General features: G+C 38.0%; 5 protein-coding genes across 6 annotated transcripts in view; 3 read left to right on the plus strand and 2 right to left on the minus strand.

Annotated features, from left to right (window-relative positions):
• Positions 1-12915: 12915 nt before the first annotated feature.
• On the plus strand, positions 12916-17545 carry LOC133422075 (serine/arginine-rich splicing factor 2-like). 2 transcript variants are annotated; one of them, XM_061711976.1, is made up of 3 exons: positions 12916-13392; positions 15640-15947; positions 16749-17545. In XM_061711976.1, the coding sequence occupies exons 1-2, from the start codon at positions 13043-13045 to the stop codon at positions 15920-15922; spliced, it is 633 nt and encodes a 210-aa protein (XP_061567960.1). In that variant the 5' UTR covers positions 12916-13042; the 3' UTR covers positions 15923-15947; positions 16749-17545. The 2 variants fall into 2 exon arrangements, with proteins under 2 accessions (XP_061567960.1, XP_061567961.1); XM_061711977.1 differs by having other exon boundaries at positions 15652-15947.
• An 18017-nt stretch (positions 17546-35562) lies between these two features.
• On the plus strand, positions 35563-37350 carry LOC133422230 (eukaryotic translation initiation factor 1b). Its single transcript, XM_061712175.1, has 4 exons — positions 35563-35753; positions 36397-36560; positions 36676-36777; positions 36888-37350. Exons 1-4 carry the CDS (start codon positions 35723-35725, stop codon positions 36930-36932), a joined length of 342 nt encoding a protein of 113 aa, XP_061568159.1. The 5' UTR covers positions 35563-35722; the 3' UTR covers positions 36933-37350.
• Positions 37351-38466: 1116 nt separating this feature from the next.
• si:ch211-198p11.6 (keratin-associated protein 5-4) lies at positions 38467-44030 on the plus strand. The gene is made up of 5 exons (XM_061712176.1): positions 38467-38652; positions 40347-40407; positions 40495-40605; positions 41819-41956; positions 43309-44030. Exons 2-5 carry the CDS (start codon positions 40402-40404, stop codon positions 43393-43395), a joined length of 342 nt encoding a protein of 113 aa, XP_061568160.1. The 5' UTR covers positions 38467-38652; positions 40347-40401; the 3' UTR covers positions 43396-44030.
• A 67-nt stretch (positions 44031-44097) lies between these two features.
• Positions 44098-53210, minus strand: LOC133422232 (transmembrane protease serine 9-like). Its single transcript, XM_061712177.1, has 10 exons — positions 53119-53210; positions 50171-50191; positions 49772-49931; positions 48429-48697; positions 48101-48246; positions 47723-48012; positions 46774-46950; positions 46414-46667; positions 46218-46315; positions 44098-45606 (listed from the first exon to the last, which is right to left on the minus strand). Exons 1-10 carry the CDS (start codon positions 53171-53173, stop codon positions 45247-45249), a joined length of 1830 nt encoding a protein of 609 aa, XP_061568161.1. The 5' UTR covers positions 53174-53210; the 3' UTR covers positions 44098-45246.
• An 11315-nt stretch (positions 53211-64525) lies between these two features.
• Positions 64526-71787, minus strand: part of LOC133422228 (polyserase-2-like) — a 7817-nt gene continuing 555 nt past the window's right edge. The window contains exons 2-10 of the mRNA XM_061712174.1: positions 69430-69450; positions 69154-69313; positions 68631-68899; positions 67001-67146; positions 66606-66912; positions 66233-66404; positions 65873-66126; positions 65678-65775; positions 64526-65217 (exon numbers count right to left, since the gene is read on the minus strand). Of these exons, the coding sequence (XP_061568158.1) occupies positions 64906-65217; positions 65678-65775; positions 65873-66126; positions 66233-66404; positions 66606-66912; positions 67001-67146; positions 68631-68899; positions 69154-69313; positions 69430-69450 (1739 nt within the window). The 3' untranslated portion in view covers positions 64526-64905. The remainder of the gene's footprint in view (positions 65218-65677; positions 65776-65872; positions 66127-66232; positions 66405-66605; positions 66913-67000; positions 67147-68630; positions 68900-69153; positions 69314-69429; positions 69451-71787) is intronic.

Raw genomic sequence — 71787 nt, forward strand, 5'->3', positions numbered from 1 at the left:
AATAAAACTGTAAAAAAAAAAAAGGAAAGCAGATGACCCAGGCAACCATTTAGCTTTGAGTGAACAGTCATGACCATCACACAAAGAGACATTTTGTGTATTGTTTTTTTTATATATATATTTTTTAATTATTATTGTTTTGGTTATAATAATTAGTAGAGCATTTTAGTTCTCGTGGGAAGTTGGAGCCTAAACAGAATGCAGCTTACACAATTTCAGGAAAGGTGAGGCTGGAGACGGGCAGGCAGGTGACCCCAAAGATGGAAGCAACTTCCTGCCGGATGCCTGTGGTGTCATGACAACAGCAGACCGCAGGAAAACAGGAGTTACCAAACAGGTACATTTCAGCTTGTTCAACTTCTTTCCTCCCAGGTTCCCCGAGGAGGTCACTGATATCTCATCCACAGCAGCTGTTAAGATGCACAGGAGACTCTTGTTCAACTTTTCAGATATCTAGTGCCAAACTGAGAGCTCATCATCACATGTTATGAACATATCGTGTGTGTAATATGTCAAGTGGCTGTTTTATATGTTAAATTGGAAAAGGAAAACCCATTAACACGTAAAACTATGCCCTGATGAAGAAACCTCTTACATAAAAATGGATGGATGTACTGAAAGAAAAAAAATCTCATTCTCATTCTTGACAGTTACTGTAGTTCAAAAATGAAATTCTACTATTATTATTATTATTATTGTTATAATTATTATAATAATAATCATTATTATGATTATTATGATTATTATGATGATTATTATTATTATTATTATTATTATTCACTTACTGACACTTAACAAGCAGGTGGGTTGATACCAAGTGGAGGCAGATGCAGGGGCTGATCTGCACTTGGAGTTTAGAGGACCAATCTGCAGATTCAAGCTCTGCTTGTTAGTGGAATGCCATGAACAAGTTATCAAAACCTTTGTTGACTCTGTCAATTGTCCATCTTTTAAAAAACACAGTGAGGCAGTCTGAAAACTGGCTTGATGGCAGTTTAATCTGATTTGAACCTCTGAGAAGACCTTTCATTTTTCAGTGAGTTCAGTGAAAACACAATATTTTACACAAGAGGGCAGCAGTACTCTAATCACAAACTGCTGACTCACTAAAGGTTCAAACGTTCAACTGTTCTGACATACCGGTATTATACATTCAACAGCATATGCTGAGATTGATGTCAATAAAGGTTTTAATTTGTGGATACTGATGTTGGAAATATTGAGATTTTACAGGGTTTTTTAAAATACTTTTTATTGAACAAACACAGGGGTCATAGGATAGCTTATGTAACATGTTTACAGATAAAATAACATGCATTTCAAATGATTCAGTACTGCCACTGTTTGTAAATTCCAGCTATTTTTCCAACGTTTCTTTCCTATCTCCTCTTGGAGACCTACACCCTTCCCTAGGGAATAGGTCAGGGGTCTTCAACTAGATTAGGCAGGGGGCAACATCTGCATAAGGACTGTATGGAGAGGGCCACACTGCGTGCGCGCACAAAGCACGCAGGTGGAAAATTTGGGGGTTTTCAAAATGTATTTTGCACTCAAAGACGAAGATTTATGTATATATAATACATTTGTGCTCATGAATGAGCAGGAGAATATATCTGTCTAGTTTACATATGAATTATGTATTAATTGTTTCCAGATTTAGTCATTGTGAATGTTAAATATAATATTCAGATAAATAAATATTATTTTAAATGCAAGTTCATTTTGAAACCATGCATTGTGCAAACTTAATGAAGTTGATATTGACCTACTTTTAATAAAACATGCCATAATGACAAAGCACCACTTTCAACCAAGATTTCCTTATTTGAATATTATATTAAGCATTGAGCACAAGCATTTAGGTCCATAGTAGCCAGTTTGATGTTATAAATAAGCAAGCAAAATATTAACCATAAGCTCCTTTATTTATGACACATCTGTGCATTATATCAGCAAAACAAAACAATCGCATGAAATTATAGGAGGCTTCGAAGTCCTCATTTAGAGATTCAAATGAAAAAAAATTCAGGCCAATCCTAGAAGCCTAATGATGTAAACAAGTCCTCTATACAACGGAGGTTAATAACAAATAATTTGACAAACTTTATCACTGTGCAACACTGGCAAAAAATCCGAAGTAGTAAAAAACATCTCCAACAGAGATTTACATGTACAAACACTGTCCAATGAATCATTAAACAACTGTAAAGGGTACCAAGCATCTTAAACTTTTATTAATTAACAAAATGCGATATGTAAACCATGTTAGTTTCGCTTACTTCGTCACTTCCGGCCAGCGGCCAGAAGTGCTTTTTTTTTTTCCATCCATCCATCCATTGTCCACCGCATTATCCGAGTCCGGGTCGCGGGGGCAGCAGTCGGAGCAGGGATCCCCAGACTTCCCTCTCCCCGGACACTTCCTCCAGCTCTTCCGGGGGGACTCCAAGGCGTTCCCAGGCCAGCCGAGTGACGTAGTCACTCCAGCGTGTCCTGGGTCTTCCTCGGGGCCTCCTCCCGGTGGGACATGCCCGGAACACCTCACAAGGGAGGCGTCCAGGGGGCATCCTATACAGGTGCCCGAGCCACCTCAGCTGGCTCCTCTCGATGTGGAGGAGTAGCGGCTCTACTCCGAGCTCCTCACCCTATCTCTAAGGGAGCGCCCCGCCACCCTGCGGAGGAAACTCATTTCGGCCGCTTGTATCCGGGATCCCGTTCTTTCGGTCATGACCCAGAGTTCATGACCATAGGTGAGGGTGGGAACGTAGATCGACCGGTAAACCGAGAGCTTTGCCTTTCGGCTCAGCTCCCTCTTCACCACGACGGACCGATACAATGACCGCATTACTGCGGCCGCCGCACCGATCCGCCTGTCGATCTCGCGCTCCGTTCTCCCCTCACTCGTGAACAAGACCCCAAGATACTTAAACTCCTCCACCTGAGGAACTCTCCCCCGACCTGGAGGGTGCAAGCCACCTTTTTCCGGTCGAGAACCATGGCCTCAGACTTAGAGGTGCTGATTCTCATCCCAGCCGCTTCACACTCGGCTGCAAACCGCCCCAGTGCATGCTGAAGGTCCTGGCTCGAGGGAGCCAACAAGACCACATCATCTGCAAAAAGCAGAGATGAAATCAAGTGGCTCCCGAACCGTACCCCCTCCGGCCCCTGGCTGCGCCTAGAAATTCTGTCCATAAAAATAATGAACAGAACCGGTGACAAAGGGCAGCCCTGCCGGAGTCCAACACGCACCGGGAACAGGTCTGACTTACTGCCGGCAATGCGAACCAAGCTCCTGCTCCAGTCATACAGGGACCGTACAGCCCTCAGCAGAGGGCCTCCGACCCCATACTCTCGGAGCACCCCCCACAGGATGCCACGTGGGACACGGTCGAAAGCCTTCTCCAAGTCCACAAAACACATGTGGACTGGTTGGGCAAACTCCCATGCGCCCTCGAGCACCCTGCGGAGGGTGTAGAGCTGGTCCAGCGTTCCACGGCCAGGGCGAAAACCGCATTGTTCCTCTTGAATCCGAGGTTCGACTATCGGCCGAATTCTCCTCTCCAGCACCCTGGAATAGACTTTCCCCGGGAGGCTGAGGAGTGTGATTCCCCGGTAGTTGGAACACACCCTCCGGTCCCCCTTTTTGAAGAGAGGTACCACCACCCCGGTCTGCCAGTCCAGAGGCACTGTCCCCGACTGCCACGCGATGCTGCAGAGGCGTGTCAGCCACGACAGCCCCGCAACATCCAGAGACTTGAGGTACTCAGGGCGGATCTCATCCACCCCCGGTGCCTTGCCACTGAGGAGCTTTTTTTTTTTATCCTGCACAATATGTTTTTTTTTAAACAAAACAGCAGGCCTTCCTGAGAGCTCTTCCGATACGTGAGAAAAACCGTTTGGTGCCACTGGTTTTCTTTGACACAGTCATCAAGTGTTTTTTAACACAGGACAAAAATTTGTTGTCCATGACCGGCTTCTCTAATTCCAGGAATATCAGTATAATATCTTGGCAGTGCCACATTTTCAGGAGGTCTTTATAAATGGCCTTGTTGAGGTTTGCTATCTTCATTACATGAAAATCTTCACCATCAACTAAAGCCCAAATCTTTGGGAACAGTCGCTCAGTGACAGCATAAAGGCGGTCATACGGGAAGTCCACTTTTGACTTTTCAACTATTCTCCACATCAGTTCGTCAAGAAGCATTCTCAGAGCTGTTTTGACTTCTTCCTTTGCCCCTGTGGTAACTTCACATGTTTCCTGTGATCCGACGGCAGCCACTGGACCAGTTTCTATAGGTTCTACAGTGCTGGGATCAGAGATATGGTGGACTGGTGATATTGAAACTGGAAGACAATCATCCTTTTCAGAGACAGACTGGACCACACTCCGCGGAGAGGATACAGGTTCCTGTTGAAGGACTTTGGGTGTTTGGACTTCTGCAGGTTTTGGCAAAATGACTGGTTCCTTCTGAGAGATTGTGGGTAGTTCATCCTCTGTTTCAGATTCTGAAGAAACTGGTTCCTGCTCAGAGATTGTGGGTAGTTCATCCTCTGTTTCAAAAATTGATGACCATAGTTCCTGCTCTGAGTTGTTGGATGATTCGTCCTCTGTTTCAGATTCTGAAGAAACTGGTTCCTGCTCAGAGATTGTGGGTGGTTCATTCTCTGTTTCAGATATTGATGACAATAGTTCCTGCTCTGAGTTGTTGGATGATTCGTCCTCTGTTTCAGATTCTGAAGAAAGGGCAAATTCTTCAACTTGGGTGGATTGTGATGAACTTTCCACTGATGCACCTTGTTCCTCAGATATTTCCTCGCTGTGTCGTGCAGGTTTGCACATACCTGTAGGTGTCTTTTTCTCTGTTGCAGACTTTGATGAAACTGGTTCTTGCTCAGAAACTTTGGAGGACTCCTCCTCTGTTGCAGATTTTGATGGAATTAAAAATGTCTTTTTACCTCTCTTTTTAGGCATGATAGACTTCTTCAACAATGCGATTACATCTCTGAAGATGGTAGTTTTTCGGGTAGTTTTAAAGATGTGTCTGTTGAAAAGGTATATAATTATATCATATATTATTGGTTTTTCTAAAATTAAAGTCATCATTTCTTCTTCTGGGCAGCCACATTTTGCACAAAGACGGTCAAACATGTCAAGTGTGAGTTTGTTCAATCTTTCTTTGGGTATAACAAAAGGTTTTCCTTTTACTTCATCCAACAGTAGCTTTAAAACAGTCTCAAAGGTGGCTTCTAGTTTTTCTGATGTAGGGGTCGGGTATGATTTCATAAAAGCAACATAAAACAGGCTCTTAAGTAATAATCTCACAACTGCTTCGGAAGTGTCCCCCTGTTCCTGTTCCTGTTCCTGGTCGCTTGAATCTCTAGAATCTGGCATCTCTGTTGTAGATTCTGAAGAAAGGGCAACTTCATTTTTAGTGTACTTCACGGTCCTGCAAAGGTTTTTGAGGGGTACTAAAAACCCACGGAAGATGTTAGGTTTCTTAAATTCTTTAAATATGTGTTTTTTGAAAAGGTAGAGAATTAGGTTGTGTGTCCTTGGTTCATTTAAAATTAAAGTCATCATTTCTTCTACTGCGCAGCCACTTTTTGCACAAAGCCGGTAAAAGACGGTGAAAACTGTATGTGCGAGTTTATTAAATCTTTCTTGGGATATGACAAAATGTTTTCTTTTTACTTTATCCAACAGTAGCTTTAAAACAGTCTCAAAGGTGGCTTCTAGTTTTTCTGATGTAGGGGTCAGGTATGATTTCCTAGAAGCAACATCAAACAGGCTCTTAAGTAATAATCTCACAACTGCTTCGCGGGTGTACCCCTGTTGCTGTTGCTGGTTGCTTGAATCTCTGGAATCAGTCTTCTTACACACAAATTCCTCCTCCTGGGTGGATTGTGATGAACTTTCCACTGATGCACCTTGTTCCTCAGATATTTCCTCGCTGTGTTGTTGAGGTTTGCACATAAGTGTCTTTTTCTCTGTTGCAGACTTTGATGAAACTGGTTCTTGCTCAGAAACTTTGGAGGATTCCTCCTCTGTTGCAGATTTTGATGGAAGTAAAAATGTCTTTTTACCTCCCATTTTAGTCATGATAGTCTTCTTAAACAATGAGATCGCATCTCTGAAGATGGTACCTTTTTGGGTAGTTTTAAAGATGTGTCTGTTGAAAAGGTATATAATTCTATCATATATTATTGGTTTTTCTAAAATTGAAGTCATCATTTCTTCTTCTGGGCAGCCACATTTTGCACAAAGACGGTCAAACATGTCAAGTGTGAGTTTGTTCAAACTTTTTTGGGGTATAACAAAATGTTTTCCTCTTCCTTCATCCAACAGTAGCTTTAAAACAGTCTCAAAGGCGGCTTCTAGTTTTTCTGATGTAGGGGTCATGTATGATTTCATAAAAGCAACATCAAACAGGCTCTTAAGTAATAATCTCACAAATGCTTCGCAGGTGTACCCCTGCTCCTGTTCCTCTTCCTGGTTGCTTGAATCTCTGTAATCATTCTTCTCACACACAAATTCCTCCTCCTGGGTGGATTGTGATGAACTTTCCACATATGCACCTTGTTCCACAGATATTTCCTTGCAGTCTCCTTGAGAATTGCACATGTTGACTATGAATACTTTCACTAAAGTCAGGGACATTTGAGACAATGCGTCAATATTATACATGACACTGAGCTGTTTTTCTAAAGGTGTTGCAGGTTCTTCATCAAAGTGGATCGGGGATTGGGATAATTCTTCCACATGTTTCATGGCTTCTCTTTTATCCAACTCTGAGAATTGATGGCAGGCTTGTTTATTAAGGCCCTGCAGTAACTCCTGGCGGGTGACTGTTCTGTTCAGTATTTTGCTCAGAGACGTCGCCGTTATGTGGTGAAGTAGCTTCGACTGAAACCTTTCTGCCACCTTGCAGGTGGGCAGGTCCGCACGTCCTGCGAGCAGACGCTCCCACTGCTCCGCTGTGATGGTGGCGTATAAATGTTCAAGCAGTGATCGAACGAGTTCGGCATTACAAGTGGCCTTCTTTGTCAGTGACATGATGCTGTTTTGCACAATGTTTGATTTAACAGAACTACAATATTTAGCTCCTTTCGTCTGCACACAATTATGTTCGACTGCGTTCCAATTCTACGACCTCGCGTATGAACCAATGGTTGACGTCACCAAAACCTTAAGCCCCGCCTACAATGCATGACGCAGCCAGGCACCGTTGCTAGGCAACATAACTATTTCTTTTTTCTTTTTTTTTTTGCTCTCAACCCCCCCAAATGTTGAATATCTGTAGATAATTGATTGTTTTGTTTCATGTGCCTTTTTACGACGGAGTATTAGGGCCAAACTAAAACAAAAGAAAATTGGAAATTACGAGAATAAAGTCATAATATAATGAGAATAAAGTTGTAAAATTACGAGAATAAAGTCATAATGGTGCGAGAATAAAGTCGTAATAGAATAAAGTCGTAATATTATGAGAATAAAGTCGTAATATTACGAGAATAAAGTCGTAATATTACGAGAATAAAGTGTTAATTTATGAGAACTCTAACAGGAAGAGCATCTTCTCCCTGTGTTAAAATGAGGAATATTGAGCATCTTGTGAAGTTATAATATATTTAATATTACGACTTTATTCTCAAAATATTACGACTTTATTCTCATATTATTATGACTTTATTCTCGTAATTTCCTTTTTTTTTTTTTTGTCTTAGTTTGGCCCTAATACTCCGTCGTACCTTTTATTGTATACCCTACAGAATTTTGTTCCATAAAGTTTGGAGAAAAAAAAACTATTTCTCACACGTGCTCAATTTAATAAGGTAATTAAAGCCATCCCTGCCCCTGTTAAAATATTAGTCCAAAAATATAGATACTCAGTCATGTGTGATAGATTTACCTGCCAGTGCATGTGTCAAAATTTTCTCCAGCTAAATGCAGAAAAGACAGGTGATCATTTTTGGCCCTAAATATGAAAGGGAAAAGAACAGCAGTCACCTTGGCTCCATGTCATTGACAGCTACAAATCAAGCCAGAAATCTTGGTGTAATTATTGACTAAGACCTGAACTTCAACAGCCATCTAAAGTTTATCACTAAATCTGCCTACTACCACCTAAAAAACATTGCTAGAATTAAGGGGATTCTGTCTAAACAAGACATGGAAAATCTTATTCATGCATTCATTTTCAGTAGGTTGGATTATTGCAATGGCATCTTTACAGGCCTTAACAAGAAATCCATCAGGCAGCTGCAGCTGATCCAGAACCTGCCGCCAGAGTCCTTACAAACACCAGGAAACTGGACCATATTACACCGGTCATGAAATCACTACACTGGCTTCCAGTGAGTCAAAGGATAGAGTTTAAAATCTTACTGCTGGTCTACAAAGCACTGAATGATCTTGGACCAAAATACATGCTTGATCTGTTAGTTCCTATGAAGCTCCCAGACCCCTGAGGTTCATCTGGATCTGGTTTGTTGTGGTTCCCAAGAACCAGAACCAAGCAAGGTGAGGCAGCGTTCAGTTATTCTGCTCCTCACCGGTGGAACAAACTTCCTGTAGACCTGAGGTCTGCTCCAACTGTCAGCTCCTTTAAATCAGGCCTAAAAACATTACTGTTTACTGAAGCGTACTCTTAAATTGAATACTTACCTGCTGTACTCTGCCCTTACTTTTTAACAACTTGTGCTTTTTATTATTTTACCTCTTTTCTTATAATTTTATTTCATTTCATCCATCCATCCATCCATCCATCCATCCATCCATTGTGTCTTGCCGCTTTTAATGCTGATGTAAAGCACTTTGAATTAATGTGTGTTGAGTTGTGGTATACAAATAAACTTGCCTTGCCAGGGTACACTGAAACATTCCGGGAGGATCTGCAAGACTGGCTGTCAACAAAAATTCAACCACTCAATCCCCTCACAAGAGAGAACATAGTGTTTGGTATTAACATGAAGCACGATAAGTGTGACCTGATATTGAACAATCTAATTCTCCTTGCCAAATTCTTTATCCACACATCTAAATGGAGGAAAATGAAACCCATACTCTCTGTGTTTAAAAAAGACCTTGTAGACAATCATCTCAAAGCTTTGAAAATAATGAGGAAAAAAACTGCATTGTCCATCCTCAGAGCATATGAAGAACTGAAAATAATTGAGGACCCCTAATGTGATATTATTTCTTATCATTTATTTATTTTATGTCTGAATTTTTTTATGTATTTATTATTTATGTTAATTATCATTTTCATCAATATTTTGTTTATCTTCTATGTGCCTTGTGTAATTAAGCTCATTGTCATGGTTTCTATGCCTTATTGTATGTAAACGATACATTTTCAATATAAAACAAAAAACAAAAAAAAATATAACTATTTCTGTCCGTCAGATTAAAGTCCGTAGCTGTAAACACTCAGGTAGCGTAAAAAGTCTTATATATAATACACTCCGACAATTATAATGAAAAATGTAATAAATCCGTATCATGTTGGATATGTGATGCTAATATGTTCTATAAATTCTACGTTCATCATTGTGAAACGCTCATATTTTGAGATTACAAAATAATATATTGACCACTATGGTTCTAGTAGCTGCAAAGCATTATTTGGTTGGTGTTTTTGTGAGAGTTAACGTAGGTAACAGCCACAGCAATCGTTTTATGCTGCTCTTTAGAGAGATAAAACGACGTGGTTCCAAAAATTTTTTTATTTTATTTAACCTTTATTTAACCAGGAAAATCCCATTGAGATTAAAAACCTCTTTTCCAAGGGAGACCTGGCCAAGAGTGATGAGATATATCAGAAAGACTGAATAGTGGAAACTCTCAAAATACCCACTCTTTCCTTTTAATACTGGATACATGACAATTTAATCTGATTTTGAACTACTGAAAGTCAGGAAGAGTATTAGATTAAATTAAATTAAATTAAATTAAATTAAATCAAATTAAATTAAATTAAATTAAATTAAATTAAATTAGTTCTTCAGTGCTAGGTCAGAGTAGTAAAAATAATATTTTACAGAAGATGGCAGCAGTAGGCTACTCTAATCACTGACTCACTAAAGTTTCTAACATTCAACCCTTACTTTGGACATACTACACATACAACCGTACACGCAGAGATTGACATAAAGGTTTTAATTTGTGGAAACTGATGTTGGAAATATTGACATTTTAAGTTTTTAAGAACTAAAAACAAATGTTCTAAGGTTTTAAACCCATTTGAAATGGTGCTGGGTTGTTTTTTTTTTTTAATCAAAACACTTTCTTATCCTAAAGACCAAAGTTAAATATTAACATATATTCTGGCGAATAGACGTGGTAAATTGGTCTTTCATCCAAAACTGTTTCAGAGGGTCAGTCATTGGCTGCACTCAGGAGGCGGGGGTAGAGAGGGATATTGAACAAACTATCCATATCCTTAAATAACCTGGATCACCCTCTCCATCAAAATCGGACGAGTTCAGTGCAAGTGCAAGACAATAATAGTCTCTTCTATTTTAGATTCACAGGAAATGTCAAGCTTACTTTTATAAACTTAAAGTAGTTTCAAAACTCATGTTAATACTGATAAATGTTTTAAGCTGAAGTTTTAAGCTTGGGGTTCAGATTGTGGTTTAGCATGATTTCATGGTTTCATGGTCACACTTGTTGTTCACTATTGCGGTGAAGAACTGCATAAAGAGATAAAATGACTGCTGCCAATACTTTAATGGTACTGTGAGCAAATGTATGACGACAGTTAGGAGTGAGCACAATGTAAACTATGTTGTTACTGGTCATTTGGCTTCCCAGGTCTGCTCGACATGTACCATTTCAACATGGTGCTGCACAGTAGGAAAAAAACAGGCTTCAAAAACACTATTTACAAAAACACTTGATGATGCCACAGAGGGATATACAGTCAGTGATATAAACCAAGTGGCAAACATCTAATTTCCTGGTTGCAGCCAATCCAGAAGCAACGAAAATTGAATTTTTGTTAAAACCTGGTTCAAGAAACAGTTTTGGTCTCTATCGTTAGATTTCATAACCCATAACAACTGTGAGAGGGTACAATTTTCTGTACCACATAAGGTCAACCAATCAATCAATTTATTGAACATGTTAAAAACAATGAAAAAGAAAAAACATAATCACAGCAAAGTAAAAATAAAAACTTTTCCTACCACCTTGTCCATCTGCTTTATCACTTAATGCAAAAAAGCAACAACAAACAAAACAAAGTAAGCATACATGCTACTCCTTGTTTTCGTAAGTGAAATAATCAAAATCAAAATGTAAGCCTAAACCTACACCAGCCCAGACCTACCAAGCGCACTACACATTCAACAACATGACAAAACAGAGAAAAAAAAAACAAGACTCAAGTCATTACTATTCCATCATCTCATATGCCCGCAGTATCTTTGTTTTGTACAGTATCTTCAGATTGGATATATTATGACATGCTTTCATCTCATCGCTACAATCATTCCACAGAGAAACTCCCCTGACTGTAACACCATGATATTTCATATGAATCCTGACTGGTGGTTTCTTGATCATGAATCTTCCCCACATGTTGTACCCATTCTCTCTTGAATACTGTGGCTTCTTTCAGATCCGACACCAACCTGGTTTTCTGTTTCATTCTGACTTTTTTTTTTTTATTCTTCTCACTGGGAGCTGAGCTGTGCCTTAGTTGTGTTCCTGTTTTAGGAACCCCCCCAAATGATCCTTAAAACGAAACCAAAAAAAAGAAAGGCATTGTTGTGGATGCTTTATATCCTTTTATTTTGTGTAAGTGTTGCTTATTACACCGGTCTATTAAAGTCAAATGTAACAGAGTATGTACTTTGTTCTTTTCTATGATTGATTGCACATCAGCTGGAGTTGCTTATTAGTTTAAATATTTACTCAATAAAAAATGTAAACTGAAACAGTTTTCACAAAAGTCTCTTACATTTTGTAAATGCATACATTGAATTTGGAGAGAAATTGTTTCTGTTCTGGGAAAACAGTTGCTATTATTTGTGGATAATTGTTTATTATGTACTTTCGTAATTACAGGACTGTCTCAGAAAGTTAGAATATTGTGATAAAGTTCTTTATTTTTTGTAATGCAATTAGAAAAACAAAAATGTCATACATTCTGGATTCATTACAAATCAACTGAAATATTGCAAGCCTTTTATTATTTTAATATTGTGGCTTAATCAGCAATATTAAAATAAAATAATATTGATTGATTGATTATGGCTTAGGGCAGCACGGTGGCTTAGTGGTTAGCACTGTTGCCTAACAGCAAGAAGGTCCCCGGTTCGAGTCCCAGGCCCGGCAGGGGCCTTTCTGTGTGGAGTTTGCATGTTCTCCCGGTGCTTGCGTGGGTTTTCTCCAGGTACTTCCTCCCACAGTCCAAAAACATGCATATTAGGTTAATTGGTGATTCTAAATTGCCCGTAGGTGTGAGTGTGCATGGTTTGTGTGTTTATATGTGGCCCTACGATGGACTGGTGACCTGTCCAGAGTGTAACCCCTGCCTCTCACCTGAAAATAGCTGAAAAGGATAAAGCAGGTATAGATAATGGATGGATGATTATGGCTTACAGTTTAAGATTAAGATTCCCAGAACATTCAAATTTTTTGAGATAGGATATTTGAGTTGTCTTAAGCTGTAAGCCATGATCAGCAATATTAAAATAATAAAAGGCTTGCAATATTTCAGTTGATTTGTAATGAATCCAGAATGTATGACATTTTTGTTTTTGTAATTGCATTACAGAAAATCACAATATTCTAATTTTCTGAGACAGTCCTCAACAAAGACCCCCCTGCACCCCTCCAGTCCACCAGCAGGGGGCAGTCATTATTCTACAAGGCCATTGCAACTACCATCCGGAACTAAGATCCACCGCAGAGAAAGAAGCGGAGAGTCATTGGTTTCACAGAGAAAGGCCGGAGTTCTAGTTACGCGGAGAAAAGGTGATTTTTACTGGACTCAATCTTCGCACACGCAACGGAACACGACCCCACTCTTTAAACATGAGTTACGGCAGACCTCCGCCGGACATCAACGGCATGACCTCCCTGAAAGTGGACAACTTGACGTACAGAACTTCCCCAGAAACGCTGCGGCGCGTCTTCGAGAAGTACGGCCGGGTCGGGGACGTCTACATCCCCCGGGACCGCTACACCAAGGAGAGCCGCGGCTTCGCCTTCGTGCGCTTCCACGACAAGCGGGACGCGGAGGACGCCATGGACGCCATGGACGGCGCGCTGCTGGACGGACGGGAGCTGCGGGTGCAGATGGCGCAGTACGGCCGGCCGCCAGACTCCCACGAGGGGGGCGGCAGCAAGGGGCCGGGCCGCCGGTACGGGGGCCGCAGCCGGAGGTGAGACATGCCTTTAATTCTGTCTGCAGAGAATATACCAGGGGTTAGAACAGAAGAGACAAAGGAGGCTCACACCGGATGCAGGTAGCAGATCAGCCGCGATCTGTTCCATGTAGAGCCTGGATTGTGGTCTCCGCGTTAAATCGACGCAGAGCTACGACGTAGGGTACGGCGTAGGTCTGCGTTGGTGTAACGCGGAACCATAAATCAGCCTTAAACCGCTCTACAGAAACAAATGTTTAGTGCAAAATGGCAGCCCACTGGTCTTATTTTGTTTTCTTTTTTGATTTTGAGTTTTTTTATTTCGGTCCATTTGGATACAACATAAAAAAAAAGGTCCAATGCAATAACCAGTAAATACCTCAGGTATTTTTGAAAATATTTGTAATTTTTTTGTAAATATTATCCATTTTTTTTTGGTGTTTTACTATTTTTTTTTTTATTTTATTTTTTTTTACTATACCATTTTTTTCTCTCTTGTAAATACTCTTTTTCTACTTTTTATATTGCTCTTTTTATTATTTAACCACGTATTGGTTATTTCTATTTTAAATTTTTTGTATAAAGTGTGTGTGTGTTTTGGCTGCTGCACGACTGAATTTCTCCTCTGGGGGATAAATAAAGTCTTCTATTCTATTCTATTCAATATTTTAAGTGGCCCCGAAAAGGTATAGGCTGAAGCCAAGGTTTATTATGCCTACCCTTTTTATGAACCTCGACTCAGGAGGTTTTATACAAAACAAAACTAATAATTTGGGTTCAAACATTGAAAAATAATGGATATATTGGACAAGTAACAAGTAAGCAAAGACGAAAACAAAACTAAAAAACATACTAAAATGGCAAGAAGTGATAAATTAAGTGGTTCTTGGCAAGAGATGGGTTAAATGCAGAGAATACATTTCCCCATTGTGGGATTAATAAAGGAAATAATATTATTACAGTGTTTACTAATAATAATATTAATTGATTGATTTTATTTTTATTTTTGCACATGTAAAAAACAACACTTCAAGAGAAGTTTAAGAAAACAAAACAACAAAACAAAGAATTTCATCCTTTAACACTTGATATCTTAATTTACATGTGCAAAAAAGGAGTAGGAAGAAGTGTAAACTTAATCCTACCCCACTAATCATTTAACCCATATTTATAAATACTCACACACTGTACTCACACTGCTAAATAACAGTATTATTATATACTGTAATTATACTCACACACTTACCTATACATACATACACATAGTTGAATATTTCTATATATTTGTACACACATGCCCTTATAAATATTTATATAAATATACATATTTACGCTACACTGTCTCTATGAACTCTATTAACACATATAATCACACACACACACACACACACACACACACACACACACACACACACACACACACACATATATATATATATATATATATATATATATATATATATATATATATATATATATATACCTGCATACACATAACATGTCTGTACATAAATATAAACTTAATACTTCCCCATTTATTATTATTGTGTTTATTAATAATAATACTAATTGTAATAATATTAATCCCACAATGGGGAAATGTATTCTCTGCATTTAACCCATCTCTAGTCAAACTAGGAGCAGTGGGCTGCCATTTTGCACGGCTAAAGGGTTAAGGGCCTTGCTCAGGGGCCCAAAGTGGTTGCAATCCAGGGGCTTGAACCCCAGCCCTCCTCTGTAACTACCGGTACTAGTCAAGTGTTTGAACTGAAGTTCAGTTTCTCCAGAGAGCAGTCTAATGTAATCTCTGGGTACATTTAGGCTTGAGTTTCAAAGCCTGATCATATTTTAACTGCATTTTTTTTTTTTTGCATTTATTTTTTTCTGTGATTTATTTATTATTTTTTTACTTTTAGTGACCCAAAAGGGTAACAGCTTAAATCTGACACTGCAATAAAAATAGCAATGCATCAAAATCCATCTTTTTGTTATTCTTTGGTGTGTCTAAGACTCAGATTTTAATCAAAAAACAAACATCCAGCGCCATAAGATATAGAAATAACTAATTTTATATTTTTGGATGTAATCACATTGGCATTTTAAAATGATAAAATATTCAGTAGTTCTGATTCAGACCAAAGTTGATTCTCAAGACTAGAGCAAAAAAAGTGGGAAAAAATATCAATTTGAAATGTTTTTTTTGTGGCAGTTTTTGAGAGAGGACTTGTTTTATGAACTGTAATCCATCACGCCGAATTTGTTCAGCTACTCTTACAGCCCGAAACGCAGAAGACATAGCAGATCCCGCAGCCGGAGCCGCTCTCGTTCTCGAAGCCGGTCCAGGTCCCGATCCAGGTCACGGTCCAGGTCCTATTCCAGGTCAAAATCCCGCTCTCCCAGAAGCAAGAATACCAAGGCCCGTTCTCCCTCGAGATCCAGATCCAGGTCTCGTTCCAAGTCCAGGTCAAGAAGCAAAAGTCCTACCAGGCGCAGATCCGACAGTCAGTCCAAATCAGCAGAAGCGGAAAATGGGAAGGCGACCCCGTAGAAGTCAGAATATCAACACATGACGGGTGAGTTGAAAGTTTGAGCAGGTTTGTGCCGAGACGTCCACAGACCTGCTGATGAGCGTTTTTGTCCAGAAGCAGGTTTGATGAGGCCAGTCTTGACATTTGGTGTTGATGTGTCACTGGACGTGTCCTCAGCCAGGAGCAGGTGACTCTGAGAGGATTGTTGAGCTCTTCTCCTGTGTTTATCCTACTTTCTTTAATTTGCACACATGAGGTCCCAAAAAGCAGTAAGAAAATGAGAAAAATACTGCATTTTGTTTCAGTTTTTTATATTACTCAGACTTGTTTGTGTCTAAGTCTTCATGAGAATATGCTTTAAGACAAAAACATCAAGTTTGGAGGCTTCAGTTCAGCTCAAACAGAAGTTTGCAAGTCTGCTTCATAGCTGATAAACTGGATATCAGTTAGCATTTTTTTTTTTCTCCCCCCATTTGGTTAGTTGATGTTTGTGTCCTGAGTTAAGAGCAACAAATTTGACACGTGATTTTTATATTCTTTACTGAAGTCGCAACACAACCGGAGACATTTAAACAGACGACTCAATCCGGCCCGGACGATGCGCTGTGTTCATGACGGTCCTAAGAGATTACAACTAACGGATAAAGCGCAGTTTCAATTAGTCGACATGACAACTTGCATGAAGTTTGAACAGGAGTCACAGTTATGGTCTGTAAGGATCAAGGAAAAAGATCAGTTCAGATCTGCTGTTTCTTTGAAAAATGCATAAAAATGTAATTCCTGTTTCATAGTTGTTTTGGTCAGTGTTGTACATTTGTGAACGTCTTGACTTTTTCTTCCTGACAGTGTTGGCTGAAGACGTCAGAAGTCGGGTGTCGGGTTCGCAGCAGGGTCCAACTGTAAGAAGTGGTTGCGTCTTTTCATGCTTCACTCTGTTCATTTAATTTAGCGCCAGAAAGACGGGTTGATTTCACGCCTGTGCAGTGGTTTAATTGCTTTTTTTTAAAATGATTTTTAGTCAATTTCTTTAGATGCTTTTTTGGCTTCACTAGGTAAAATAAGTACTTTCTCTATACGAGGGACACATTTGTGGAGATACTGCAGATGTAAAGATGAATTTATTCTGTTAACTGTTTTTTTTTTTTTTTCCTGTAACAAAAAACATGAAATACGTTTTATTTGCATATTTCTTTGCTCACATTTTTAATGAATCCCTCAGAGAACCAGTAAAAACAAAAAAACCTTGTTTAACTTAATAAATGGCTTCAGGACGCAGTGTCTGTGAGGCAGGAAAGCAGCCAATTAAAAATTCTGTGTTCAATGTTTATAGAGCAGAATTTCTCTGGATGTCAGCAGACCTCTGTTCTTTTCTTTTTAATCATGATCATTCTTGTTTGTTTTGTTGTTGTTATTTTTCTGTGCACTAGATGCAGTTGTGTAGCAGTTGAATTTTGCTGGTTAAGTGTTAAGGTGGCGTGTTGCTCTGCAGAGCGTTTGGATGTTTCCAGTATTCTCCAAATGCTGCTGTGACTACACCGGTGCGGCTGCTACGACCTCTTCCTTTGTACACGTAAAAAACAAATGTTTCCCCTTAAAGTTCTGACTGGAAGTGTGACTTTGATTAAAGATTTTTGTTTTTGTTTTTTTGTGTCTATATGGCCTCTTATTTCTCAGTACCAGGTTGTTTTTGTTTCATCTCCACCTGCTGTTCAAGTTTGAGTAGAATTAAACTGACAACAGACGCGATGATCAATGTGTTTAATAAACTAAACCTATTTAGTAAAAATCAGCAAGAATGGATTTTAGATGTTAGTTTATTTGAGTAAAATGTAATTTTGCACCACTAGTATGTTTGACAATAATGGCAATCAAATAAGGTAGTGCATCTTTATTTCAAATATATTTGTAGCTTTATTAGCTGTGTGGAAATAAAGTACATTTACCCCCTTAATGCCCAATGTATCATATTTGATACATTTCTGAGACCTTTGTACAACTTCCATTATCAATAATTTGTTTTGTTTAGTGTACTTGTACAATTTTTATAAAAAGAAAAAGGAAATCCCCAATGAATTCATAAATGTACAAAAACAAAATTGGGTGTGTTGTGATATACAAACAAGCTATTTTCTGTATTTGATCTGTATTTTGATAATTCTGGCATTAAATGGTTAAGCGTAAAAGTATTTATGCTTATTTTGAACCTTTTTAGAAAAAAAAAATTCAAATAAAGCTCATTTGGAGTTTGGGACTTTGAGAGATAAACTAAACATGGTAGCTCCAAGTTATAATAAGTGATTTAGTGAATAAAATGCTGCATTGGAGGCATCTTGGAAGTAGATGAATAACTTTAATGTATTTTTTTTTTAGTAAAGATTAACTCCATGTTTTTTTTTTATCTTTTGGGGTTTAGACTTAATGTACATCTCTATTTATACATTACACTTAAAGGATGATGAGGCAGGATTTATGAAAAAAATTCATAAACGTTTTAAGTTTTCTAGTAATAATGTCAGATGAAGCGTTCCAAACCAAAAAGAATGAGTCCTCTAGCGTATTTCTCCGTTGCCTTGAACAGGCTGTGTGCTGCAAAATGCGCTGCAATTCTGGGCCTGAATTTCCCGCGCTGTCTTGCGGATGTGACGTCAAATGACGCATGCGTGTTTTCAGTGTTGTTTCGACTTGAGAAACTGCAATGTATGGTGAAATTTATGTGGGTACCAGGGCATGCCGGAGTCAGGGAATGAAGTAGCTGACAGGGTGGCGAAAGCAGCGCTAAAGCGAGATGGTGTGGATGTTGAGATCCCATTAGGAAAGGCTGAGTATAGGTCTAAAATCAAAGAGGGAATTGGGAGAGAGTGGCGGAAATTTGGGAGAGGGAGGCACCTTTTTAATATTCAGCCGAAGGTCAAGACTTCATATTACTATTCTGGAAGTCGAATTGACGTGGGCTGGGGCACTGTGGGCTACATCAGAGCTTATTAGTAGTAGGGAAACATCCAAGTGGGTTGTGTGAGTGTGGGAGGCCGGAAACAATTCAACATATTCTGATGAAGTTTAAAAAGTATTCTGCAGAAAGGAGTATTTTATATAGAACCCTGTTAGATCTAGGTTTATTTTGTTTTACTGTTAGAATATTACTCGGCCAACATGAGGACCACCAACTGATAGCAAGGGCAGTCATACGTTTTCTGCATACCACTGGGCTTTACTCCAGGATATAAGAGACCATTGTGAACTAACTCAGACCCAAACTACCAGAGAAGGGCAGTAATACGCCTGGATGCGTCGAAACTGCCGGTGTTCTGCCAATTTCTGCTGCTTTGCCAAAAAATGCTACCTAATGGTTTTCTACCTTTGTAGAGCTACATTTTTACTATTTTACTCCCTAAACCACGTCATTCCCCCCCCAATTGGTCCATGTCACTTGCCAGGCCGTTATTGTAAATAAGAACGTGTTTATTTATTTTATTTATTTATTTATTGGATCCCCATTAGTACGCATAAATATGAAGACTATTCTTCCTGGGGTCCACATTAAATCATACAATTAATCAACAATACAGCATTTATACAAAGAATTACATAAATCAATTAATCTGAAAATATTAACATACATTTCTCAGTGCATATGAACAAATACTAATAATAATAATAATATGAACATTGAAAAATTAACATGAGTTGATTCCTTTAACGTAGTTTTCTAATAGACTATTGTAACAGGCAGTGTTATTAATGACCTGCCTGGTTAAATAAAGGCCAATGACTGAATGAATATCAAATAAAGCCATAGAATTTTTTTTTTTCCTCTCTTTTTCGTATAATTTTCACAAAGTGTAATGCAATTCTTGTCATGGGTAGTGTATTTTGAAGGATCAAATACTCAACATCCCATATTATCAATTTTACATCGCGCAAGAAATGATGCAAACTTTGAAAAATCGACTGTGCGCATGCGCAGAACCAAGAAGTAGCATTTTCTGGCAGGTAGCAGAAATTGGCAGAACACCGGAATCACAAAAGAAGAAGAAGAAGACGAGTGCGGTGGATCCAAACTTCTGTTTGGGTAGACCATGGATTCTTCCACAGCCGGCAAACGACCCAGCGCCACTCATACCAAGAAGAAAACGAAGCCTTTATCAGAAAGAAGTCGCCAGTCGAAAAGAAATTACGACCTAAAACGGAGTTGCACACGAATAAACCTTGGATACGCGTTGGAGTCATGGAGGGAGCGTCAACTTGAACTGGGACTGAAAACAGATGCTGACATGGCTCGTTTCCTACTGACCAGGTAAGATAACATTGTAAGTCATATTTAGAGCTTGATTTGAAAATCACATGAGATTACCAAGGAGTCGGAGTGGCCTAACGTGCTAAGTAGTAGCAGACAGTGAATGGTTGCTGACGCCATGCTGGTTTGTTGTGTAGTAACATTAGTAATATCAACCCCAAGCCTCTCACACTACATCAACCGTAAACCGCGGTTGAATTGGTTTGATATTGGATATTGGATATTGGATATTCGACATTCAACACCCATAAAACTTGTGATCCATACCACTGATTTTGGTCAATCCACTTGTGATGTGTTCATGGTCATCTAGACTATATATCACAAAACAGTAATTATTAAAAAATCATATAAAAAATCATATTATAGCTGATTTAATGAGGTTTAATGAATTCACACCCATAAAACTTGTGATACATAACACCGATTGTTTAATGGGTGTTGAATTCATTAAACCTCATTAAATCAGCCCATAATATGATTTTATAATAATTACTCTCTTGTGATATATAGTCTAGATGACCATGAACGCATCACAAGCAATATGACCAAAATCAGTGGTATGTATCACAAGTTTTATGGGTGTTGAATTCATTAAACCACATTAAATCAGCCCATATATATGATTTTTAAATCAGCCCATATATATGATTTTTAAATCAGCCCATATATATGATTTTTTTTAATAATTACTGTCTTTCGATATATAGTCTAGATGACCATGAACACATCACAAGTGGTTTAAAAACAATCGGTGTTATGTATCACAAGTTTTATGGGTGTTGAATTAATTTGGTGTTGAATTCACTAAACCTCATTAAATCATTATTAAACCTCATTAAATCAGCCCATAATATGATTTTATAATAATTACTCTCTTGTGATATATAGTCTAGATGACCATGAACACATCACAAGCAATAGGACCAAAATCCGTGGTATGTATCACAAGTTAAATGGATGTCTTTGAATGTCCAATATCCAATATCCAATATCAAACCAATTCAACCGCGGTTTGTTGTTTTGTAGTAACAATAGCCGCTTACACCAACCCCAAGCCTCTCACACTACATCAACCGTAATGGCAAAAAGCTCAGTGTTTTCCATACATTCTTTATTCATCGCTCCGTTCATTCAGCATTCATTCTCCGGTCTTTCTCCGTATTTTGTAGTCCGACCCTCGCCACAGTGTCAGTGCAAGACTGTAGGAAACACTGAAGCTTGTGTGGCCGAGTCCTTTTTAGGTGTATTAGTCCATGGGCCAGACCAGATATCAGTACCACTCAAGGTGACAAAACTTGCTTATAATTTTTGAAAATATCCATGTCTGTAGATGATATTTTGGTATGGTAACCCTTCCTGAGTGGCAGCTGGATCATAGTTATCAGCTCATGAAGTTCAGAAAATTACATTTTAGATGCTGCTGCATATCCTGGTTTAGACTCATGTACAGGATATCTGTCAATGTTTCACAATATTGTCTTTGGTATCATTTTAATCATTCATTCAAGCTAAGATGTGAATCTTTCTGACCAACATTGAGGTCACTGCAGCTCTTTAAACTATAAACAACTCATTTTTACACAATTTTCGCCTAAATTATATACTATCTTTTATCCCTGTGTCATCTAGGAACAACCGAGACACAAAATAGAAACATTGGAATACTCACAGGACCATAAGGATTCAGGAAATGTATCACATCTTAGCTTGAATGAAAGCTTAAAAGGTCCCCTTTAAAATGATACCAAAGACAATATTGAGAAATATTGACAGATATCCTGAGTCTAAACCAGGATATGCAGCGGCATCTAAAATGTAATTTTCTGAAGGGGGTGGGTAACTTCATGAGCTGATAACTATGACACAATTGCCACTTAGGAAGGGTTATCATACGAAGATATCATTTAGAGACATGGATATTTTCAAAAATCACAAGTAAGTTTGGTCACCTTGAGTGGTACTGACCAGTGAGATTTTGGACCATGGACTATATGGTGGGGTGATATCATCATCATCATCATCATCATCATTATAGTTGTTGTTGTTGCAGGCAAAAGTATTTAGCCATGTTTGTTCTGACTGAAAATAAAAGACACAAAGGTAGCTAAGTTACAGCCAGCTTGTTTACATATGCAGTCTGACTAAGACTGTAAAATGTTTTTTTTTTTTTCAGCTATAAGAAGAATAAGAAGAAGAAGTCACGCAATTACCGTGTCCCAGCAGTAAAGGTAGAGAAAGACGCAGTAAAGGTAGAGAAAGACTACAGCTACACCTCTGAGCTGCAGTGTTGCATCCCGAAGAAACGTATGGATGGAGGGGGGCTCCCAAGAAGAGCAAAACTCTCACAGGATGACCCAAGGCGCCTTGGAAATCTTGCAGGAGTTGTTCCCCCCCCAACAGCAGAACTGGTCCAGACACAGGTATGTCGTTCACCTACATCACACATTTCTGCATGATTATTTTCAAATAATTGTTGTTGTTGTGGAGCTCAGGTCAAACAATACCTCTTTGAAATCTTCTGCTCACTATCACCATTTGTAATACACTGCTAATTCATTTTCAAGTCAGGAACTTCCATTTCTAATGGTAAAATTATTTGCACCAAGCGATTATTTATATCTGATATCCCAAGGTTATTGAAAATAACAGATATGCGGCCTGCTCACTCCTCAGGTTAAGGAGGAGACCTGAGCTCAGTGCAGGGCCCTCCTGGGGTTGGTAGAGGATGGCAATGCCCAGGACTGTCGTAGGTAAGTAGGAGCACTGGGTGATATAATGGGAAAAAATCGTTGATAAAAAATATTTTTGAAAAAAAAAAAGAAAATAACAATCACCAGATTAGATTATGGGGCATTTTTTTATGTTCTAACGCTACTGTTCTCTTCTCTCCATAAAGGCCTCAGCTACATGAAGCAAGAAAGGGAGAAGACAAGACAGTATTATCTTCCACACATTTTTTATTATGAACATGTTAAAATAAATAAATAAATACAAACAATGCACAACGTGCATTTCCTGTAAATATTGAAAATAAAAAATATATATATTGCACATAACTTTTTGATTTTGTTTTTTGGGATGAAAGTAGAGTCTTGAGGTAAAAAAAAATGAGGTTATTTTGAGGTATTGTGGGTAGATAAATAAAATAAAACAGTTTCAACTTTCAGTCTGCCCCTAAATGGGGCTTCTTTGTAGCCGGTGTAGTGCCCAAATGGGTCAGGGAATTTAGCCCTGATCCGAATAACACAGCAGCTGGGTATTGGTCTCTGGTTGCCTCCTCCCAGACGCCCATGTTGCCAGATTGTGAATTGGCGGTAGGCAGCGAACCGAAACTCTCGATTGTCAGAGCCAACATCTTGACTGTCCTCCTGAGCGAAGATGTCGGTTCACGTCATCCTCACCAGACGCAGCATACCCTCATCCAGACAGTACAGCTCCAGGTGGGCACTCCTGCTCAGACACTGGTCTGTTCAAACAGGTGCACCACACAGGCTGCCCTCTGTCTGGATGATGTGGTCCTGGTGTCTGTTGGTGAAACTCGAGGATGTCCAGCATCACTCCTGGAAGACGAGTCACCACCGACTGAAGGAGGACATCCCTCTCCTCCTGGCTCAGATGTTGTAAAGCCGTCTAGAAATTGATCAAGGAAATAGATTTACAGAGATAGATTCATATTTCAAGTCTGTGTGCTCCTATACTCATTAATTTAACAAGATTATTATAAATATTTTTGGTGTACCTGAAGATTTTAATAGTTTTACTATGAAGGAGATTAATATAATTGCTTTTTCCTCTCTTGTAGCTCTTAGACGTATTCTACTTCAATGGAAGGACCAAAAACCTCCATCTCCCAATTCTTGGTTGAAAGACCTGATGTCATTTTTATATTTAGAGAAAATTAAATACGATATTAGGGGTTGCTCTGATAAGTTTTCTTATATTTGGGAACCTATTCTTTCTTTTGTTAATTCTTTGGCATCCGTGGAAGATTAATTTAATCTGATTTAACTTAATTACAGGGAAGTATGATATTGCTAACCATGTCTCATTTTTTTTAGGGTTCCTCTTATGTCAGTTTATTTTAATTTTTATTTATTTATCTTGTTTTGTTTTTTTAATTTATTTTTATTTTTTATTTTTTTTGTTGCTGCTGTTTTGCGTGTCCTGTATTTTAGTTTATTACCTTATTTTTCCTATTATTATTGTCTTCAGTCAGAGTTTGATTGGTAATCGGTACTTACTTTGGGACCTGTTTATAATTACGTATTTTGCAGTGTGTGTGTTTTGGGGTGTTTGTTATGTTAAGTTTTGTGTCCTTATTTATTTTATTTATTTATTTATTTTTTAATTTTATTTATTTATTTTTTTTTTTTTTGTGTGTGTATGGTAAAATATAAAACGGGGTATTCTGTCGAACCCTTTAAAAGAAATGTTTATTATGTAATATAATTTACATGGATTACCCAATAAAGAAACATGTTTAAAAAAAAGATTATTATAAATAATAGCTATAACCAACCTGCATCTCAGCTAAACTGGCAGCTCGAAGCTGTGCAAGCCGTACTCTGTCCTCCTCCCTGAGAGCTCCGGTGCCTTGCCTGCCCGCCGCCCAGGTGGCCTGGAAGGAGGTCTGGACCGCGACCTGCTGCCTTCACCCCTTGAGCGTGTCCTTCCCCGACCTTCAGATTGACCTCTTCCTTGGCCCCTTCCTCTCCCGCCTCTGCCTCCTCTCCCGCCTCTCACCCCTGGTCTCACACCATGACTCATCAGACTCCGGGGCAGGCTGAGGTACATATTCCTCCTCTGAAGTGTCCTCCATCTGTGACTTCCAGAGTCAAATCAAGCTGAATACTTGCTTCTCCTCTTTTGTCTGAAGTGATTCAGAGGAAAAAGAGGAAAATCCCCAAACCGAGCTCCTGCTGATTAGTTGACTGAGAGCACCTGCCTTCAGTGCACCAGCAGAATCACTTCAGACAAAAGAGGAGAAGCAAGTATTCAGCGTGGGTCAAACCTTGAAGAAGCTACTGGTATGAATTAAAATGGCAATTGTTTTGCACTTTAAAATCATTTATGTTAAAGTTACAAGTACTTTGAATATTAAGTTAATTAAAATATTGAAACAGTATATTAATACATGTTTTCTTTAAAAGTGATGTTAATACATTTCTGTTTCTGTTTGAAGGTTTTCAACCTGATGTTCTGACATTCCTCCAATGAGAAAATAAAAATTGGAAAAAGGAAGGAAAGAGTTGTCCCGTTGCATCCTTCATGGTTGACCAGGCCATTGTCAAGTTTGGGCAGTAGCTGAATAAAGAAAAACTAGATAACTTGTCACACACTTTCCCATGACTCATCAGACTCCGGGGCAGGCTGAGGTACATATTCCTCCTCTGAAGTGTCCTCCATCTGTGACACTGACTCCTTCCAGAGTCAAATCAAAATCCTGAAACAGAAACAATGACAATAAGAACATATGTATTATCCGCAAAGGAATGTTATGACTTTATTTGATGTAATTTTTATTCAGATTCAACATTGACATTTGTCTCTTTCTTGTATTTACATTGTTATTATGCAGTGCTATTGATAGCATTCATATTGTCATATGATGGAAATGGTTTCACAAATTATCTCAGTAACTTGACACAATGAATGACACATCACACATTGAATGCTGTTACATGATAGTTCAGCCTGCAAACTCTGGAGTAGTGAAAAAGGTGACAACAAACAAAACTAAAACCCTCTTCATTCACTTCTACTACCTAGCCTGTTGACATAAAAAAAAAAATTAATGTAGCCAAAAGGTGACTAGTTTGCAGGTTACTGCACACTTACCTCATTATATTACTTATCAGCTTTTTAGCAAGCATTGTACTAACTATGTTGGCAATTAGCAAAGTCTGAATTTGGCTGCAGACACAAAGCTAAATGCTCGTAAAATACAACCACGAGGAGGAAAGTTAGCTTCACTCATCAGTCACAAAACAATATGGCTTAGTGGCTCGTGAAATGTTTTACTCACCATTTGGCCAGTGGAAGGTAAACTTACATTACAACTATCATTTTGCTAAATAAATACGCTAATGTTGTCAAGGAAATGTACTAAAGTTAGACTAAAATGAACATTGTTAGTTACTTACTTCGTCGCTTGACATGATGCTTGAAGAGGTCTTGCACACACGTCACGTAAACACCATAAACAACTCAGTCACATCACCTGCAGTGCTATGAGGAGTCCGTGCGCGCTCCCGTGCCGGCTTCTCTGTTGGCGGCAGTAACCCCAACGGTCGTCGTGATGCTAATGAGTCTCATTTCTTATTCTTGCCTCATCATCCTTTAAGTAAACAAATGTGATAATAGTACTTTGTGAAAGTCTATCAAATCAAAATGGAAAAAAAGATCTTGCTTTTAACAATATAAACAAACTTTTCTATTTTGACAAGTGTCTGTTTGAGAGACCTTGGTTACCGATTAGCACATTTTAGCAAAGTTTTATAGCTTTTGTTTTTTTTTGTTAATTTACCTACTTTCTGAGTAAATTTAAAATTTTGGTTTCAAATTTGTTGGTGTTGACAAAATGTACTGCAAGTGAAAACAAATCTCCCTACGGGACAAATAAAATAAATCTAATCTAATAAATAAAATTTGCCATTTCCACAGTTCCACTACAAATTACTGAAAATAAAACAGTTTCCTCAAGTTAGATATTTTTTTGCCGTCTTGAACAATTGAATTTGACTTTCAAGCATAAAATATTCAAATTATTTTTCCTCGTTGAAGGGAAACAAAAATCAAGACATGTTTAACCCATCGCTCCTAAAGTTAAAGAAACACATTTTAGAGCAACATAAGTAGTGTTATTTATGTAACTTTTCAGACATCAGTCACAAAGTGCTTAATAAGATAGACATAAATAAAAACATGAAATACATAAAATCTAAGACATAAAATAAATAGAATAAACTTGTCACAGCAGCCTTTTGTTTGGTTAAAATGCTAGAAGGAATAAAAGTATCTTAAGATGCTTTTTGAAAGCATCAACAGAGTCCAGTGAACATAAAGAGTTTTAAACATAAAGGTTTGTCCCATTCTCGGTGCAACTGGAAGGATCTATCTCCTCAAGTCCTAAACCGAGTGCAGGGAACCATTAACAGGTTCATATCAGATGATCTCAAGCTTCGAAGCTAATTATTGACTCAGACCTGAACTTCAACAGCCATCTAAAGTTTATCACTAAATCTGCCTATTACCACCTGAAAAACATTGCTAGAATTAAGGGGATTCTGTCTAAACAAGACATGGAAAAACGTATTCATGCATTCATTTTCAGTAGGTTGGATTATTGCAATGGCATCTTTACAGGCCTTAACAAGAAATCCATCAGGCAGCTGCAGCTGATCCAGAACCTGCCGCCAGAGTCCTTACAAACACCAGGAAACTGGACCACATTACACCGGTCATGAAATCACTACACTGGCTTCCAGTGAGTCAAAGGATAGAGTTTAAAATCTTACTGCTGGTCTACAAAGTACTGAATGGTCTTGGACCAAAATACATGCTGGATCTGTTAGTTCCCTATGAAGCTCCCAGACCCCTGAGCTTCATCTGGATCTGGTTTGTTGTGGTTCCCAAGAACAAGAACCAAGCAAGGTGAGGCAGTTCAGTTATTCTGCTCCTCACCGGTGGAACAAACTTCCTGTAGACCTGAGGTCTGCTCCAACTGTCAGCTCCTTTAAATCAGGCCTAAAAACATTACTGTTTACTGAAGCGTACTCTTAAATTAAATACTTACCTGCTGGACTCTACTGCCCTTATTTTTAACAGCTTGTGCTTTTTATTATTGTACTTCTTTTCTTATCATCTTATTCATAATTGTATTCAATTTTATTTGTTATTTACTGTCTAATTATGTCTTGCTGCCTTTAATGTCAATGTAAAGCACTTTGAATTACCTTGTGTTGAATTGTGCTATATAAATAAACTTGCCTTGCCTTCGAAGGGTTCTAGTGCTGGATTAAACCTGCAAAATAAGGAAGTGCCTGTCCACAAAGGGCTCTGAAGTTCAGGGCCAGAATTTTAAAGTTAATTCTGTATTTAAGTGGACACCAATGAAGACACTTACAGACTCGAGTTAAATGAACTTATGTGGGTCAGAGGTTTCACAGCAGAGTTCTGAACGACCTGTAGATAAATCAAATCCAAGTTTAAACACAGGAACAGGCTGTTGCAGTAATCTAATCAGAAAGACACAAAAGTATGGATTATCATCTCTAATTCATCCTTGGATGCCAAAGTTTTGAGTTTAGTGATGTTCCTCAAATGAAAAAAAAAAGCATTTCCTGACTAGTTTTTTGGAGTGGTTTTTCAAGCACATTGATTAACCAAAAATGACTCTTAATAATGTATGTTATTTATTTTTAATTAACTATTTTATTACGAGATTATGTTATATAAATTATATAATTTTGAGAAGACTGCAAATCAATAAATGACAAATAAAAAAATAAATGAGACTATTACGCAGTCACGCACGTGACGTCATGGCGTCAAGCCACGTTGAGTCTGGGCTGGACTTGGTCACGTGATTTCCGGGCCTTCTGGGTTTGTTTACGTTTTGTGAAACATTAGAAACTAGAGGCTGCAGACCGCTTGAAAAATCAAAAGATTAAAGCAGATCCCATGATTGAACCGCTATCTAAACCTCCAAGTTTTGGTATGTAATTTCTAACAAATTAAGTGTTAAGCAACAGTGTCCTAGTGCTAGTGAAGAAAACGTCACATATGGTGGAATTTAAAATGCACTCAGCTCTGTGTAGATTCATTTACTTGTTGCATGATGGATTTAAGCTTTTCAAAATATGAAAACACTTAAATCTAAACAGCCAGGGCAGTTAAGGATGCAGGGATGCTTTATTTGTCACAGTAAGGATGAGGATTTTAACAGATTTATGGTTTTAGCAGTAGAAGAAAGTGTCCATGAATCACATAGAATGAAAAGATTAACACGAAACCGGAAGAAAAGAAGCTATGAATCAAGATTTAAACTTTGTGGCAGGCTGCTGCCACCAAACACCAGACGGTGTGCATCTTCTACATCTTTCCAGTTGATCTGCAGTACCTCAGACACTGACTGTAGGTATAATATTGATTTAATCTAATTTGTCTTCTTTGTAGACTGACTTGAAGGAGCTAAGCTGGTGTTTCCACCACAGTCATGGGCTCCTCCATTGAACTGAGCCATGAGCTGAAGATGAAGCTGATTGATGCTTACAAAGGTGGGAAAGGTTATAAAAAGATATCAAAGCATTTCGGGTTCTCAATTTCCACCATCAGGAATGTCATCAAGAAGTGGAAGGCGACAGGAACTGTTGAAGTCAAGTCAAGATCTGGAAGACCAAGAAAAATTTCCACGCAAACAGCACATCTGCTGGGCACAAAAGCAAGGGAGAACCCTCACATGACTGCAAAGGACCTGCAGGAAGGTTTAGCTGATGCAGGAGTGGTGGTGCACACATCTACTGTGAAGCGCTGTTTGAACGAACAGGGCCTCCGCGGACGTGGGCGAAGGAAGACTCAGAAGGAAACTGGACTAGAAAAGACTGCACCTGAAGCTGCAGAAGAAAAGTCAGAATGAGTCAGTCACTTTATAAATGACTTCTGATGAACAGAAGATAAGGGGACAGGAGGATGATAGCCTTCATCATCACTTTAAATGCCTACAGTTGACCATTATTTGCATATAAAATGTGTAAATGTGCACAAAAGAAGTAAAAAATGAATTATTATTAAAGTTCAAGACCTCCTTGATATTTTAGTGGATATTGGATATTGGATATTGAACCACCTCAGTGTCTGCTGTCTACATCTGTTTATATAGTCATCCCTGTAGTGCACCAGTTAGCCACTGTGTCTGTGTCTCTCCTTTCTCTGTTCTTCATTCTCTCTGTCTGTTTTCTCTTTTCCTGCTCTGCCCAGCTGGTCTCCGACAGGAGGGCCCCTCCTTATGAGCCAGGTCCGGCTCAAGGTTTCTTCCCTTCTAAAAGGGGAGTTTTTCCTTGCCACTGTTGGGCCACTAGGGGAGTTTTTACCTGCCATTGTTTATGTTATGTTTATACAGTTGTATGAAAAAGTGTGTCCCCCCTTCCTGATTTTTTTTTTTTTGCATGTTTGTCACACTTAAATGTTTCAGATCATCAAACAAATTTAAATATTAGACAAAAATAACACAAGTAAACACAAAATGCAGTTTTAAATGAAGATTATTAAGGGGAAAGAAAAATCCAAACCTACATGGCCTTGTGTGAAAAAGTGATTGCCCCCTAAACCTAATAACTGGTCGAGCCACCCTTAACAGGAACAACTGCAATCAAATGTTTGCGATAACTGGCAAAGAGTCTTTTACAGCGCTGTGGAGGAATTTTGGTCCTCTCATCTTTGCAGAATTGTTGTAATTCAGCCACATTGGAGGGTTTTCGAGCATGAACCACCTTTTTAAGGTCACGCCACAGCATCTCTATCACAGCATCTCAGTCGGATTCAGGTCGGGACTTTGACTAGGCCACTCCAAAGTCTTGATTTTGTTTTTCTTAAGCCATTCAGAGGTGGACTTGCAATCACTTTTCACAAAGGACCATTTAGGTTTAGATTTTTTCCCCCTTAATAATAAAAACCTTCATTTAAAAACTGGATTTTGTTTTTACTTGTGTTGTCTTTGTCTAATATTAAAATTTGTTTGATGATCTGAAACATTTAAGTGTGACAAACATGCACAAAAATAAGAAATCAGGAAGGGGGCAAACACTTTTTCACACAACTGTATAATAATTGTTCGGGGATCATGTACTGGGTCTCTGGAAAGCGCTTCTGTTGTAATAGACGCTATATAAATTGAATAGAATTGAATTGAAGAACTTGGTTGGTTGGAGACCGCAATCAAAACCCAGAAAAACAAAATCAATTGCATATGAAGGACCAACAGACTGGACTGTGTTCTTCAAATCACTTGAAACACATCAATGGGATGTTGAAATGGCAAAAATGTCATCTTACTTGCTTTGGAAGTCAAAAATTGTGGACCTTTTCCTCACTGGTGTCAACAGAATAGCTTGTTTGCTCTTTTCATGTTTATTTTTTCATTTTCATATTGCCATATTTATTGCCATAACCCTCAAGGTCACAGTATTGATGAATGCAGAAATTTAAGGGGCTTTCAATACTTGCTCACTGCCATCCATCTGTGTTTATATGAAATCTGGAACTTTTTTTTTTTTTATGTGTGACTTTTTCCACTGTTAAAGAGTTATAAATAAAGTGCACTATATCAACGATACTCAGAATACAACACTTGTATTAGGAGGTGTGGTTAAATTAAACCGACTTAATGGATTCAGGCTCAGTGAAACCTCAGCTGGAAGACAAAAAGGACAGAAATGGATTGAATTTACATTTTATTGTCATAATTGTTAACTTTTCTCATACCACATTATAAATGCTGATAGTACCCGTTCATAAAGCACTGGTGCACACAGTTTTCACTAAATTTATTTTAAATGGTAGTCCTGTGTATTATTTTTATTATTACAGCTTCATATGCATCATTAAAAGACGAATTTCTAAATCAGACTGTGAGAGCAGAGCGGCCCAAAAACATGTCAGGACTTTAAGCAACCTGCAAACGAAAAGTCTCTGAAAACTGAAAACTTGAAAAAAGATGTTTTTGGTGCTATAGCAGGGGAGTTGTTGTGCCACGAGCCCCTCAGCCAGCAGCCAGCACAGCTGTGGCGGATTCCAATCAGCCCAGCTGCTCCACCATCATGATCAAGGGCTGCCTTCATAAGCTGCTGAGAGACAACGCTCAACGCTTAGACGTTGACTACTGTGGCAAGTATCTGCAGCAGAAAGTTTAGGCTCTGGTGTCTGAGATTTTGTAGATCTGCTATTTTTGGTCCTAACTGTTCTTTCCTTGTGTTCCAGGCTCCCTCCAGTCAATCCAGCGTCTCCCCGCTCCACCGTCCACCTCCCCCGGACTGAGTTTACTCATTAAATCCTTTGTTTGCAACTTCAGTCTCAGTGTCTTTGCTTTTGGGGTCCCTGGCACATTTGGCTATTTCTATTCTCGAGTGAGCCTAACAGGAGTACCAGTACCTTGTGCATATAATTGTTTCTCCATAAAGCTGTGTAATGACATGCTGCAAGCTGAGTATGAAATACATTCTGTTCAACTTATCTCTGGACAAAGTTACCCGTGGTGCATTAATTATCATTTCTTGATTCTTCACCTGATTTGAGTGATACTGATCTGTATTGTGAGCTGTGTGTGTGTGTGTGTGTGTGTGTGTATATATATATTTTTTTTGCTCTGCTGCTCCTCTGAGTGTTTATATTAATCCAAGAACCGGACTCCAATATTCTCCACAACACTTAAGTGACAGACGATGACACAAATAAAAGAATGTTATTTAATACTGTGATTTTGTGTGTAAATACAAAGACGCTAGATGTGGCAGAAGCTTCAGAGGGCCTGGGACTCATGTGTTTTGTTTAAAGATATATATATATATATTTTTTCTGTGTTGTCTTGCCTATAAGAATCATAGCTGTCAAGTTTTGGATTTAAAAATAAGGGTCCCACCGGCCCAACCGAGGTCCAGTATTACATTTTAAGACAGATTTACGAAAACTACCTATCAACCACTCAAACTACAATTATGTGCTCAGAATCTGATAGGCCGACCTTTGTAGACATTGAAATGCTGTGGACCATCTTGTTTGTGATTCCTATAATACAGCCTAAATGAAAACGCACACTTATTTATTTTAAATATTTTCAGTTTATATACACATTGAAATGCCTCCTCTTTCTTATTACATCCATCCATCTGATTTGTTGCTCCAAGTTTGCTCCCGTAGTCTCCACTAACCTTGCGAGCCTGCCAACCAGGCTACAGCAGGTGGCAGTTCCCGCGAGGTTAGTGGCAATTCAGTTTGTTGTTTCAAAATTATTATATTATCAAATGAGAAATTTACGGGAAAATACTAATACGGGAGGACGGTGGGAAAGAGGTGTAAAATACGGTAGTTTCCCGGCCAAAATGGGAGACTTGACAGGTATGGTAAGAATGTCTTGCTTTTTTTGCTGTAAATTGCAAACAAAAGACTAATAAACACATGTTTTAAAAAAAATATATATGCAAAAATTCCTCAAATATTATTTTATACATTTCCCTACACCTTCTTCTTCTTTTTCTTCTTCTCCTTTCGGCTTTTCACTTCAGGGGTCACCACAGCGAATCAGTTGCCTCCATCTGCAGCTGTCTTCTGCATCCTCTTCTCTTACCCCAACTACCTTCACGTCCTCTTTCACTACATCTATAAACCTCCTCTTTGGTCTTCCTCTGGGCCTCCTGCCTGGCAGTTCAAAACTCAGCATCCTTCTACCAATATATTCACTATCTCTCCTCTGGACGTGTCCGAACCATCTCAGTCTGGCCTCCCTGACTTTATCTCCAAAGCCTCTAACATGTGCTGTCCCTCTGATGTTCTCATTCCTGATCCTATCCAGTCTGGTCACTCCCACAGAGAACCTCAGCATCTTCATCTCTGCTATCTCCAGCTCTGCCTCCTGTCTTTTCCCCACTGTCTCTAGATCAAACAACATCCCTGGTCTCACCCAAGTTTTGTACACCTTTCCTTTCATTTTAGCTGAAACTCTTTTATCACACATGACACATTTCTCCACCCATTAATTTCCCCTACACCTAGTACTCGAGTTGTAAAAAAAAATCAAGGGGGATGGTGGATTTTATCATATGGGGACAGATAATTTGTGCTGATTACAAATAATATGATATATTACAAATAATAGCACTGACCAAAACACCTGCAGAAATACTGCAGGAATGACATAGCAGCAGTTAAATGCAGCCTTCTGTAAGCTTTAAATATCAACTGGGCTTACATCAAATACATCAAAACACAACAATAAAAAACACTTTTCTGAACTTATCAATATGACTCTGTCCTTCACAGGATAAGTAAAATGGATCACTGCAAAAAATCTTAACAAGAATATTTGTCTTATTTCTAGTTAAAATGTCTCATTTTAGTAAATAAATCTCATTACACTTAAAACAAGACTCATAACTGGAAAAAACAACAATTTTCAACTGTTTCAAGTAGATTTTCACTTGAAATAAGTAGAAAAATCTGCCAGTGGAACAAGATTTTTTTGCTTGTAATGAGAAAATAAATCTTGTCCCACTGGCAGATTTTCCTACTTATTTCAAGTGAAAATTTACTTGAAACAGGTGAAAATGGTCAAATAAGTTATTTTTCTGGTGTTATTTTCCTGGTGATGACTCTAAATCTTGAAATAGCAGTAAAACCACATTCATTGATGAAATGACATAAGGGATGGAAAGGGGGGGTGGCAGTTTTACTGGGGGGGTGATTTGGACCGTTTTTATTTCAGGGGGGATGATTTGGACCGTTTTTATTTCAGGGGGGATGATTTGGACCGTTTTTATTTCAGGGGGGATGATTTGGACCGTTTTTATATTAGGGCCAAACTAAGACAAAAAAAATTGGAAATTACGAGAATAAAGTCGTAAAATTACAAGAATAAAGTCGTAATATTACGAGAATAAACTCGTAAAATTACGAGAATAAAGTCATAGCCTAATTTTGCGAGAATAAAGTCGTAATATTATGAGAATAAAGTCGTAATATTACGAGAATAAAGTCGTAATATTAGGAGAATAAAGTCGTAAAATTACGAGAATAAAGTCATAGCCTAATGTTGCGAGAATAAAGTCGTAATATTATGAGAATAATGTCGTAATATTACGAGAATGAAGTCGTAATATTACGAGAATGAAGTCGTAATATTACGAGAATAAAGTTGTAAAATTACGAGAATAAAGTCATAGTTTAATGTTGCGAGAATAAAGTCGTAATATTATGAGAATAAAGTCGTAATATTACGAGAATAAAGTCGTAATATTACGAGAATAAAGTCGTAAAATTACAAGATTAAAGTCATATTGTTGCAAGAATAAAGTCATAATATTACGACTTTATTCCCGTAACTTTAGGCTATGACTTTATTCTCATAATTTTACGACTTTATTCTCGTAATTTCCTATTTTTTTGTCTTAGTTTGGCCCTAATACTCCGTCGTACATGATACATCCCCCCTCAACTCGAGTACTGCCTACACCACGATGGCAAAATTATTTGATATGGTGACGTCACCTTTGTGAAACGTAAGGCGCGGCCGGTGTCGTCATCACGTCGGCACGTTAGTGGGCGGGGCCTGGCGGTTTCTGGGCGGGGCTATAAAGGCTTGTTTTCCACCGCCTGCGCGGTGAACGACCTCCATTTTGTGAGAGCCAGTGGACCCGAGTCGACCGTCGTCCCGTGAGGAGATCAAACCGACAAATAACCGACACAAAAACTGAACTTAGCCGACGATCAGCTTGTTATCCAAGTCACTATCCGAAAGGAAAGCAAATCTTATCGTATGTCCGCTATTCAGAACCTCCAAACCTTTGGTGAGTGAAAACCGTCGAGCTGAAAGAAGACCCGGGGTGGGGGATGGGCGAGAGCTACAATCACGTTAAGCCTTTATTTTACTTTCACGTTTGGTCCTTCTCGAAACGGTTCCGATTATTCAGATTGCATCGAAACTTTTAGATTTAAATTGATTTTTAAGTTGCCTTAGCGTTAAAACAACCGCCATTAGGCCCAAACGCACTCAACGCGGTAGCGTATTGTTAAAAAAAAAAAAAAATTTAAACTAGCATATTTAAAAAAATATGTAAAAAAATTGTAAGAAAATAAGGTCCTAACTAATCTATAAAGATCTACAACTGATGTGGCGTTCCGTGTTTGCGGAATAAAGGTCTTTTTAGCGGCTGTGCGGTTTGCATGTGTGTGTGCGCAGTTTAAAGCCTGATTTATGGTTCCGCGTTACACCGACGCAGAGCCTACGGCGTAGGGTACGCGGCGACGCGCAACCTCTGCGTCGATTTAACGCAGAACCATAATTCAGGCTTCAGTGCGACGCCCTTTTGAAATTAAATCGGGAGTTAACGCCTGACTAAACTTATTTTCTTATCTTTGTGGCCGCGATGTGATTCTGAAATGCAAAACTTTGAATGTAATTTTTTTTTTTTCTTTCCTTGTCCCCCTCAGACCCCTTTGCTGATGCAACTAAGGGTGATGATCGACTCCCAGCCGGGACAGAGGACTACATCCACATAAGAATCCAGCAGCGGAACGGCAGGAAGACCCTCACTACTGTCCAGGGCATCTCGGCCGACTATGACAAGAAGAAGCTAGTCAAGGCCTTCAAGAAGGTAATGCATGAGGGTGGGGGTTCGATTATCAACAATAATCGGAACAATCAATCTGTTGCGGGAGCATTCCAACTATTGTCTAACATTTGATTTTTTTCGTGCTTTCTTCTAACAGAAGTTCGCCTGCAATGGGACAGTGATTGAGCACCCAGAGTATGGTGAAGTAATCCAACTTCAGGGTGACCAGCGCAAGAATATCTGCCAGTTCTTGATTGAGGTATTTTTTTTTATGAAAATTTTTCTTGTTCACTTGCCTTTACTGAAATTGATTCACTTTTTTGTCACATTTGTAGTGTAATTTTTAAAACATTGATTTTCTGTTTGCAGATTGACCTGGCCAAGGAGGAGCAGCTCAAAGTCCACGGCTTTTAGGAGCTGCCAGCAGCCCTCTCCCCTTCTGTCCTGGAAGGCCATTAAGTGCCCCACCCCAACCCTCTTCCCCCTTTTCCTATGCTCTGCTGTTGCTCTTCCTCCCCCTTCTCTCCCCTTCTGCAGTCCCCCCAGCTCCTATTAAGTAACACGTGAATTACCTCTGAATAACATGGGACTCTGTAACACCACTGTTCCCCTACAACACCAGGGGGCAGGCTTGCGCTCACAAAGACACACCACTGCAGCTCCACACATCAGGGATGAGTGGTGATGACCCTCCCACTCACATTTCCTCCATGTCCCTTGCGTTTTATTTCCTTTTTTCTTTTTAGGTCTTGTGCCGCAACGAGGCGCAGTTTCATGTAATGTTTTTGTTTTGTATTTAAAGGTGTTTCAATAAAACGATGAGTCTCCATAATGTATTGGAGTGTTGTCATGGGGTGAGGGTGGGGTGTGTGCAAAGGAGGGTTGCACTTCAAATGCTATATCATGGGTTTAAAAAAAAAAAAAGACTGCAGATGGAAGGGGACATTTGAGTGGCTGCAGTTAAGGAGTTTTACATACTTGCCATCAAGAGCTGTTTTAACTTTTGTACTAAAGTTCCCCTGGTGTGCCAGTTCTCGTTTGGGCAGGGATGTCTGAATCAGAGCATTTACCATTTTCATTCCATTTTTTTTAAGCTTTTTTTCTCCCTCCCCATACCACAGTATCAAACTTGAGCATTCGGTGGTACTCCCACTTTGATCAAAGTGTGGCCTGTAATAAAGTCTGATTATTCACTGTGATTATACCAGGATGAGGGAAAGTGAAAGTCAGAATTTTTTTTTTTTAAGTGAGGAGAGTCTTGGTGCTTGACTAGCTTTCTTTGGTCCAATCACTTTGGTACCAAGCGGATACTGAAGGACACAACTCTAAAATGTCCTGTAATGCAATAATCTGTTGTGATGTTTAACAAGTAATGGCAACAGAGGTGATGGTTTGTTTTGGAAATTCCTCATTTGGTTCAATAAAACTTGAGCAGTTGAAGCCTGTCCTGCGTGGGTGGTTTTACTTGTGAATTGGCAGAAGCACTTTTGGCTTAAATGCTAAAAAAAATTCAGTTTCAAACAGGAGTCTACAACAGAAAACCAAACCCTTGTTCACAGTAGGAGAGGCTGCAAAATTATTTTTATGTGTGTGTGTGTGTATATATGAGCAATTAAGTGCAGTTTTATACAGAATGGGTCAGGAAAGGAATAGCATATTAGAATATATATTAAAACTAAAAAACTGCATTCAAAAATGTAGATAATTATACATCTACTGAACAAAGATTAAAAAAAAAAAAGATTAGTGTAGGTTTTTTTTTAATACATTTTGAAGATTTTATGGGTTTTTCTCTTGAGTCTTTGAGGATGAACAACTGAAACCTATTTTGAGAAAAATATTCTGGTTAAAAAGGGAAATATCTTCTAATCAATGAATACTAATAACGTACAGGGACGCTACTTTTGAGTAATTTGTCCCTTCCGGGGATCCGTCAGTGTCCATGGCAACGCAGCTGGCGCCGCCACACCAGGAACCTCGACGGTTTCCATGTTTCCATTTACCCGAGTCTAACATGCTGTTTTTCAGATTTACTTTGCGATTATAACTGGATGACCTTATCAGACATAACTAAAGGTGTGCTGAAGATCACAAATATTATTTATAGGCCGATAAAAGGGCGGGAGTTCAGATGGTAAGTTTTTTTTTTTTTTAAATGTTTCCGAACCAGTCTGGGTTGTTTTGGAGAAACTACTGCTAGCAGCGGTTTAGCGACTTCAGTACGTGGGCACTGTGTCACTCTTAAAACTTTAATGATCATTTTATGGTGTTCCTCATTTTTATACGTTTTTTCTTTCTAATATTGTAAGACTCAGAAAAATCTTAGAGCTGTGAAACGTCTTAAATCAGGTCTAGAAAAAACGACCAAAAAGATATATAATATATATGCTTTTATATATATCTACGTGTGTCATATAAATAACAATATATAAAACACTGTTTATGCTTTTTGAAACCTGCATTCAATTAGGCAAAATGTAAAATAGCGACATTTCATGACTTTTTCTTTCATTCTGATGACCTCAGGTCATGTGGCAATCATATTCACAGTATTTACACCTTTCAAGCCTTGATTAAATAATGTCATAGATGGTAAGGAGTGTATGAAACACGATTTGTGATTTCTTAAGTCTTTATTTTGTTAGCAGTTAGACAACTTTGGACCAGGACCAAAACATCTTAATCTCTATTCAAAACTAATCACTCATTTTGAAACATCTTATATTTTACTTTCCCACACAGGAGGCTCTTAGCTATGTCATAAATCCAGGTGGTGACTTTTTATTTGGCCAGGCACAGGTGTATATTACTGTTGTACTTGAGATGGATTATTTGCTGTGTACGTACACTACTTTGACAGTACAGACAGTTACTGCAAAGACACACAAACTGACCAAAAATAAACTAAATGCTCACTCAGCAGCACAATCTCAGAGACAAGAGGAGCAATTAAGTTAATACTAGTCAGCACTGAAAACAAAGACGTACAAACAAGCTCAAACATGCTGAAAAGAACCTGATTACAAGGCAGGGTGTATTGTAATATTTATATTAAGGCATCAGAGAAAATGTTTGACTGAAACCATTTATTAACATAAAATAAAGAAACAAAATTAAAGTGAAATAAGAAATACTTTGATAATCCCATAGGGATTGGTACATAGAGATATAGATTTACAGTAGATGTTTTACAAACTGACAAATAAATAAAAATAAAGCTACCGTAATAATAATAATGATAAAACCCATAACATTTAGGCAAGGCAAGTTTATTTATATAGCACAATTCAACACAAGGTAATTCAAAGTGCTTTACATCGACATTAAAAGCGGCAAGACATAATTAGACAGTAAATAACAAATAAAATGAAATAAAATTATGAATAAAATGATAAGAAAAGAAGTCAAATAATAGAAAGCACAAGTTGTTAAAAATAAGGGCAGTAGAGTACAGCAGGTAAGTATTTAATTTAGGAGTACGCTTCAGTAAACAGTAATGTTTTTAGGCCTGATTTAAAGGAGCTGATAGTTGGAGCAGACCTCAGGTCTACAGGAAGTTTGTTCCACCGGTGAGGAGCAGAATAACTGAACGCTGCCTCACCTTGCTTGGTTCTGGTTCTTGGGAACCACAACAAACCAGATCCAGATGAACCTCAGGGGTCTGGGAGCTTCATAGGAACTAACAGATCCAGCTTTTATTTTGGTCCAAGACCATTCAGTGCTTTGTAGACCAGCAGTAAGATTTTAAAGTCCTATTTGTCAGTAAAACCAAGGAAAACAAAAGGAAAAAACAGATTAATAACGAAGTTTTAACTTTTTTTCCCCCAGTCAGTGGTCCGTGAGAGTCTTGTGACAGTTAAAGTTTTCTCCACGGAGCTACACGATGAAAGTAAGAAATTATATTTGATATGAACATGATTGCAGTTGTCTGTTCAGGGGTTTTATTTATTTTTATTTTTTGGCCCTTTTCTCTCAGGTGTTGGCTGTTTGGGAGCTGGCCATCCCTCTTCCAGCAGTGATGTTGATCGTTGCAAGTCTTTACATGATCCTCCTGGGGACTGGGCTCTGGATCCGACACTGCCTCAAGGTTGGTGCTGCTGACCCGGTTATTGTTAATGAGCTGAGAGTTTTTTCTTACTGAACTTTGTAAAATGGCAAATGTGTGTGTTGGTTTTGAAGCAGGTGTTAGAATGTACATGATAAACTGAAGAGAATGGATGGTGGTAAAGATTTGAATTTTAAAACTGGCATTAATATTTAAGGTCACAGTGAAATCATAAATTATGGCTAATTATTCTTATATGATCAGTTTTGCACTATATTTCACCATTACATTTGTTTTTTTCCTCAACAGGTTTTGTTTCTCTGAAATTCTAAAAGAAATTTTAGAATTGTTTTTCCTAAAATTTTAAAATACATTTATGTTTGCTCTGTTTTTATGCCTTTATTTAGATATATTTGCTTATTTTTATTGTTGATTTGGGGATTTGGATATGCTTCAGCATTTTGGTGGACTGAGGTTGTTTTAAATGAGCTATAGACATAAACTTGACACAACTTGTTTTTGTTTTATTGAAGATCAATAACTAATAAGAATTCCAAGAAGTAATTATTGGATTTACAGCAACTTTTTTGTTTTAGGAAGGCTTCGTCAAATTGTGAATATAAATGGTTAGGGTTATAACAGACAAGGTGGATGGTGCGAATTTTTAATTGAAGCGAATGTAAAATATAAAGAACCAAACACAAACAGCATACTTCTTTTCAGTTCTCAGGAACTTTAAAGATATTAGTTTCACTTGTGTAACCAGGAAGATAATCCAGGGCTCACAGATGAGATGACTGATCCACCTGCGGCGTTTGTTGGATTTATGTATGGATTTGTAGAAGTTCTTATAATAAAATTTATATTTTTTAAATGAAAATATTTTCTCTATCATGCTTGAAAGTAATTTTGTAGTATTTTTGCAAAATACTTTAAACCATGCCTTCAATGTTCTGTGCAGGTAGATGTACTAAAAAGAAAAATCAGAGTAAGAGGAAGGCATCCAGTGACAATGTATTATGTTCTACTGAAAGGAGATGCTGTATCTGTAATACTGTATACTAAGGATGCAAACGATGGATATGAACTCAGTCAATACCACAATGTAGACCATGAGTGGACAGCAGCTGAATTTGAGGGGAGGAAGAATGTTTATGTTCCTACTTCATTAGTGAGATTTGATGTCTGTAATTGTATAGAAAAAACAAAGGACCAAAGTAATAAAACCTATCTGACATTGTTCTCTTTCCTGCAGGACCGCTGTTCTTCAGATTGCACTGATTGTTGTCCACGTGTTTCTCTCTGTGAGCAATGCTACAGACTGGCTGAAACGTGTAACTACCGCATGCCAACCATCCGCTCGTTCCTGCCTAACTCATGCTGTTCACCATCCGTAAGTAAACCTTTAAACAAGTCAACATTATGCTTCCATCAGAGGAGGCTTGATCACCTAACTCACAAATAAAATCATGTAAACATTTCCACAATCCATTTTACTACTTTCCTGGTAGCTGTGATGTAGAAGCTGCAGGGAAATCCAACAATGAAAACTATTTTAGAAAATCACTATTGATGGTCAGTTGTTGATGGAACTTGTCTGTGATGGTACGCTTTTGCATCCATTCATTACACTGCAATGAATGGGCTTGTAATTTACCCAATACACTTGAATTGAATGAATAAGTATATTTTTGTGGACTGATCTATTTTTGATAACTTGAGCCAAGTTGGTAATAACTGGGGCTCATTCAGGAACTAAACCTGGGACCTCTCACACCCCTAGTTTCAGCGGCAACCACCAGTTTAACTTCCTCCACAGAACCAGGAAGGCGAGCCTAATAGGGCTTTAACAAGTTCACATGAAAAACAAATGTTTCCCTCTTACAATTAATACCAAATACCTTGTAGTTTTTATCAGAAACTTCATCAACAACTAAATATAGACCAGATAAACAAGTTTAGAGTTACAGGAAGGGTAAAACATACATCTCTCTGCTCTACAAGAGACACATTCCTTTATCTTTCTTTGGATATTCATCATCTTTTGGATTCATTAAGGGTTTCATTGTGGTACGGACTATAAAATTAAGAAATTTAGTTAAATATTTGTTCAGATGACAGAAATAAAATTCTCAAGTTCAACACATGGTACAATTGATTAGACAAGAAGTTAAGCACAGTTAATGAAGGGAGACATTAATTGTTAAATGGCAAAACAAAGCAAAATCAAAACAAAACATACTCAAATAACGCTGTAATTTGAAAACCTGTTGAGTTTTCATACTTTCATACGCTTCAACACATTTTCTGAAAACAGTCCCAAATAGTTTTGGGTTTGGTTTTTTTGTTTGTGTCAGAGGGGTTCCCAATCAGGAAGAGATGTGTGTAAAATGAGGGCATTTTGGGTGCTTAAAATAATCTGCAACATTTTTTAGGAAGGAATGATCATAGTCCTTAATTTATGTGTGGATTCTCTGTCTCCACCTGCTGCAAACTGGAGCTTCACAGAACTGTAAAATATTTATAGAAAAAATGTTTGAATGTAAGCTCTTTTATATTCAGACCATGCGAGAAAAAAAACACCCTTATAGGTGCAGGGAAGGCTTGATTAATTATTGGTGATCTTAATTTAAGCAATACCACTTATTTTTTTCTTATTTTTTGAATTTGAGCAGTCAGCTCTCTTTCTTCTTGGTGCACTGCTGTATTTTTAAAACCCCTTCCCCCCTCTCCAACCCCCCACAGTGTGCCAACATGGACTGTTCCTGCGCCTGTCAGCCTCCGGCGTGTGAAGACTTCAGCTGTTTCTGCTTGGAGATCCGGATCAAGTAAAGGACAAAGGTGGACATGTTTTTGCACTTCACACTTTTCATTTTATGCCTTTAGTTTGAGAGTTTACGTTACAAGGTGACATGAACAGTTGGAATTGAAGTCTCAGGCCGACTTCATTATCCGGGTCTTAAACCTCTTGTTGTTGTGTATCGACATGACTTCTTCTCCTTTACTCACTTCAAATCAACCTGTTACTGCCTCAAATACTATAGCTTGTTCATTTTCCAGAGTGTTTTTCCCCCACTGTAATAAACTGAGTTAACAACACTATTTATAAGAACTGTGATGGACTGGTGACCTGTCCAGGGTGTACCCCTACCTTTCACCTGAAGAGAGCTTGGATTTGCTCGGGTAGACCCCTGTGACCCTAAAGTTTGAGTACGGTACAGTGTGGTGGAGCTGATGTCTGTCTGGTCTGCTGCTCAGGACTGATGCTCCAGAAGGTTTGTTCCACTGAAGTTCATAGCAACTATAAAAACACGGATACACCTTTACAAAAATGCTGGTGGAGGCCATGGACCCCTGAGTAGTGGAGGTTGGCAGACTGATTTCCAGCCTGACCACATACTGAAGACCGTTGGACACTAAACTCCACTTTGTGCCCTGATATGTTCATCTATCTCTGATTATTGAAAAAAAAAAACACTTTTATTTCGTTATACACTTTTTGTATGTTTTTTTATTAAAATTTGAAGCTTCTAAAGTGGTTTAATTAATTTGAATTTTCTTTCCTTTTTTGGATTTATACACAATATGAAAACATGTTTTCTGAACACTAGTTTCATATTTTGTATCTGAGGTAGTGGACTGAAGACGAGGAACATCGAAGCAGCTGTTTCAATCATGACATCTGGAATTTGTCTTTATTCTTCTAAATAATTCTGTCCACATAAAAATACAGGATACAACAAAAATGTTATTACAATACAAATTATACAGTGCAAAATTGTCTCTCCATATACTGCAATTCCAAGAAGAATTAAAATATTTAATATAACTGCTGTAACAAAACAGGTCTTATTCATCAAGAGTAAAGTACCAAATCACAGTGCCTGACTATGTTTAGAACATTATCTGGTCAATTACCACTACAACACTTTATTATTCATTTCACAAAAAAAAAGAAATCTAAACACAAAGCAGTGTGTGAAAAACTAAATACTCTATGATTCAACAGCTTTTAAAACCTGTGGTAACATGAATTCATAATTTTCTGTTTGGCAGTTCTCAGTTGCTCACATCATTGTGGGTCGATCTTTACAGGGAAGGAATTCAGTTTAAACACGTTTATCCTAAATAAATACAAAGAAAATACCTTAATCCAATTAAGATTTTTCACCACAAACTCTAAAACTGCACAGGAGTAGGTTGTCTTTTAGAGTAAACACACTTTTTCATTGAATTTGTTTAATGTCAAATGTTAACTTTAGTGTGAATTTGCAGTGCTTTTATTAATGTGAAATCAAAAACACAACGCTCATTAAATTTAGAAACACTGCAACAAAGATAAGAATGTTTTATTTTGAATATTGTTAACATTAATTACTTTTAGTTTAAAAGAAAACATTTTCATGGCATTATCTGAGGTAGGTAGATAATAGATAAGACTTTCAGACAACACAAACTTCTGGATTAATTTCCAGTCCATACATCTAAAAGCATCTTCAAAAAGTCTTCATTTTAACATTCTTTAAATCATGCCGGTGCTACCATTAAAGTAGCACAGTGATATACTTTCCAACGTATTAGTAATAAGTGCAGAAACAAGCATTTTTACATATGAGATTAAAAAAAAAAACAACCTTGTAAGTGTCATTCAAAGTTTGCCTGAATTCGTTTGTGCGAGTCTCATCATGTAAGATGTTCAATTAACTCCTCTGAGAAGGTGTGGAGACACAAGGCGAGGATGAGGAGGTTGATGCAGTGGAAAAAGGAGAAAGGAGCGTGAGCCCCGCTGGCGGTGGCAGCGGTGGTGGTGGTCGAGTCGCTGCTGGTGTTTGTACTGTTGTTGGCAGTGACATTGCTGGAGGAAGTTGGGGACAAGAAAGTCCCCAGTGACCGAGTTAAGAAGCTCTGAAATTGGCTCAGCTTTTCAAAGACCATCACTTTATCCTCTCGTTTTTGCCTGCTGGAGGGGCTTGCAAATGACAAAACCACTGCCTGGAACCAAGCGCTGTCCAACTTACACATGAGCGGGTTTCCAGAGTCACCCTGAGCAACAAGAAGAAACTTTAATCAATGAGTTTTGATGGGCTGCAAAATGTGCTTCACAGACAATGTTTTCTTGTGCAGTAAAGAAATACCGTATCTAATCTAATCTAATATCTAACCAGCCATCCTCATGACAGCGTCTACGTGTGCAGAGAAGGTCGTGGTAAACTGCTGAAGTTCAAACTGATATTATTATTCAGGTGGTGTGAGTTCTCTGGGTGAAAACATCTTGTTGATGCCAGAGGTCAACTTAATGGTGCTTGGGGCCTGTCCAGTATTCCCTCCCGTCATGTGGTACAACTCAATAATGATCAGCTGTCTTCACCATAGAGTCCAATATAACAGTATACAGTCGTCCTGCTATTCTCAAAAAAAGAAGGGAAAAAACAACAACCCATAAAGTGTACCATAAGTAAGCTAACTCTGCATCTTGCTGCGCTCCCAGGAGGATTCCTGAGTAAAGGGCTATCTCTGTCTTTCCAGTATCTTTTAATCGGTCGTCACCAGGGATAAGTTTCCCCCAACATTTACAGATCTTGGGGTCTAATTTTGGCCAGAAGCAACACATTTAGAAATGTTAAACACTAGTCATCCATAATCTCATCACTTACCTCCTCCAGTGCAAAGAGTCCTGTACAAATGCTCTCACTTGTTGATATATTCCCACAATTTAACACTGAGGTCTGCAATTCCTGCATGACTTGTTCTTCTAAAGTTTCGGGAAAAATAAGAAAGCAGGAATGATTAAATCACCCTGATGTGCATTGATGTAGGACTGTTGTTTTAGTCTTGGTGTTGTGGACTCACCTCCTCCTTGTCCGGAGCTCCAACCAGCTGTCCAGCACACTGAACCCACGGGGAAGGTTTTTCCATCATCCAGACAAATGGGCTGGATGTAGTCAGACAGGGTGGGCTGGGTGGACAGTTTAAGCAGTGCAATGTTGGATCCCGTCATGTTACTCAGGGTGATGTTGGTCACGTTCAGCGACACCTCAAAGGGGTTGGATCCATTCTGCCTCAAACGACCCAACACAACCGTCCACTCAGACGCATTGGGGGAGCTGTGGGGGAGAAGACGAGCTGAACTACGACGGCTTTAACTGAAAACATCTCACAAGTTTAAAACAACGGCTGGACCTTTATAGGTTTAATACATGCGTTGGTCACCTTGGGAAGCAGTTGGCATTGCTCATCACAGAGTCCACAGCCACCAGCGTCCCACCACACACATGCCGCCCATCCTTCTGCAGGCTCGCCATCCACGGCCACACACCGGCCTTCGCCACCGAACTTCCACCCGAAATACGAGAATTCTGTGGGGCTCTTCCACAGACCAACGCTGGAGGGAAAAACCACAGGCAGGCTCCTTAAATCTCTCTCTCACATAGACAGAAAATAATACTTGTAATCAATGCTACAATAGATGCCAGGCTGAATTTTGCACAAAATAACACACAAGACAATTTGGATGCTTGTGATTTGAGTAAACAGTAGCTCCATTTAAAGCATCACAAATACATTTTTGTAATTTTTTTTTTACCCAAGAGCATTGTAAAAAAGACTATAAGGGGGGCATTATAGTCTTTTTTACAATGCTCTCTAAGATTTATTCTTGTTTGGTCTGTAGCAACTGAACCAATTATTCCTTTAAATAATAAAAAAAGATGTTTGAACGTGAAAAAAAGTATTTTTTCCTGCTTTAAGAGATCATAATATACATTCATCTGTTATACAGAGTACACAAATAGATAGAAATAGATTTTTTACAAAGTCTGAACATGATAAATACTCACGTCTGGGCGATGTGATTTGAGAGAGAGTCGTTGGGGGCGTTGTGGTGGTGGTTGTAGTTGTGGTTGGTGATGCAGTGGTTGTGGTGGTGGTTGTTGTTGTGGTTGGTGATGCAGTGGTTGTGGTGGTGGTTGTTGTTGTGGTTGGTGATGCAGTGGTTGTGGTGGTGGTTGTTTTGGCTGGTGAAGTGGGGATTGATGTAGTTGTGGTGGTAAAGCTGGCTGGTGAGGTGGTGTTTGTAACTGTCGTAATAATGATTTTTGTTGATGATGGGGTGGTTGTGGTGGTGGCAGTTGTAGTTGTGGTCTTTGTATTTGTTGTTAGGATGGTTGTAGTAGGTGAGGCAGTGCTTGGTGTGGTGGAAGCAGTGGTGGTTGAAATAGGCGGCAGGCCTGGACATGAAACGCTGAGGTCACTGTCAGTCCCGTTGGACGTGAAGCTAATGAAGCCTGGCTGGCTGCTGCTGATCTGGTTTTTGATCCAGGTCTCGTACTGGGACACTCTGGCGTAGACTCCTGGGAAGTTAGGCTGTGCACAACCTATTCCAAAACTCACAATTCCTCCTTGAATCCAACGACTGCCCTGTTTGCTCACCAGTGGACCTCCTGAGTCTCCCTTTAAGAGCAAAGATAATTTGTTGTGAGCAGGGAGTGAAGAAGGAAAAAAACAAGTAAATCTGATCTAAACAGGTAAAGATGATCACCTGACAAGAGTCCTTTCCTCCTTCTTCTAATCCAGCACACATCATGTTGTCAGTGATTTGATTCACGCCATAACTACACTTACACTGTCTGTTTCCCACGACTGGCACCTCCACTTCCATCAAGTTCTTTGGGGAAGGGAGGTCAACTAAGGGGATACAAATCAAGTTTAATAAACATCATACAACCCATTGAATTTGTAATCTCTGATGGCAAACACATGAATATCTAAACGTTTTATCCGTAAAATTATTTCCAGCACATAGTGACACTTTCTTTGAACACAAATGTTACTTGGTTTCTTTGATGATTATTATAATTTTCACCCACCTCCACTCCCAATGGTGCCCCAGCCAGTGATCCAGGTGTCAACGCCGCTGAAGAAGGTGCTGCCTGAGGCCGCCAGGCAGACAGGTGAGATGTAGTTGCTGAAGGTTACCGATGAAGAGAGCTTTAGGAGGGAGATGTCATTGTCGAAAGTGTCGGAGTCGTAGCCAGGATGAATGATTATCTGAGTTACTGATCGAGACACTTCGTTGGGGTTTAATCCCTCCTGACTCTGACGACCCAGGTACACTGTAATTTGTGATGGGGAGCGTCTGAAATCATCAGTAGAGAAACAAAACACAACATTTTAAGCCCGAAACTGGTTTTCATCACATGGTGCTATCTTTCACATAAAACTTTGTTTAAAAAGTTCTCCAACTAGTAAGCTGCAAGTGCAGTCTGTGTTGTCTGTGTTTTGCCATGAATATCTTGATTCCCAGACCGATCAGCAGAGGTGGACAGAGTACTCGACCCCAGTACTTGAGTAAGAGTACAAATACTACTGGTCAAAATTTACTCCGTTACAAGTAAAAGTAGCTCAGTCAAAATATTACTCGAGTAAGAGTAGAAAAGTACTTGCTTTTAAAGGTACTTAAGTATCCAAAAGTAAATGCTTTTAAATTTACTTTAAGTAAAAGTAAGAGTAAGAGTAAGATTAAATTTCTTATTTTCCACATCAGTAAATTACTATATTTTTTCTAAATTAATTTAAGTTGTAAAGTTTAAGTTGTAAATGTCTGTGGTTTGTCTTTGCCCTCGTTTTTTATTCGGTCGAACTCAAACATTGAGTTAAGATACGGCCAAGGATTTTGTGAAAGTCCCTGCTCCGAGTCCGGCTCATTATCAGACTCAGACGACTCAGCGGATTGTCTTTCTTCTCCTGACGCAGGCGTAGCCATTGTTGCGGCTCTGTCTTGACTTGTTGCAGCTCTGTCTTGACAAACGCAGGCTACTTTGGCGGTATCGTTTTGAGGGGCTTGACGTATTTCTGCTTTACCTACATCCCAGTGGAGAGCGTGCACTGTGATAGGTCTCTTCCTTTGACAAAAACAGCTTGTGTCCAATAGGATTTTAGGGAAGAAGAAAAAAGAGCAGACCTGAAAGTAACGAGTACTTTTCAGCCTTCCTAGAAATGTACTCAAGTAAAAGTAAAAATATTTGTCTTGGAAATCTATTCAAGTAAGAGTAATAAGTACCAAAGAAATCTAATACTCAAGTAAAGTACAAATCCTCTGGATATGTACTTAAGTACAGTACTCAAGTAAATTTACTCCGTTACTGCCCACCGCTGCCGATCAGCAGTAAAGCTCTAAGAGTGATCAGTCATCTCTAACCCTGTTACTCACCCATTGACACAGTGGGCGGCAGTCAGCACCCACTGGTTGTTGATGAGGCTCCCTCCACAGATGTGAGCGGAGGTGTGCAGACTGACCTGCCAGGGCCAGCTGCCTGCAGGAGCAGCCTGTCCTCCAACAATCCTGGTGTTGAGAGCTGGCTGACCACAATCTGAAGAGAAACAGAAATTGAAAACAGTCTTGATTTACCTGTCTGCCCATGGATTCACAGACTGCAAATACTAGTCACGAGGAAACCAGATTCTTTTTTTTAAACATTTAACTGATTTTATTTGCTTTCTGGGATTCTGCATTTGTAAAAAAACAAACAAACAAACAGTAAGTTTTAATCTGTGAACATAAAACCGAAGGAAAGAAGGTGAATAATTCCTCCTAAAAACTCAGACTTACCAGACAGCTGTGGTTTAGAGTCTGAAAAAGAGAAAATACCAAACGTAAACAATAAATCCATGTTAAGAATTACAGGGGTGAATTAATCTTCTACAATGACATCAGAACTTTAATGAAAAAAAATAACTCTTTAATAACTCTTTTACACCCCAGATTCCCAAAAAGGTAGGATGCTGTGTAAAAATGTTAATCAGAACAGATTTCAACAGTTTGCAAATCTTACTAACCAACATTTGATTCAGAACAATGTACTGTGTACTGTACCATTAGAAAAAGTTTTGAATTAAATTTTTTTTTTTTTTTTTAGTTTATTTTATTTATAACAGGGACAATACATATTAATGAAATGTAAATATGCAAGATTATAGCCAACGGCTAATTTTCATCTTTAGTCCCTTCGGCAGGTTAATATCAACAACATAAAATAATAAAATCAGTAAAACAACAGTAACGACAAGTAGAACAGTTAGCTTCCATGGCCAGTAGGCAGGAGGAGCAATTACAAGAGAGAAAGCATGTCCTTAAAAACACAGTAGGACAGAAAAGGAAAAGAAAAGCAAAAACAATGAAAAGTATAGTGGATCATGAAACAAACAGGCCAAGGGTCAGGGGACCATACAAATTTCAGTAATATTAAATGCTAAAATTAGGTATCAAAGGGCTGATTAAAGTGCAGAGTGCTGAAGTGTTAAAGTGTTAGGTGCGTAATTATATTGCAGATTGCCCGATTGCACAGTAAATATAAAGTGCTATTTTAAATGACAGAAAGATGTCTCAAAAAAGTGGTGATGTTTACCACTGTAGTATCTTCTCTTTTTTGATAACAGCCCATACACAATTGAGAACTGAGACAAGCAACTTCTTGAGATTTGTCGTAGCTGAGCAGTTGTGGGTAATCTTTATTGTATTCTTTGTTTTATGATGTACTCGACTCTTCTACAAAGAAACTCTTGTACATTGTCTTGCTGCAAGGCCTTCCTGGAAAAATGTGAAGAAAAATGTGTAGAAGGAAATAAATGTGCTCGTAAAACTTGTTTGCCTCTCAACATTAATGTTTCCTTTTCGGTGTACTACTTAGATGTTTCCCTGCTTTAACACACCTAATTCAAATGAAAGCTTGTTTTCAGCTTGTCATTCAGCTCTGTACAAGTTTATTAATGACACACTCAATTGTATTAGGGTGTGATGAAGCAGGGAAACATCTAGGACACAGGCCCTCTAGGGCCAGGAATTGCCCAGTCCTGCTCTGAAGCCCATCAGAGATGCAAACTTTTGAACGAAGTGCGGATAAAAAAAAACACCCTCTCTTTACTTCAAAGTATGCAGCGTCCATGCTTTCATATTTAAATTCATCAGACCAGTTTTCCACTTTGCCTGATTCCACTTTAGATGAAATTTGGTTGAGAAATTGGCGACATTTACTGCTTTAACCTGCATTTGTGGATGTGACGTCACGCCAAACTGGGGTTGTAAATGTCAAAGTAGCTTTGTTAGCTTTGCTAAGAGAATTTTCTGTGTTGTAGCTTTTCCTTATCAGAAAAATATGGTGCTAATATATGTGTGAATTCCTCTTCAAAGAACCGCCTTTTACACAAATCCACGTTACTTTAACAGACCTGTCTGTTGCTTATCACCCACTGCACATCAATAACCCAATGTCCCTGTTCCTGTCATCCAGTCAGACTCGTTTTACTGCTTAGTTCTGAACTTCTCTGAGAGTTTTCTATGGGGGTATTATTGTTTTCGTTCTGTACCATTATTCCACTGCGGCTGAAAGTGGTTTCTTTTTCTACAAGGACATATCGCTATGCTCCTGCATCACTGACTCTTCTGGACTTTTTCTCCCAGTAAATGCTTTGCAAACACAACTCAGTTATGAAGCCTGGGATAACAGCAGACGAATCATACTGTAGTCATGTGTCTGAGCTTTGTTCAGCAAACCTGTGTTCACGCCACTGAATTAGAATCAATTAGAGGGATTTAAAGAGGTAGAAATCACTAATTCATCCTCAATTATAACACACTTTCAGATGGCTGGATTTAAAGTAAAATTACTTCTTTTGTTAAGAATATATCTCTTTTAATCCTTAAGAATATTTGAATCTTACAAGGAATAAATACAAGATATACAAGACACATTTTATATATGTATATCTTATGTGGCACTTGTATTGTTTTGCAACAATAATAGACTTTTCTTCACTCTCTCGACAGAATCAGACCAAGAAACTAGATGTAGCTACTTGGATTAAACAGTAACAATAATAATAATAACTTGGTAATATCTCCCAAATACAAAACAAATTTGACAATAAACCAGACAATAAAGGCTTTTTTTCACACCAAAAAGCATTAAACAATAAAAAAAAAAATATATCATTCAAAATATTTACTGGTATAATGTTTAACTACATGATTATTATCCAGTTTTTGCAAGAAGTTATTGAGCAATATACTGTACATATAAAACAGTGATAATAGACTTTTAAAACTATAATAATATACAAAAATGTAAATGTAACTAACATTAGAGAAAATAAAAAGGAAACGAAAATGAACTGAAATCATGTTTTACTTCTGTAAAACTAAATCTTAAGTGTAAGTCTTTTTAAACCTAAATCCCAAAGACGCGTGTACCTAATAAAGCCCGACTGAGCATCACGCTTCGTTGTTAAGATTCAGAACCTGCAAAAAAAAATACTCAATACATTTCCCCTCAGGTGACTTACACCCAAAATCTAAACTACCATCAACTCTCTAGGCTCTCAGGGCAAAGCCAGGAAATAATGCTGACATAATCACAAGGCTGAAGTTAACTTTCTTTCTCCATTCACCTCTGAGGATTAAGTCGTTTTCTTTTTTTATTCCACTGCATGTAATCTTATCTGACAAAGTTTTTACCACTCACTTGCCACCAGGTCAGGCTGAACACTTTTACTGGTTCTTACCTCGTATCTGGAGACTCAGCACAGCTGCCACATAGATCACTCTGAGCCAAGCCATCTCTGGACGATGATTCCACAGCTCTACTCTAGCGCACACAAGGTTCTCGAGTGCCTTAAAAACACCTTCCTGTTCAGCTCAACACGCCCATCAGTGCACCTGTTCCACCACATCAGAGCATAAAGAATGTGGGGTCATAATATGTGAACAGAAGAATGGAGATTCTAAAGTATTTTGAAAATTTGTAAACATGAGTCATAGCAGCCGTCACACAGAGGGGAAGGGATGAGGAAGGAGATGTTACTAGAAATCAAGCTTATAAAAAACCTCTGCTCATCTTTGAAGGTCTGATTTGCTGTTGGTGAAGATATTTCACAGTGAAAACACCACATTTTATCATATTAGTCTTACAAGTGTAATTTAAAAACTGGGACAAGTTGAAATACCAGGTGCTTTTGACTAAAAGGTGATCGTCATAAAATGGGCGGTGATTTGCCCCAAAGCTCATTTAAACAGTTGGTACCAGTGATGTTTGAACAGGGATATAGTTGTTCTGATTTTCCTTTGATACACCACCAAAACTGATTTGAAATTAAACAATAAAAATGTAATCAAAGTGTATTCTTTTAGCTTTCATTAAGAGGTTTCACAAGAATATAGCCGTTACCATTTAGGAATTACACAACACTGATAACATTCAAGAAAAGGAAAAGTTAGATTAGGCCATGCTAGTTTTTGTTGTTGATGGGTTTTTTTTTTACTTTAATATGAGAACTTTTGTGAACCTTCTTGAATAACAAAAACTGTGTTGTATAATGTTACGTATAAAGGCAAAATCATTAAAAAAAAAAAATACTGTCCAAATATTGTACTTCTGGCCCGAACTGGAGCTTTCAGCACTGATGGTTCTGTACAAGCTGCCTGAAAATCTCCCCCAGACAGTTAGAGACTGATGGGGATCATCTTGTCACGGTCCAGGGTTTTCGGTTTTCAATTGTTGTGGTTTATTTGGTTCTTTAGTTTTGGTCTTGTGTTTGTACATCCTTCTTCAACCTTCTTTACAACTTGTGTATGCTTGTGTAGACTCTCAGTCATCCAGGTCATGGTGACTCTCAAAGTCTTAAATCAAAGCAACTCGACTTCCTTTTTCTTCGTTCTTGAAGACATATCACCATTATTACATCTCCGGTGGTGGGTAACATCTGAGACTGGCTCCAGCTGAAACCATTGTGTCATTTGATCTCACATCGCTTTTTACCTGCATTTTACCATTTTTTCAACATCTGATGCTGTACGCATTGTCAGGAAGCGGCTGGGGCAAAGTGGAACCCTAAAAGACATGACCAATTTCTACTCCAGACCAGATGTGGACCCTGCTGGACCTCCACCACTGATGCCAACATCTACATGGAGGCAGTGAAAAGTAGAGAAAACACCATGCTACAGGTAGATATGTGGGAGACATCTGGGTCAAAATCCAAAACCAAGAAGTAAAGGCCTCAGTTGGCAGAAACATCAAGTTCAGCACAGTGGACCACCAGAGAACAACACGTTGCTGTTTTTAGACTGTGTTGGGCCTATCTAAAAGGATGAACTGTCTGAACACCGAACTATACTGGAACACCTTAAAAGCTTGAGACTCCGGGCAGTTTGGACTGATGATCACTCCTGGATGGAAATTGAAACGTCCTCAAGAAGAAAACAAAAAGGAAGTCCAGTTAAATCGATTCAAATCTTTGACACCTTGCTCATGTTTCTTGTTGATTTACCTTTCATACTTTACAGAATACCCTGGGTACCTCATGTACCATTTAAAACTGATGGTTGTGTAAAATTACAACATTCAGATAGATTACATTTACTGCTGAAAGTCTCACAGCAACAGCATTAGCTAATCAGATTCCCTTTTTTTCTGAACCAGATTATGCTGCTGCAGGCATGCCAGTGAAAAGGTTTAGCAGACCGTTATTCTGGATCTTGTTTCTTTTTTTTTTTCTTTCCATGGTCGAGTTTGAACTTCATGCGGTGATGAGTTGTGCTCACTGATGAAAATTTGCTGAGTTCATGTGGTGATTTCACAGAATCATCTAAATTCAACAATGGTTTCCTGTCTTGTGTCCAAAGATTTCACTGATCTTTATAATTTATTGTTGTTTTTTATTTAAGATGATGAAATGCTTAAATTCTGTGTAGTTCTACATGGAGAAACCTTTTTTCCGTTGATAGTTGAGCGATGCGTTCTGATGTTTTTTTAAATTAATTTTTATAACTCCCACATTTTTGTTGTTGCTGTCACAAATTTCTTTCATTTTTTGTTCAGAAATACTACCTGAATCTTAAAAAAACATAAACTTTACATCCTTAGCTTGCTCATTTTTAATCCAACACGAGGAAGGTTTAAAGGATTTACCAGCCTACCAGTCTCAGTGTAGGAAACAGTTGAGGGGCAGCTATCTTCATTCGGGTCCTGTTCGGGTCAAATTCAGAATTTCCGCCTTTTCACAACAGTTACATTTTTAAGTTTTTTTGGGTGAAGCTCACAAATATGACATGATGGTGTTTCTGAAAGCTTGTTTTTATGTGTTGATCTGATTGTGAACAAACTACAGTAACTAATTTTCATTTCATTTATTTATTTATTCAAACAGGTTAAAACAAAAACAAAATAATCAGAATGCATAAAATGTATATACCGAAAAAAACAAAACAAAAAACAAAGAACAACAAAGAAAACCATAAGCAAAACAAAGCAAATTAAAGAGACAAATCTATATGTAAATAAATATTTCCTGTTTGAAAGGGTGTAGGATGAAGTTTCAAAAAACTTTTCTAGTCCTACCCCTTCTAATGTTCTGTTTTTACCGTTTCATCATTTCACACAACTTCAAAAGAAAAGCAGAAAAGAAAAGAAAAAGTGGTTCAGCTGAGCAAGGCACTTTGGTCATTGGTTGTCAGTTCATGTGTCCATTTCCATTTTGTATCCATTAAGAGTAGTGTTTTTAAAGATTTGTTTAAACTTACTTAGTGATTTGCATGATTTCATTTCATCTTTACAGTTATTCCACAATTTGACTCCCTTCACTGATACACAATGGGTTTTGATGTTTGTTCGTACATGTTGTTTTTTAAAATTACATATTCCCCTGAGATTGTGTTTATTTTCTTTTATTTGAAACAACTTCTGGATGTCTTGTGGCAACTGATGATGATTTGCTTTATGCATGATTTGTAAAGTTTTGAAGTCGACCAGATCCTTGAATTTGAGTGTTCTCAGTTTGATGAAGAGTGGGTTTGTTGATTCTCTAAAGGCTGCATTATTTACAATTCTTATTGCTCTTTTTTGAAGTTTGAATATTGTATCTGTGTTTGTTTTATATGTGTTCCCCCACACTTCCACACAGTAGCTCATATATGGAAGTATGAAGGAGCAGTACAAGGTGTATAGTGATGATTGATTAAGAAGGTGTTTGACTTTGTATAATATTGCAATTGATTTGGATATTTTGCCTTTAATGTACTGTATATGTGGCTTCCAGGATAATTTGTTGTCTATTATGACTCCAAGAAATTTAATTTCATTTACTCTCTCTATTTCTATGTCATTTATCATAAGTTTCTTTTGTGAGTTTATCAATCGTTTTCCAAATATTATGAACTTGGTTTTATTAAGGTTTAACGTGAGTTTGTTTGAATCAAACCAACTCTTCACTCTTTTTAATTCAGTTGCCACAGTGTCCAAAAGCTGTTCTAAATTATCTCCACCGCATAGCAGATTAGTGTCATCCGCAAATAAAATCATTTTCAGTGTGTTTGAAACCTCACATATATTGTTGATGTATAGGATGAACAGCAATGGTCCCAGAACTGAGCCTTGAGGCACCCCACATTTCACCTTCCTTAATTGAGATTTACTGTTGTTGAATTGCACAAATTGCTTTCTATTGGTTAGGTAGCTTCTTATCCATGAAAGTGCTACTCCTCTAATTCCATATTTCTGCAGTTTTAATATTAACAGGTCGTGGTTCACTGTGTCAAAGGCTTTTTTTAGATCTAAAAATACTCCTACAGCATATTGTTTATTTTCAATTGCAGATGTTAAGTTTTCCATGAAGTCTATGAGAGCGAATGATGTTGTTCTTTCAGTTCTGAAACCATACTGCTGTTCATACAGGACCTCATGTTTATTAATGAAGTCATGTAGCCTTGAATAGAATATTTTTTCCAGTATTTTAGAAAACTGTGAAAGAAGTGAAACAGGTCTGTAGTTTGAGAATATATGACTATTTCCTGATTTGAATATGGGTATTACCTTTGCAGTTTTCATTTTACTTGGGAATACTCCTTTTTTTAATGACTGATTACAAATATATGTAAGAGGCTTCAACACACCATTAATAATACTTTTTACCATTGTCATGTCAATATCATTGCAGTCTGTTGACTTGTTGCTCTTGAGATTTTTCACAATATCCAAAATTTCGTTATCATCTGTAGCCTTTAAAAAAATTGATTCTTTTACATGCTGAAAGGTGCTTTCCACGTCACTTATGCTACCAGTGTCTGCAATCTCTCTGGCCAAACCAAGACCAACACCAACAAAAAAATCATTAAACTCGTTTGCAATTAGGTTCAAATCATCCACACTTTTGTTGTCGTTGGTTGTGAAGTAATTTGGGTATCCATCTTTCCCCTTTCTTTTTCTGATGATGTCATTCAATATTTTCCAAGTATTTTTTATGTTGTTTTTATTTTCCTCTAGGAGGGGACTGTAATACTCCTTTTTGCTACTTCTCATGATTCTTGTTAATTTGTTTTTATAGTTCTTATACTTATCTTCCGCATCTTTTGTTCTCTTCTTGAGATAATCTTTATATAATGCATTTTTCTTCTTACATGCATTTAATATACCTTTAGTTAGCCATGGCTTTTTGTTAGTTTTATGTTTGATTAGTTTCTTTACCAGAGGACAATTCTTTTCATAGAGTCATTATTATAGATAAAAATGTGTCATATGCTTCGTCTACATCATCAACATAGACTTTACTCCAGTCTTGTTTTGTCAAGTCGTTTTTTAAAGAAATTATCGACTCTTCAGTTCTATGTCTTTTTATCTTGTATTTCATGACTTCTGTGTTTGATCCTGTGGTGCCTTGAATAATTGCAAACACTGGCAGATGATCACTTGTGTCATTAATCACTATTCCGCTTTTTATAATCTTTTCAATACCATTGGTGAAAATGTTATCAATTAGTGTCTCACTATGTCTTGTAATTCTGGTCGGACGTGTTATTAGTGGATAGAGGCTCATACTGTACATCATGTTAATGAATTCCGTGGTGTGTTTGTTTGCAAGAGGCTTCATTAAATCAATATTGAAATCCCCACATGCAAAGAACAGTTTCCTATTGTTTATTTTTTCATATATAATCGATAGCTTCTCTTTGAATATTTCAACACAAGATCCTGGTGCTCTGTAGACACAGCTTACTAGTACATTTTTAGATTTCTCCATTTCTATTTCTACTGTGATACATTCCAGTATATTGTTTATTGCTTGTGACATGCTATCAATAGCTTTACTTCTGTATGTTTTATCAATGTATATTGCCACTCCACCACCTTTTTTCTGTTTTCTATTCATATGATACATTTCATAACCTTCTATTTCATCCAAGGCGGTTTGTTCTTCGCTTAGCCAAGTTTCAGAGACTGCTATTATTGTGAAATTAGTCTTTAATTGTTCTAAACAATGTTTGATTTTTGACTGATTTGAATTTAAACTTCTACTATTGAAATGTATGATTGAGATTCCCTTCTCCTCTCTAAAGTTGTTCCCAAACTGTTCTTCAGTAAAGTATTCACAATGGTTCTGTATGTTAATGTAAAAATTATTCTCTGGGTCAATATAATTTTCGATGTCATGATCCCTGTAATCTGTGAATCTAAATGTTTTAAGTCCAAGGGCCTCATATTCAGTGATACATATTTGTTGTTGTCTCATGACATCAGTTGGGAGTGAATGGTTTGTGTCAGGGCTTGTCATGGGCTGTGACAGTCTTTTTGCTTGTGTGTCCTTTGAATTGTCATTTCTTGAACTTTTCCAGCTCCGTGATGTGTTTGATGAGCAGCACTTTGGATTCCTCAGGTGTTCCGTTGAGTTTTATAAATACTTTGCAGTTAGATGTCCATGTTGATTGGATCTTGTTCTGCTTCCTTAAAAACCGTGCTTGTCGGGCAATGTCTGCATTTTTCTTTGTTAAATGTTCATTCAAGTAGACATTTGTTCCTCTCAGTTTCCGCCCCTGCTTGAGCATTGCTGTTTTCTGCTTTCTATTTACCAGTCGAATAATAATGGCAGGTTTGTCGTTTTTATCTCTCCGGGGGAGAGGATGACAGGCTTCAATATCATTGCTGTCCACAGTTATCCCTTTGCTATTCAGGAATGTGATCACCTGCTGCTCCAGTGAGTCCTGGTCAGGCTTGGTGACTTCTTCATCTCTCGATACCGCCCTGGCATATGAGCTAGGCTTTGTGTCCAGTCCACTGATAATCAGGTCATTCATCCTGGAGTATTGTTCAAGTTCTGACACCCGGTATTCTAACATAGTTATCGCTTTATCCTTTTCAGCGTTTTGTCTTTTTAATTCCTTAATTTCTTCCATCAAGTTTATTATCACTTTTTGTTGTTTGGAGATGTTTGTTATTTCTTCTGACAAGAAGTTTAAAGATTTCTTAATTTCCTCTACTTCTTCGTCTGTGATTGCTGGCTTTTTTGGTGGCATCCTGATGTTTGGTAGTGTTAAAAAAATAAAACAACACTGACCAAACTTGAGAGGTGACTTGAATTACTGAGCCTAAACTCAATCTGTCTTTTGCAGGAAAGGAGAGTTTCTAAAATATTACTCCAGAGGTCTTTTGTGTTTTTGATAAAGTCCATTCTGTTTTCTAGTTTTTCATGCGGAAGTTGTACACAGCTTTTACAGCATTTTTTCCATGTGAATCATGGAATTATGTGAACCATCATGGAGATGGTATGGGGAAATCACAGATCTGTTATCGAAGATGACACAGCAGTTCACGTGTGATCCTTTAATAAACACTGACAGATGGACTTTAATGGAGACCAAACTGGTCAAACTGCACCAGATCTCCTCCTCCTCCAACCTGCTGGTGCTTATCTAGAATTATCTAGAATCAGGGCCATGCAGGAGAAAAAATATTTGAGAGGGGAAAACATTTTTTTTTATTGTGCACTTTGAGAAAAAAGTCGAAATGTCGAGAAAAAAGTCGAAATGTTGAGAAAAAAGTTGAAATGTCGAGATTAATGTTGAAATACAATTTCAAGAATAAAGTCAAAATTTCATGTATAAAGTCAAAATTTCGTGAAGTCGGAATTTCAAGAATAAAGTTAAAATACATATTGACTTTTTCTCGAAATTGTACTTCAACATTAATCTCGGGGGGTGACGACATCCACTGCCAATCCAGGAAGCAGGAACACACGGAAACACACGTCAAGCACTGGAAATCTGCAACAAAAAACCACAAACAAAACACAAAACCGGCACGGAGCCAACCAAAACAGCAATCGACCTAAATCTTGAGATCTGATCGCAGTCTGAGCTAAGCTACCGCTACCTAACCCCAAAAACTAGAAAAAACTTCAACATTAATCTCAACATTTCGACTTTTTTCTCGACATTTCAACTTTTTCTCAACATTTCGACTTTTTTCTTGACATTTTTCTCATAATGAAAAAAAATCTTCCTCCTCTAAAGTATTATTTTTATTTTTCTCCTGCCTGGCCCTAATAGTCTTCCGTAAATTTCCTATATGGTTTATTGATCATTACAGAAAAAGTCATAATAGTGGGTGCATTTAACATTGACACCGATAACCTTAAATTAGCCTTTAATTCTCCTTTAGAATCGATGGGCATTTCACAAAAAATAAACAAACTGAAGCACTGTTTTGATCATACCCGTCGATCTCGTCTTCACCTACGTTGTAGAACCCGATAATCTGTTAATGTCGCCTGTAAACTCACTCCTTTCCAACCACTATTTAATAACGTTTGAATTTAGCATTGTCAACGTTAGAGTGCAAAATAGGAGGTATTACTTTAGCTGATTATTATCTTGTCAGTTACACTGAAGATTTGCTGCGCTCAGCTTTAGATGCAGTTGTTCCTTTGAGAAAGAGGGTCTCCAACCATAGGAACTTTACTCCCTGGTATAATATATATGTTTGGAGTCGCCATTGAGATGAACAACAGAGACTTATAGGCTGATGGAAAATTACTGGAGTTGACGTGACCCAAATACAATTATTGATACTACAATCTGACCTTGACGGATCGGCTTGGCAGGCCGGTCTAGTCAGAATCTCCCTGGATGCTCTGCTCTCACTAGCCTTCCCCTTCCCCTCATGACACTGTGGACCTGTATCAGAACTAAACCGAGCCGGCTGATAATATAAAGGACAATGGATGGACAATGAGGAGTAGCTCTGGGGCAAAGTTCACAGACTTACCACTCATACAAACACGTAAACACACAAATGCACATAATGATAAATACACCTCCCCCATTATTCAACGCCTTCCCTGGCTCCTCCCGTACCACCATTCCTAACACAGCCACCAGGTTGGAGAGCTTCGCGAAAGGCTCACTAAGATGGCCTGTGCCGGGAACCACCTCTCCCTCTCCACACATGCAAGTCTTTGTTATGTAGTTAAAATTGTTATGATTATGTTGCTCTTCTGCTTGTCTGGTGTTTTTTGCACGTTCACCCTGTGTATTTATGAATGTGGAAGGGAAGGTAACAGGCAGTCTAACATTAGCATCAAGGCAAGGGGCTGAGTCTATAAAAGGGGGCTGAAAGCTCACCTGGGCCTTTCTTCTTGCACTGAGACACACCTGAGAGAGAGCAGCTGAAGGCAGCTTTTGTTTGGTGCTTCATTTGATTTTCATGTTTGGTTAGGGACTAAAACTGAGTGATTGTTTCTGCACATCAGCCAAGAAACAAGATTCCAGTCACCTGCATGTCTCTGATTGGGGGAAGGGATGGTGTTCCAGTCTAGCAAGGTATATTTACTTTTATATATATTGCACATGTTTTTGTAGAATGTTTCTTTTAAGTTTGTTTTTGTATATTGATGTGCTTTTGTTTCTTTTAGTCTTCAAAAAAGGACATTATTGGAAGAGCCAACCACTGTTTTTCCCAGACTTAACATATTTTATTGTGCCTTTAACTAGTCCATGAATGGGCCATCTTTTGTTTATTTTTCCTGTTGGGCTTTTGTCTGCGTTAAGGAGGGGCTGAGTGGTGGAGTAGCCATTTGGCAAATGCACCTTATTGTGTGGTTTGAGTCACCTTAGCTTGCTGTGAGTTGGTTTACTTGTGTGCAGTTTTGATTTGAGCTGAATTGGATTGTGTGTACTGGTGTTTGCCTACGTATTTTGGGACAGTTTCTCTTTCTTATTCATAACTGCACCAGCTTCCCTGATGATGCAGCCTTGATCCCACATTGTGTATTTTTCCTCGTGGGTTCATTTACCGTTGATTTGGTTTATTGATTTGACTGTGTGGTTTAATCCATCCATTTTATTGAGGCCTGCATCTAGGTTTTCAACTGGACATAAACTTTTATTCTATGCATTGTAAATAAAATCTATATTTTTTGGTATAGCAGTCTCTGGCTCCAGTTTATTCTGGGTCTTGTGTATTGAGTAACACCTGGTCACATGAATATGCCTTTTTTCCCTCACTATCCCAGTGTTATCTTTTCTTAGCTAATTGCACCAGTGTACCCATGTCATATGTTATCTAATTTGTATTTTTTTGTTCTCTTGATGGGTTGTACAGCAGAAATTTCACTGTGCCGGGATGCTGGCTCTTTGACAAATAAAGCTCTAATCTAATTCGCATATCCACATGCTGAAACAAAAAGTGCACAAAATGGAAAGGAAGTGGTACTCTTGTAAGTCTGTAGACTTTTATAGTGCATGGAAAGATAGTATAATAGTATATTAGAAAGCCCTTCGCAAAGCTAGAACAGTTTATTATTCATCGTTGATAGAGGATAATAAAAATAACCCACGTTTTCTGTTCAGCACTGTAGCCAGGCTGACAAACAGTCATGCATTCCTGCAGTTCTCAGTTGTGAAGACTTTAGGAGTTTTTTTAACAGTAAAATCATTAGAATTAGAGAAGAAATCAACCAGCGATAAGAACAGATGAGGGTCTGCTATGGTGGTCAGCAGGGGTCAGTGCTAGGGCCAATCTTGTTCAGTTTATACATGCAGCCCTTGGGAAGTATAATCCAGAATCACAGCATACATTTTCATTGCTATGCTGATGATATGCAGCTGTATTTATCTATGAAGCTGGATGAGACAGAACCGTTAGCTAAACTTCAGGCATGGCTCTAGGGACATCAAAAACTGTGTGTGTGTCACACACACACGTTTGTGTTGTGCATTACTTGCTTTATATCAATTGTATTTTTCTGCTGTGTTTATAAAGGCACTTCTAACACATGTTTAAATTACATTTTGAGTAAACATGCGGTTTGGTTTCATGTATTTCTTTCATTTTATATTCATAAACATTAAAGTTTTCAGCTTTAATTAATGTGAAATCAGAACAGAAAAAGTCACAAACCCTCAACAAATGAGTTCAAAACAACAAAGACAAAGTGGTTTTTGCTTTTATATCCACAAAACATTCCACCTTAAATACCTCAAAAAACCCCAAAATATGTTCTGGTTATTCTTTATCATTTTAATGATACATTCAGGGAATATTAACAAGTATTTTGAGTTCAAGAGAGAACTAGTATGGCAGTATTGTAGGTCTATAACATGAGGTAGGTAGATCAGTTTTCACAAAGTTTAGTGATTTAATAAACACAATAAAAACTTTGCCACTCATGTCCCTTTGATGGCTTAAAAACTACAATAACTACTGGAATGCTCCACAGTACATTCATCTACAGGACAGCTTTAAAAAAAAAAAAAAAATTTCAGAGAATGTCCATTTGCTGGATAAAGTAGAATAGTGAGCGCTTTACAACATTGTTTAAAAAAAAAAAAAGCCAATGGCTGCGTCCGAAATCGCATACTTCCACACTAATGAGTGTGCGAGATTTTTTAGTGCGTCCGAAACATTAGAACGTACTCAATAGTATGCTCTATCCATACTCATTCCGGAGAAATTTTTTTTGTGTGGATTGATGGACACTAGCCGAGCAGAAACTTCCCACAACGCAATGCAGCGGCGTTTGGTTGCTAAGTGATACGTAAATGTCATAAGTATAATAAGTATATTATAACATAACATTAATATAATATTCGTATATAAAATGATATGTCATCTTATTTCGGCCATAATAAACAGGAAATAGCGGTGCTGCTACCGCTGCTGTGACACGTCACTTCCTCCCTACGGCAGGAAGTGACGTGTGCGCTCTTAATAGTACGTTCGAATTAATGCACTACTGATATTTACTCAAAAGTGTGCCGAATTTAAGTATACTTTTTGGTATATACTTTTTAGTACGGGATTTTGGACGCACCGAATGTTTATTTACAGATACAGAAGCATTTTCTTAATGATCACATCATTTGTATGCATTAACAAAGCATGTGCATGCCACAATATTATCAAAACCTTTACACATGAGACAAAATAAAAACAGAATCAACTTATAAAGTGTCAAATTTAAAGTTTGCTTTCATTTGTGCAAGTTAAATCATGTAAAAAAAAAAAAACGTGATGTTGGCTCTTTCTATGAGAAGATCTGGAGACACAAGGGTAGGACGAGGAGGTGGATGCAGAAGAAAAAGGAGAAATGAGCATTGGACCCACTGGTGGTGGCAGCGGTGGTCGTCGAGTTGGTGTTGGTATTGTTGTTGGTGGAAGTCGGAGACAAGAAAGTCCCCAGTGACCGAGTCAAGAAGGTTTTAAATCGACTCAGCTTTTCAAGGGTCATCACTGTATTATTTCGTTTTTCCCTGTTGGAGCTGCTTTCATATGACAAAACCACTGCCTGGAACCAGGAGCCGCTCAACTTACACATGAGCGGGCTTCCAGACTCACCCTGAGAAACAAAAAGAAACATTTAATCTGTTTGTCTAATGTGCTAGAGAATGTGTTTCATAGACAATAGTTTTATTGTGCAGCAAATAAAGCGTCTAACATTTCTGAAACATCAGATAACCTTATAAAGTTGAGCATCAGAATGAGGAATAAATGTGATTTCAATGACTTTAATTGTATCATGCTTGTTAATAAAGACAGTCTGGTCTGACTAGCCCTCTCACCCAAGTAGATTCCACAGTAAAGTGCTACCTCTGTTCAATACATGCAAGTAAACCTGGTTATATTTTTCTAGTATCTTTTAAGCCCTTGCTATCAGGGATGAAGGATGGGTCACCTACAACCTACATAGGCTTTGTTAATTTATTTATTATTTGTTTATGTCCAGAAGCAACACAATTATAGAATAAAAATACATCAAGAAATGGTGAACAATTTATCATAAGCATCTCATCACTTACCTTCTCCAGTGCAAAGAGTCCTGTACAAATGCTCTCACTTGTTGATGTATTCCCACAATTTAACACTGAGGTCTGCAATTCCTGCATGACTTGTTCTTCTAAAGTTTGGGAGAAATAAGAAAACAGGAATGATTAAATCACCCTGATGTGCATTGATGTAGGACTGTTGTTTTAGTCTTGGTGTTGTGGACTCACCTCCTCCTTGTCCGGAGCTCCAACCAGCTGTCCAGCACACTGAACCCACAGGGAAGGTTTTTCCATCGTCCAGACAAATGGGCTGGATGTAGTCAGACAGGGTGGGCTGGGTGGACAGTTTAAGCAGTGCAATGTTGGATCCCGTCATGTTACTCAGGGTGATGTTGGTCACGTTCAGCGACACCTCAAAGGGGTTGGATCCATTCTGCTTCAAACGACCCAACACCACCGTCCACTCAGACGCATTGGGGGAGCTGTGGGGGAGAAGACGAGCTGAACTACGACGGCTTTAACTGAAAACATCTCACGAGTTTAAAACAACGGCTGGACCTTTATAGGTTTAATACATGCGTTCATCACCTTGGGAAGCAGTTGGCATTGCTCATCACAGAGTCCACAGCCACCAGCGTCCCACCACACACATGCCGCCCACCCTTCTGCAGGCTCGCCATCCACGGCCACACGCCGGCCTTCGCCACCGAACTTCCACCCGAAATACGAGAATTCTGTGGGGCTCTTCCACAGACCAACGCTGGAGGGAAAAACCACAGGCAGGCTCCTTTAATCTCTCTCTCACATCCATTGACCATTGAACCAACCAGAATTATTATGACGTGTGCAAACATCAGCTTCACTGAAGAGCTTGTTACATAGATTCAACTGCAAAACTTAGTAGCCATTTTTAGTATTAAAAAATAATTTTTTGCAAAGTCTGACCATGACAGATACTCACATGTGGGTTGAGAGAGGGTTGTGGTGGTAGAAGTTGTGGTTGCAGAATTGGATGAATTGCTGGAAGATCCAGATGAGGAGAGGCCTGGACATGAAACGCTGAGGTCACCGTCAGTCCCGTTGGACGTGAAGCTAATGAAGCCTGGCTGGCTGCTGCTGATCTGGTTTTTGATCCAGGTCTCGTACTGGGACACTCTGGCGTAGACTCCTGGGAAGTTAGGCTCTGCACAACCTCTTCCAAAACTCACAATTCCTCCTTGAATCCACCGACTGCCCTGTTTGCTCACCAGTGGACCTCCTGAGTCTCCCTTTAAGACCAAAGATAATTTGTTGTGAGCAGGGAGTGAAGAAGAAAAAAAACAAGTAAATCTGATCTAAACAGGTAGAAATGATCACCTGACAAGAGTCCTTTCCTCCTTCTTCTAATCCAGCACACATCATGTTGTCAGTGATTTGATTCACGCCATAACTACACTTACACTGTCTGTTTCCCACGACTGGCACCTCCACTTCCATCAAGTTCTGTGGGGAAGGGAGGTCAACTAAGGGGACACAAATCAAGTTTAATAGATACGTTTGACTTATTAAAGATGTAATATTTGATGACAAACAGAGCCACTGTAAAATGCATAATATAAATGTTGTAAAAAAAATTGTGTATAAGAGGACTTTACTGGTTTTCATTTCAAACTAAGATAATAAAAAAAAAACTTTTGCCTGACATTTCTGACATGAATAAGAATGATAATGTTTGAGATTTTCATATTGTTAAGCACTGACTAACTCATAAAAGTTTTATTAGACTTGATTACTGCAACAGTGTCTTCACAGGTCTGCCTAAAAAAATCAATCAGACAGCTATGCTGCTGCCCGAGTTCTCACCAGATCTAAGAAAGTGGACCACATTAGTTCCTACAAGAACTTTATCCTGCTTTCACCCCTGGTGATAACCTGTTCTTGTAAATGCTAGCGAATTGGCTGCTTGCCTTTCCTGTCTGTATTATGCAGAATTCACATACACATGTGCACATCTATCCAGGGTTTGTAGGTTGATCATCACTCCACCCAACCTCATGCCTGTAGCTCACCTGTGCCTCCTGCTGCTCAGTAAACTGTCTGAACTCTGCTGTGATTGTGTCATAACCGACGCCCGGGTGTATTTATAATTATAATTATGGTTGTTGTTGTTGTTATAATAATAATAATAATAATAATAATAATAATAATAATAATAATAACAATAATAATAATAATTATTATTATTATTATTATTATTATTATTATTATTATTATTATTATTATTATTATTATTATTATTATTATATTATTATAATAATAATAAGTGTTTCTGGCAGCTTTGATCAGACAACATTCTGCACACTCATTATTTTCTTACACATTAAATAATAATAATAATAATAATAATAATAATAATAATTATTATTATTATTATTATTATTATTATTATTATTATTATTATTATTATTATTATTATTATTATTATTATTATTATTATTATTATTATTATTATTTAATGCGTAAGAAAATAATGAGTGTGCAGAATGTTGTCTGATCAAAGCTGCCAGAAACACTCTCTTTAAGTCCTTATTACCAAGAAATGTAATAAAAAGATCTGTGCTAAAAAACTGTGTTAATGTCACAATCAAACATGTGAGCGCTGTAGGTGCAGAGTGTGTTAACTTAAGAAAGAAGACGTCATAATTGTTTGCATGTTATCAACTCAAACACATTATGTTTGTCTATTATTGTGACTTGGATGGAGATCAACTCACACTTTATGACAAAATAATGCCGAAAAACCGTTAATTAAAATGGGTTCACATAAATTTTCTGTCATACAAATTTTTGTTTTAGATGTTTCTTATAACTTGTTACAGTGCTTTTTGTATTAAGTTTGTGAAACAAGTTATAAAAAACAAGAAATATTTACATTTTTTGAGTAAAGAGCCCTACACTGAATGTAACGATAGAATTTTTTTTTGTTTTACAGTATGTTTTCACCCACCTCCACTCCCAATGGTGCCCCAGCCAGTGATCCAGGTGTCAACGCCACGGAAGAAGGTGCTGCCTGAGGCCGCCAGGCAGACAGGTGAGATGTAGTTGCTGAAGGTTACCGATGAAGAGAGCTTCAGGAGGGAGATGTCATTGTCGACAGTGTCGGAGTTGTAGCCAGAATGACTGATTATCTGAGTTACTGATCGAGACACTTCGTTGGGGTTTGATCCCTCCTGACTCTGACGACCCAGGTACACTGTAAATTCTGATGGGGAGCGTCTGAAATCATCAGTAGAGAAACAAAACACATTAGCTTAAACATTTTAAGCCCAAAACTGTTTTTCATCACATGGTGCTATCTTTCACATAAAACTTTTTTTTTTTTTTTTAAGTTCTCCAACTATTAAGCTGCAGCCCAACTGCAAGAAGCAAGTGCAGTCTGTGTTGTCTGTGTTTTGCCATGAATATCTTGATTCCCAGACCGATTAGCAGTAAAGCTCTAAGAGTGATCAGTCTCTACCCCTGTTACTCACCCATCGACACAGTGAGCGGCAGTGAGCACCCACTGGTTGTTGATGAGGCTCCCTCCACAGATGTGACCGGAGGTGTGCAGACTGACCTGCCAGGGCCAGCTGCCTGCAGGAGCAACCTGTCCTCCAACAATCCTGGTGTTGAGAGCTGGCTGACCACAATCTGAAGAGAAACAGAGATTTAAACCTTGCTCCCTATTTACCTGTCTGCCCATGGATTCACAGACTGACTGACTGTAACATTTTAACATTACATTTCAAACAGGAACTTTGACTTACCAGATAACTGGGAATTAGAGTCTGAAAAAGAAAAAAGAAACAAAAACAGTCAAAAATTAAATTCATTTCCAGGTTAGTTGTTTTGTGCCACTTTTTTATGCGGTCTAATCTGCTGTCTCATCACCAACTCTAAGTGTCGACGCACCAACCCCCTTCGTCACCTTTGCGTCCATGTATGTTTGTCAGCTTTCACTTGCTGTAAATATAGGAATCTCTGGTTCAGGATCTTCTTTTGTTTTTATTTGTACTATATTTTTATCTGAACAGTATATATTAATGAATGACCTTTTATTCTGCCATGTAACCTTTGACAATATTATTTGCGTCATTTTCTTATAAGGGATGCTGTGTAATCTCATTCAGTTAATCATGTCAGTAATTACTTGCAGTTGATCGAGGATGCAATTGTTTTTAGTTAACCATGTACGTTATTACTCTTATTTAATCAAATATAATCACTTTAGTCTCTGGTCTCCAGATAGATACATGCAATGTTTTGTTTTAGATATGGCGAGGGGAGGATGATTTGCTGTTAACTATGTATAGCAAAGTCTCCCTTTGTACTCCGTGCACTCTATGACAACTTTTCTAAGAACTGCTGAAAAGCAGATCCATGTATTGTCTGGGGATTTATTCACTCCCACTGAAGATGCGTTCTCAGGAATTCCCCAAAAGCGGTTTTGACAGTATTGTAGCTGTGGCTGTGAGTTTGTTAGAGATATTCTAATACAGTCGTCAAGGAAATGGTCAAAAGCCTATGCAGAACCTGTATCGTACAGAAGGGAAATGTCTCAGTATTACTGGCAGATTGAGAAACTTTTTGATGTTCTGCAATTTTAAACAAATCAATGATTTATCTTGCCAATGTTCTAATCTGTCTTTTTTTATTGTAGGTTCGTTCTAACCAAAAATGAGTCCTAATACATTGTATTCCTGGGCCTCCTCCTTGTGTGTGTGTATATATACAGTATATATATATATATATATATATATATATATATATATATATATATATATATATATATATATATATATATATATATATATATATATTCAGAAATGTCTCGGTTTCAACATTCAATATTTTTTCTATGTTCTGTTGTGAACAAAATATAGCTTTATGAAACTTGCATATCATTTATTTAACATTTTGCAGAATTAGGATTGTTTAAGTGGCTTGTTTAAGAGGAGGATTTTCAGTGTTGTAGTTTTTCAACAGCAGAGGCTGCTGAAGTGCTGAATTTGGCTTCCTCCTCAAAGAACTACCTTTTACACATTCACTTCACTCAGAGGTTTGAGTTGTTAAGGCAGGATTAAAATCAGCTGTGGCTCCATCATGCTGCACTTGTGTCGCTGAGCTCTGATAAAGTAAACCTGCCATCACAGCATTTACATAAAAAAGTAAAAGTTACTCAAACTCATCTCCAAATAGAAAAAACTTGCAGATGCTGAGTTGAAAGTCCAAATTATCCTTAAACTCACGTACCACTCTCTTAAATCTGCATTGTTTTTCTGAGAATAAATGTAACAAATTAAATTAACTGGAATTGACCCATAGTACTGTAGTACTATGGGTGTAGTATTTAATTTTGTCAACATAATATGACTTTTTTATGTAAAAATCCCAGTAATATGTTCAGTTAACTTTGTAAGTATGTAAATATGTGAATTAATCACCTATGCCCTCAATGTCAATGGATACTAAGGAGGTCTCAAGATCTAAAATTATTTCATTCCATATTAAAATACGTCTAAGGCTTTCTGCAGCTCTTTAGTTTATGGCCATTTTTAAGGAATTTGTCATGAACCAAAAACATTTTAACAACATGAAAATATTTTTTAAGATTAATTTTAATCCCGCACTGCATAAATACAGAGATGAGATTTTAAAAAGTGCTTTTGTGGTTTTATGAGTAATGGACGTATCTTCCAAACCTCAAATTGAACCGGATGTTTCAGGCCTTCTTTTACACACACAAAACTATAAATAAATAAATAAATAAGAAAATAAAAAGTTTCCTTTCAAGAGATTAAAAAACACGTCAACCAGATTTCATTTCAATTAAAGATTTGAAATATGTTAATTCTCCAGATTCTGAGTTTAAGGAGTAAATTGAGTGTTTTTTTTAATTTCTTTTAAATTATAAAACAGTATAAATATCTATAGGCTATGTTTATATATATTTTTGACTCTAACCTTTAAGGAGAGAAAATAAGAGGTGAGTGAAAAAAACTAAAATAATTTGCTACTAAAACATGTATGTTATTGCCTTAAAACTCAAATTATAACTTAGTCAGAGAGCTGAAAATAACACAATATTGACCACGATAAGTAAAAACACACTTTAATCAAGGGCT

The sequence above is a fragment of the Cololabis saira genome, chromosome 21, assembly GCF_033807715.1.
Source record: "Cololabis saira isolate AMF1-May2022 chromosome 21, fColSai1.1, whole genome shotgun sequence".
NCBI lineage: Eukaryota > Metazoa > Chordata > Actinopteri > Beloniformes > Belonidae > Cololabis > Cololabis saira.

Bases quoted from the DNA above. Each gene is read 5' to 3' on its own strand.
- LOC133422075 (XM_061711976.1), top strand. From the start codon at position 13,043: ATGAGTTACGGCAGACCTCCGCCGGACATCAACGGCATGACCTCCCTG. The intron at 13,393-15,639 runs GTGAGACATGCC...GAATTTGTTCAG, and splicing joins TACGGGGGCCGCAGCCGGAG to CTACTCTTACAGCCCGAAAC.
- LOC133422230 (XM_061712175.1), top strand. From the start codon at position 35,723: ATGTCCGCTATTCAGAACCTCCAAACCTTTG. The intron at 36,561-36,675 runs GTAATGCATGAG...TTCTTCTAACAG, and splicing joins TAGTCAAGGCCTTCAAGAAG to AAGTTCGCCTGCAATGGGAC. The intron at 36,778-36,887 runs GTATTTTTTTTT...TTCTGTTTGCAG, and splicing joins TCTGCCAGTTCTTGATTGAG to ATTGACCTGGCCAAGGAGGA.
- si:ch211-198p11.6 (XM_061712176.1), top strand. The intron at 40,606-41,818 runs GTTGGTGCTGCT...TCTTTCCTGCAG, and splicing joins GGATCCGACACTGCCTCAAG to GACCGCTGTTCTTCAGATTG. The intron at 41,957-43,308 runs GTAAGTAAACCT...AACCCCCCACAG, and splicing joins ACTCATGCTGTTCACCATCC to TGTGCCAACATGGACTGTTC.
- LOC133422232 (XM_061712177.1), bottom strand. From the start codon at position 53,173: ATGGCTTGGCTCAGAGTGATCTATGTGGCAGCTGTGCTGAGTCTCCAG. The intron at 46,951-47,722 runs CCTAACAACAAA...GTGGTTTTTCCC, and splicing joins GCCTCACCTACTACAACCAT to TCCAGCGTTGGTCTGTGGAA. The intron at 45,607-46,217 runs GTAAGTGATGAG...CTTGTTGCTCAG, and splicing joins GACTCTTTGCACTGGAGGAG to GGTGACTCTGGAAACCCGCT.